Here is a 72,089-nt window from a genome sequence, read left to right on the forward strand (position 1 = left end):
GGGAATCGGCAGCTAAGGGAATCCAAGTGCATGTCAAAATTCTTCAACTTCTTGACTTGTAACTCCCACCTTAATGCTTATAATGACACCTTTAACACCTCCTATAACACTCCTCTTCATTTCCTAACAAGCCCACACCCTCACCCTCGAAAATATCAGAAATCAGCAGCTTAGGAACGTGATAACAGTAGCTGAAACAAGAAGGAAAAGCCAACTCCGATTCCGTCGCGTCGTATTGTCGTTTTGATTTGTTTTGACCAAACAAATTCCAGGCATGTATAATTTGTTTCTTTCTCTTCAATCAAGTCCCATAGATATTTTTTAAAACTAATAATAACCATGATTCATGCAACATCACGAAATGGACAGCACATTTCAAGAAAAAAAAAAAAATCTGTACAGAATGTCTCAGTCTCCTTCATTTGAACTTCACGGGTTTGGTGGTTTTTGTTGCTTTCAGGGAGTTGCTCGTTCCAGGCTCTCAGGCTGCGTCTAGGCATAATTTAGAATGTGTTAGGGTGTTTTTGGTTCAATGTTTCAAGTCCATACACGCACAAACAAGGAAATGACAGCAACATTTCCCTCAAGTGCAGAAATGGAGTCACGGTTTTTGTCATTGAATGGTTTAAGGAGGTATTCGAAACTTGGCTGTCCTAGGGGCTGTAGCCATGGTTAGAACCCTCCCTTATCATGTCTAGGACGTGATCAAATTAGTTTTTCAATGATTTGGTCACGGTTCCATCAGATTTTTAAAACAGCAACACAAGCATCCCTCGATTTTTTTGTTTCTGGTTTGTGGACATTTGGTTTTGGGTGTGTTGTTTGGGTTATGGTTGGTTTCTAGCCCATAGCCATAGCTCATACAACTCTTCATCATGTCTAGATCGAGCCATGGTCGATCAAATGGCCCTTGGAACGAGACAAGACAGTAAAACATTTCAATACAAAACACTGCACAGCAAGTGGTGTTCTCGGCTAGCATGTTGCATTGTCCTAGGTGTTGGCTCGGTTTGTGGTTGGCTTTTTTAGCCCTTAGCCATGGTCCAAAACATGGCCTTGGTGGTAAGAGACTCTGGTTGGTTCAAGCCCCAATGGCCATTAGTTTCATAAATTGATCAAAACAAGCACAATAGTTGCTGCTGCCATTTCTGTTCGTGACAGCAGATTTGAGTTGCGGTTCAGGAGGTGGTTTGAGTTCTTGGTTGGCTTTTAGCCCATGGCCTTGGACTGGAAACTACCTTAATGAGTTAGAAAAGTCGTGTTTTTGGCCATTTGTGATTTGGTCGAGTTTAGAGGTCGTACGAGAATTTACGGTGAAAGGTGCCAAAATGACTCTCGAAAGAGTGTTTTATGTTTTTGTGTTCCATTCACCTATTTTCGTGTTTTACAGTTCTTGTGCATATTTTTTCTGTATGTTTGGAGTATTTTTAATCATGGTTAAACGTCGGTTTAATGTTGGTTCGGTTTGGTACGATACCATGATTAAAAATCAAGTGGTTGGTCCTAATAGTCTCATTTTTGGGTTCTATTGTTAAGTTTTTGTTCTATTGTCAAGTTTAAGTCAAGCCTGGGAGCGATCCAAATCATCCGATAAAGATAAGGTTATAATTAATTACGTGCATAAAAATATAAAATGTTTATTTTTGAGATATATGCTATATGTCTTGTGGCCGCCTTATGTTTATGGGTCTGGAAGTCGGTAGGCGCAACCGAGGACCTCTCCACCCTGACTTACGACCGGTTTACGATTTTGTATGTGTACGGATATCCAGTCCAAGGGCTGTGGTGATCTCTACCGCCCAGTATACTGTGGTTTAGTCTGATCAGGCGCTCACGTTATGTTATGGGCCACTTGCTTAGAAACATTATCTATACCAGAAAATTATGATATGATATGACAGAGCTCTATGGAGCAAAGCTTTTACGTAGGATTTTCAGATATGCACGTAGTTATAATTATTCATGATACGATTTTCACCATGCGCTTTACGATACCATATTTTTACGTTGCATGCAATTTTATGATATATTTACTTGTTATTCATGATATATACATGTTGAGTCTTTAGACTCACTAGACTTGATTGTTGTGGGTACTGATGAGGGTCGAGACTAAGGGCGTAAGACCAGTGAGCAATCTTGTGGCAGCAGTAAGTAAACCCGAGGACCTCGTGTTTTAGTTTATGCATCTTTTATTATTCAAACTCATTTTTAATACGTTGGATTATTTTTAAATTGTTGTTTGAAAACAATATTTAATTCCGCTGTTATTTTTAAAATTAAATTTTATTTACATGTTTATTTTATAAATGAGGCAGTTATGTATTTATTTAGAACATTTTTTTAATTCCGCAAAAATCGAATACGAAATACGGGCCTTTACATGACAACAGGGGGGACAGGATCAGGATCAGGAAGAGGATGAGAGATGTATATTTACCGTGGAGATCCGGGCCCAGAAGCAGAATAGGATTCAGCACTGGATGTATAGTCGTTGAACCAAGTTGAGATAGAGACATGTAGTACATGATTTGTACTTTTATAATATATTAATACATTACGTTTCCGCATTATAAATTAAAAGAAAATTTTATTCCCACTTTTCTTAATTGTTATATTTGACTTAATAATGATTAAGACATGAATTAGCGTCAGGGTCCCCAACAACCGAAACGAGACTACAGCATTCCCCAGGGTTTGAGGGAGGGTGAATTTTTCTAATCATTGACCAAAAAGGTGCCCGGGATTCGAGGACGTATTGTCCCGGGCAGAAAAATATATCAACATGAAGAAGCCCATAAGCAGAAAAGAGAAGCGGGGAGGAAGGAGAGAAGAGACTGGGTGGTAAAACCCGAGAAGAAGGGGCAGAGGAGGGGTAATCCGGGGCATTCTCTCATTATGTGCCTTTAAAGATTACCTGGGACAGGGAAGGTTTCAGGAGGTGCAGCCGAGATTTTGGCCCCGGATTAACAGGTAGCCCGGCCTGAGAGGAATGGATTCTGCACCCTTCATCGAGTGTGTTATCATAACACCGAGGACTTCAAGACCCGAAAAGGAATTATGTCTCAACATCCAATCCAGGGAAATAACCAAACTAACAAGAAGCCGAGATTGCCACCTGTGGACATCTCGGCAGCCAGAATCCAGCTCTAGGGGAGGAGGTTTGTGGAGTAATCCGAGGAGTGAGCCCGGGAGAATGAGAGAACCCGAACCCGAGAGAAAGAAGAATTCACCCACGGCTATGGGGGTAATCATAATGATTTCTGGAGGATCCACTGATGGTGACTCTAACAGGGCGAGGAAATCCAGGAGTAGGATGGATTGCATGGAAGTGGAGGGGATGCGGAGGAAGAAGCGGTAATCAGCTTTGGCCCGGAGGATTTGAAAGGGAGTAAATCTGCCCCACAATTACCCCTAGTCATCCAAGCCCGGTGGCTAACTATGGTGTCATGAGGGTCTTATCGACTCGAGCAGTTTTGTGAATGTATCTTTAAAGAGGCCCTCATACAGATGGACTTGCAGGGTTATCATCTGGAAGCTGTGGAGACTGCACTCTTGGCTCTGCTGGTCATGTGGTTTTTTCCGGAAGGGGAGATTGTCATGCCACTGACTTTGGGCTCCCAAGATCTTAAAAAACAGTGATGACCTCTTCACTGTGGTGGACTCCCCATCATCGTATAACATCATTCTGGGGAGGTCGACTATTAACGAGCTGAGGACCGTGGCTTCTAGCTACCACCAAAAGATCAAGTTTCCTATGGGAGCCCGGGTGGGAGAAGTCCGGGGAGATCAGCCTCTTATAGGAAATGCTATGGGGAAGTAGTCCGGGCTGATCAAAGATAACCAGGAGGGAGGGGAAGAAAGCAAGAATTGATGAAGTAGGAGGAGGAGTAGTGGAGAAGGGAGAAGTACATTTTGTGTTTGAGGAAGAGCAGGAGGTTGTAGAAGTCGGACCAGGCCAGCAAATTCGGGTGGCTCGGGACCTCAGTGCATCCACCCGGGTCAGTTTGGTTAATTGTATAAAAACTAATATTCATGCTTTGCCTGGTCCCAGCATGAGTTGGCAGGAATCTCACCCCTGATATCCAGCATCATTTGAACATTCTACTGGGATCTCACCCGATGAAGCAGAAAAAAGACACTTTGGTCCGGAAAAGGACAAAGTTATTGAATTAACAGGTGAGAGATCTGCTGAAGGCCGGCCACATTCGGGAAATTCAATTTCCTACATAGCTCTCGAATGTGGTGTTGGTGCCTAAAGTCCACCGGAAAGTGGAGGATGTGTGTGGACTTCCGTGATCTCAACAAAGCTTGCCCCAAAGACCATTATCCCCTGCCCAGGATTGACCAACTGGTGGATTCCCACCTCGAGCTTTGAACTGCTGAGTTTCATGGATACTTACCAGGGGTATCATTAAATCCCCCCCTGACCAAGAATGATCAAGATAAAGCCATCTTCATCACCTCGGGAGGTACATTTTGTTATGTTGTAATGCCTTTCGGGTTGAAGAATGCAGGGGCCACTTACCAGCGTTTCATGAACAAAGTCTTTGAGAAGCAATTGGGCCGGAATGTGGAGGTATATGTGGACGACATTTGGGCAAGTCTAAAGAGGTTTCGGACTTCATACTGATTTGGAGGAAACTTTTGCCACTCTGATGCACTATGGAATCAAGCTCAATCTTTCAAGTGTATCTTTGGCGTAAGGAGTGGCAAATTCTTGGGTTTCATAGTGACAGACCGGGGAATTGAGGTGAATCAGGAGAAAGTCAGTCTGTAGTATGCATGTCATCTCCCCGATCTGTCAAAGAAATGCAGAAGCTGACCGAGAGGATTTCTTCTCTTTCTTGATTTATATCTCGGTCAGCACACATGAGTTATCCTTCCTTTCAGGTCCTAAGAAAGGCCCAACAATTCGGATGGGATGAGAAATGTGAACATGCCTTCCAGGATTTGAAGATCCACCTTGCGGAGCTTCCTGTATTGGTACAGCCGGAACCCGGGGAGAAATTGTTTGTTTATTTATCTACTACAGAGTATGCTGCAGCTAGTTCTGATAAAAGAAGAAAGATTTGATCAAAAGCCTGTCTACTATGTCAGCCATGCTCTAAGAGGCCCGAGCTTCGGTACAGTGAAGTAGAGAAGATTGGTTTTGGCCTTGATCATGACCGCTTGGAAGCTGCGACCTTACTTTCTGTCGCATCAACATCATTGTTCTTAATAATAGTTCTCTTGGGAGGATTATGACTCAATCAGAAGTTTCCGGGTGGATAATCAAGGTGGACAGTGAAATTAGGCAAGTATGACATTGAATATAAGCACGGGTTGCCATCAAAGCACAAGCATTGTCAGATTTTTTATCCGAGATGATCCAGCCCAATGAAGAGAAAGTATGGAGAGTTTTGTGGATGGGGCGTCTAGCCTTTGCTGGGTGTGGAGTAGGGGTAGTAATAATATCTCTCGGGAGAAAAAGATTAAATTGCCCTAAGGATTTGATTCCCGGGTAACTAATAATGAGATCGAGTATGAAGCTGTCCTTGCTGGTATCCGAAGCTGCCCGGGAGATTGGGGCATCCCGGATTATTCAGTACTCTGATTCACAGCTAATAACTCAGCAGATAAAGGGCAATTACGAAGCCAAGGATGACAGGATGCTCAAATATTTACAGCTCATCCAAGCCAAGCGAAAATCTTGTGGATTGGAGTATTGAACAAATACCCCGGGAGGAGAATGGGAGGCAGATGCTCTGGCGAAAATGGATGCTTCTTGACAGAAGTCAGCACCCGGAAGTCTTGCATATTTTTCGGTTGGTCCTTTCTACTGAAGAAGAAGCGTTATCAACACTTGAGGATTCCTAGATGACGCCTTTGATAAAGTTCATTTGAATAATGAATTTTCCGAGGACAAAGCCCGAGCTCAAAAGATTAAAAGACAGCTTCCAGGTTTGTTCTCTTAAATAATGTTTTGTACAGGAGATCATTCGAGGGACCTCTATTAAAATGCTTATCTGAGGGAGAAGTGGATTATGTCCTCCGAGAGATTCATGAAGGGAGCTGTGCAGAGCATCTCGGAGGAATATCTTGGGCCCGGAAGACAATGCTTGGCGGATTCTGGTGGCCAAATATTAGCCAAGACTAGCTCGAATGGTCCAGGCTTGTGAGGGTTGTCAACATCACTCGAATTTTCAGCATAGCCCGGTCACTCCTATGAAGGCATATTGGGCATCTTGCCCCTTTGATCAAGTAGGGTATGGACATTGTGGGTCCCTTCCCAATTGCCCGGGATCAGAAGAAATTCTTACTCGTAGCTGTGGATTATTTTTCCAAATGGGTAGAAGCTGAGCCCTTGGCCAAGATCATTTTGCAAGAAGTTTTGAAATTTTATGGACGAATATAGTATGCCGGTTTGGAGTACCCAGAAGACTGATATCAGATAATGGAAGACAGTTTCAGAGCAAATAGATTACATCCTGGTGCAGAAAAATGAAGATCACTCAGTTTTTCACCTCTGTTGCCTATCCTCAAGCTAATGGCCAAACAGAAGTTGTGAACAAAATTATTGTACAAGCATTAAAAACCAGGCTGCAAGGCAAAGGAAAGAACTGGGTGGAAGAATTACACAGTGTTCTCTGGGCGTACAGAAAAACTCCCCGGGCACCTACTCAAAAAACTCCCTTCAACTTGGTATACGGTTCTGAAGCAGTCCTTCTAGTGGAAATTGGACAAACTTCTTCCCGGTAGAATCTTACCCTGATAACAATGATCAAAGTCGGGCCATGGGAGTTGGACTTGGTAGAAGAAAAAAAAGATCGAGCGTTGATCCGAATGGAGGCATACCGGGGTCCGGGTTATGAAATCATATAACAGGAAGGTCCGAATCCGAGACTTCAAAGTACGGGATCTAGTCATAAAGAAAGTCAATCCAGCTGCGGATGTTGGAAAGCTGGAAGCTCAGTGGGAAGGACCCTACAAAATAACTCAGAGGGTCAGCTCGAGATCTTTTTATCTAGAAGATTCCCAAGGACGTTCTCCTCAAAAGGACTTGGAATGTATTTAATTTAAAGAAGTATTATGCTTGACAGATGTAATTATTTGATGGAAGATATAATGAAATAATTCCGGGACTGCTCCCCGGCCCATGCTCCGTACCTTGGTTCTTTAAAAGCCCAGGGCAACTACACCCTGTCTCGGGACACCACATCTCGACCATTCCCAAGTCCCGGGACATGCTCCCCGGCCCAAGGCTACGTACATTGGTTCTTAAAAGCCCAGGCACTACACCCTGGCTCGAGGCAACCACACCTCGACCATTCCCAAGTCTCGAGACCTACTTCCCCGCCCAAGGCTCCGTACCTTGGTTCTTTTAAAAGCCTAGGGCACTACACCCTGGCTCGGGGCACCACACCTCGACCAGTCCAAAGTCCCGGACGTGCTCCCCCGACCCAAGGCTCCGTACATTGGGTTCTTTAAAGCCTAGGGCACTACACCCTGGCTCGAGGCACCACACCTCGACCATTCCCAAGTCCCGAGACCTACTCCCCGGCCCAAGGCTCCGTACCTTGGTTCTTTAAAAGCCTAGAGCACTACAACCCTAGCTCGGGGCACCACACCTCGACCATTCCAAAGTCCCGGGACGTGCTCCCCCGACCCAAGGCTCCGTACATTGGTTCTTTAAAAGCCTAGGGCACTACACCCTGGCTTGTGGCACCACACATCGACCATTCCCAAGTCTCGGGACCTGCTCCCTGGCTCAAGGCTCCGTACCTTGGTTCTTTAAAATCCTAGGGCACTACACCCTGGCTCGGGCACCACACCTCGACCATTCCCAAGTCTCGGGACGTGCTCCCCGGCCCAAGACTCCGTACCTTGGTTCTTTAAAAGTCCAGAGTACTACACCCTGGCTCGGGGCACCACACCTCGACCATTCCCAATTTTCGGGACGTGCTCCCCGGCCCAAGGCTCCGTACCTTGGTTCTTTAAAAGCCCAAGGCACTACACCCTGGCTCGGGGCACCACCCCTCGATCATTTCCCAAGTCCCGGGACATGCTCCCCGGCCCAAGGCTACGTACATTGGTTCTTTAAAAGCCCAGAGCACTACAACCCTGGCTCGAGGCACCACACCTCGACCTTTCCCAAGTCCCGAGACCAACTCCCCGGCCCAAGGCTCCGTACCTTGGTTCTTTAAAAGCCTAGGGCACTACACCCTGGCTTGGGGAACCACACCTCGACCATTTCAAAGTCCTGGGACGTGCTCCTAGACCCAAGGCTCCGTACATTGGTTCTTTAAAAGCCCAGGGCACTACACCCTGGCTTGTGGGACCACACCTCGCCATTCCCAAGTCTCGGGACCTGCTCCCTAGCTCAAGGCTCCGTACCTTGGTTCTTTAAAAGCCTAGGGCACTACAACCCTGGCTCGGGGCACCACACCTCGACCATTCCCAAGTCTCGGGACGTGCTCCCCGGCCCAAGACTCCGTACCTTGGTTCTTTAAAAGCCCAGGGCACTACACCCTGGCTCGGGGCACCACACCTCGACCATTCCCAAGTCCCGGGACATGCTCCCCGGCCCAAGGCTACGTACATTGGTTCTTTAAAAGCCCAGAGCACTACACCCCTGGGCTCGAGGCACCACACCTCGACCTTTCCCAAGTCCCGAGACCTACTCCCCGGCCCAAGGCTCCGTACCTTGGTTCTTTAAAAGCCTAGGGCACTACACCCTGGCTTGGGGCACCACACCTCGACCATTTCAAAGTCCTGGGACGTGCTCCTAGACCCAAGGCTCCGTACATTGGTTCTTTAAAAGCCCAGGGCACTACACCCTGGCTTGTGGGACCACACCTCGACCATGTCCCAAGTCTCGGGACCTGCTCCCTAGCTCAAGGCTCCGTACCTTGGTTCTTTAAAAGCCTAGGGCACTACAACCCTGGCTCGGGGCACCACACCTCGGCCATTCCCAAGTCTCGGGACGTGCTCCCCGGCCCAAGACTCTGTACCTTTGTTCTTTAAAAGTCCAGAGTACTACAACCCTGGCTCGGGGCAACACACCTCGACCATTCCCAAGTCTTGGGATGTGCTCCCCGGCCAAGGCTCCGTACCTTGGTTCTTTAAAAGCCAGGGCGCTACAACCCTGGTTCGGGGCACCACACCTCGATCATTCCCAAGTCCCGGGACATGCTCCCCGGCCCAGGCTCTGTACCTTGGTTCTTTAGAAGCCCAGGGCACTACACCCTGGCTCGGGGCACCACACCTCGACCATTCCTAAGTCCCGGGACAGGCTCCCCGGCCCAGGGTTTACACACCCTTTTATTCATGCGAAACAAGTTTGTATCATAAGGGTCTACACTTCGGGCATTTATTAAGAATACAAGGATCTTTACTCGAGAGCATGTTTCATTATCTCGATGGCTTATTAAAAATCCCCGATCAGTTCTCAACACTTAGAAAATTTTCTGATTTGGTGTATTCGAGCAGTTATATTACTCAAGTTTCTTGAAGACTTATCATGTTATTATTATAAAGAAACAATGAAAGGATAGAGAAATTTTCATTAATAAAGGCCCAAAGGCAAGACTTACAAGAAAGAAGCAAAGAAAAATACAATCCTAGTCTATATCTACAGGATCGGACCCTGGCTGTTCCTCTCGGGCCTCTTCCTTCTCCTCCTCACCCTCCTTTGGAAGCGATGCAATGGCACGTCCAAAGTCCGGAAAATCTTCCTTATCCTCAGGTATAAGCCCGGCTTCTTCAAATTGTTCCCGGAACTTCTCAAAACCGGTCTGGAAAAGGGGATAGGCCCAGTCTTCGATGGCCTTCTTGAATTCGGGAGATTGAAGGAAGGAGGCCTGCCACTTGTCTTTGTTGTACTCAGCCAGGGCCAGGGCGCTTTCGGCTTTCTCGGCCCGAAATAATTGTACCTCTACCTGCTCGGAAAGAGAATGGTCCCTCGATTCCGAGACAGATAGGGTACCTCGCAAATTTTCCTCCCGAACAAGGCCTTAATTGATGTCATCTCGGGCCTTGTCCAGGGCCGAGCGCAAGCTGGCCACTTCTTTCTCGTAAGTGGCTCGAACACGGGACAATTCATCTTGAAGTTTTTCCTGAGTATCTTGGAATTGCCGGGCTCGATTAGTGGAAATGATGGCAGCCGCAGCAACCTCCTCGAAGGCTGAGATCATCAGTTGAACAGACTGTTCAAAAGCAAGTTAGTAAAAGATAAATAATAATAGAGCAAGAAAGAAAAGCAAAAAATCTTACCGCCAGGAGCTTGTTCGAGCCTTCAAAAATTTTGGCAGCAGGCCGGGAGCTCTTCAAACGAGCCTCCTTGTCAGGACTAAGGAGCTGTTTGAAGATGTTGAGCCCTGTTGCCAAGGATCCCTCTTCAAAAATGTTGACCCGGGGAGGTTGCTCGGGGAGGAGGGGTTGTTGGTTGGATTGTTGAAAGGGAGGGGTGGTTGATTGAGTTGCCTGAGACGAGCCCTGGCCCCCCCTCTTGGTTACCCTCAACCAGGATCAGCTCCGGCTTGTGACAGCCTTTCGCTTCCTCTGGGTGAGAGGGACGTGATCTTCAGAATCCTCCGGGGATTCATCTCGGGTCGCCTCCTCCTGTTGAGTCTCGACCCGAGTCAACTCAACTTGCCGGGTCGCTTCCTCGGCCTTTTTCTTCTCCTCAGCTGCGGCTTTCCGGGCGGCAAGCTTTTTCTCCTTTGCTGCCTTCTCCTCCACCCATTTCTTAGCAAAAGCCTCTTGCATTTTGTCTGCGTAAAGAAAGTAACAGATGAGTATAAAATTACAAGTGTAAGCAAAATGAGTACAAAACAGGGAAAAGGAAGTTACCGGGTTGAGAGCCCGAGCCAGCTACTTCATCGATCACCCGATCTACTGGATTTTCAGCCCGGGCACTCAACCGATACGTAACCAGGTTATCTTGGGCAATGAGGGTAGATGAGGAATATTTTTGACCCTCCACCAAAGTCTGGCTTTGGGTGTAAAATTCCTCAAATTTGTAAGCCCAGGGAAGGGCAGGTTGTTGGGGTAGAGAAGTGAGAAAGTCAGTTTGACAGGAAAGAGGGGCCGGGAGTTGAATGAAAAAATATCTCCCTTTCTATCCTTTCTGGGAAGAAGGGATGTCATCAAGAAACCGGATATTAAGCCGGGCAGAAAGAGAAAAAGCATAGTCACCTAATCTACAAACAAAGTAGTAATTGAGAATGAGGGAGTTAATTAAAAGATTGTGCATTTTAAAGAGAACATAGACCGAAGCCATTATGCGGAAAGAATTGGGGTGGAATTGGTTTATAGGCACACCAAAGAACTTGGCGACCTCAATGTAAAAAAAAGGAACGGGGAACCGGAGACCATTTCTAACCTGGTCCCGGAAAAAAGTTGTATAGCAAGGGGGAGGTTGATCAGGCCTATCAAAGGGGCCGGGTATAAGGATAGAGTAGTTGGAAGGAATAGCCCCCAAATTTCGGAGTTCCTCGTCTGCCCCCGAACACAAACTGCTGCTCATTGAGGTAAACCAAGGAACCCCAGGGGCCTCGGTAGAAGGAGGGTAGAAGCCCGGGCTTTGCCCTTACCCTTGTCCTTTTTCAGAACGTGGGAGGTGCCCGAGGAAGAGGCTTTTAAAGAGGAGGCTTGGTTCATTGAGCGGTGGGGTTTTTAGAAGTATGGCTAGAAAAGCGACGGCGAGGAGGAGAAGGAGGGGAATCGGAGCGCAGCGCGGTAGACTCATAACCAGATGAGCCTCGCGCATTTGCTCCTGAGGTTGAAGAAGTAGAATCAGACATGATTCGAAGAAGAATACTTACGAGTTTTGAAGGAGAGGTTGATGGAGCAGTTGCAACGGTGGAAGAGCACCGGAGGTAAGTGATTTTGCATGGAGGAGCTTCGTAGAAAAATTTTGCAAGAGCTTCGCCACAAGTTTCAATTTGAAAGTGATTTTTGAAAAATAGGTGGGATACTATATTTAGGGGTAGGGAATCAATCCCCACCGTTCATCCAGATCAGATCGGACGATCAGGATTAATCTAGGAAGTTGTGCAGGCAGGTGAAAGGACGCGTACAGATATCAAGGAGACATGCTCATTTTTATCTCGGAATACGAAATGATTTTTCGGCGGTATTAATGCTAAAGCATGCGTCATAATGACACCCTTTTGACTGCCCAAGAATATTAAGCGACAAAATAATCAAAGCCCGGGAGACATGAGGCCCCGACATATTATCTTAAGCCCGGGAGACATGAGGCCCCGGCGTATTATCTTAAGCCCGGGAGTTGAGGCCCCGGGATATTATCTTAATCCCGGGTGGTATCAGACCCCGATGCTCTCACACATTCTGAATTTTGTTTCTACAGAAGTACAAGTATGACTGATCGGGACAGCGAGTAGGACTCTAGTCCGACTATTTTAGTGATGGGTGGTGATACCCCCTTTAGGACCCGGGTCATCATGGACCCATGATATTAATTGGATAGCTCAGATCAGAGCCAATAGGCCGGGTATTTTCCTCACTACCCGGGCACTTTCTCTTCCCTCTTCCCGGGAGGTCAATAGCCTGGGCCCTCATTACAAGCACCCGGGTACCTATTCCCTAGGCCACCTCGAGAATTGCACCACACTCGAGTGTGATTGATACAGGATGTATAATCTGTCAGAGCAACTTGGACTTGGAGTATTTTAGAAGTCATCAGAAGCTATAGTATGGGCAGCCGACTTGCCATACTTAGTAGGTGGCACTGGAATCGAGGTACCTACCCCATTTTCTACTATAAATAGCAGGTATACTTCTCATTTAAAGGATACTGAATCTTTGAACTCTCAAGCATTTACATATATTATCTCATATATTCGCTTGTGTTCATCTTCACCTATTGACTTAAGCATCGGAGTAGCTACGCCGGACACTCCTCCGGCGCCCATTCACAAGTTTCTTTTCTTGTTCGTAGGTGTTATCGCAGCGATTATCTTCACTCAAATTCCTAAACACTAAAAATTACTGATTCGATCCGTTTGAACCCCTTACTCGGCTCATCCATTTCAGCGAGATCACATCAATGATTGAAGGAAAATAAAGGTCAACTATGCTCGGACAATTGAATATATTCGAGATACATAAGCTTAATTTTCAAGTGATTAGAACAATAAGAAGTTGAAGGATTATGCTTCAAAGTTTAAAATATTTAATTTATTTTCTTCTTAGTACGTAACTTGGTTGAATGTCTATTTTGTTAATTTTTAGCTTTATTTAATATATGTATATTTTGTATTTAAAGCACATTTTGTTGGAGAAATTCAATAAATCATAGAATCCATCATGTTAAATTATTAAGAATTTAATTGAAAACTTAAGCGAAGATAATGTCTATCAAGATAAAGGTCCACAGCCTATTAGATACATTAAAGCCTAGTATACAAAACTTTAACTGATCACTTTAATGTTGGGCTTAACTTAATAGACAACTCACACCGCGTAATTATTCACAATAAGTCTATATAAATAAAATTGATCCAACAATCACCCACTTGGGCTATATATAATCCTATTATTATGTTCGTGGAAATAACCTTATAAGCTCAAAATTTTGTTATTCCAAAATGTATCTAATATGGTTTATCAATCACATAAACATAAGATCAAAGTAGTATTTGCTACATTCAAGATAACTAGACTCATCAATAGTCACATATGTCAACACAATTGAATGACATGGATCATGAAGTGAGTGTGTAGCATGAAAATTTCATGCAATTTGATCATAATATGCTTATTTCTAACTGGTCCTCTTTAACCTTGAGATCAAACTTTAAATGATAATCATGCAACAACTATATATCGTTGTTAGCGAGCAGAATGTCACAAACATATAAAACTAGAAAATATGTTTAATCCTACTAAACTTATTGTACACACAATCATCGACCAAATTCATCTCAAAACCAAATGAGATGATCACTTGATGAAATTTGAAATACCATTGTTGAGACGTCTGCTTGAGCTTATAAATAGATTTCTTTAATTAGAAAACCATATTATTTGTGCCATTCGACACAAAATTTTATGGTTGCACCATATAAATCGTTTCATCAATGTCACCATTTAGAAACGCAATCGTTACATCCATATGATGAAGCTCGAGATCGAAATGCGTCACCAAAGACATTATCATCCTTAAAGAGTCTTTCGAAGAAACAGAGAAAATGTCTCTTTTTAATCAATTCCTTTTTTCTGTTGAAAGCCTTTAACTACAAGATGAGTCTTGTATGTTTTCACATTTCCTTTCAAATCCCTCTTGGTTTTAAATATTCATTTACAACCAATAGGCTCATTGACTTTAGGCAATGGGATAAGATCACATACATCATTGTCCTTCATGGACTTTATCTCTTCATCCATGACATGATTCCACTTTTAAGAGTTCGAACTTTCCATGGCTTGATGTAAGTTGATAGGATCATCCTCCATCAGTCAGATGTCTGTTTCATATTCTTGAAGAATTACAATGTAATCATATGTCATTGCATTTCTCTGCTCTCTAGTGGATGTCATTAATGACATATGTTTTGGAGATTCTTGAGTTTTTTCATTTGGACCTCCAATGTTGTCTTCTAGTATTGTTTTTTGATCAAAGTAGAATGTGATCCCGATCAATGTCCAAGACACATGCGGAAATATTTACATATTCCTCTAATATCTCTTATTGTATCTCCCCCTGCAAACTCAACATCCTCAAAGAACCGGGCATTTCCTAACTAAAAAATCGACTTACTTGTGGGAATATAAAACTTGTGTCCCCTGGATATTTAAATGTATCCAGTAAAATAACAATTGACCGTCCTTGATTCCAACTTCTTTTCATTAAGGTTATAAAGTCTTGCCTCAGTTGGACATCCCCAAACGTGAAAATTTTTAAGACCAGGCTTTTTACCCGTCCAAAGTTCATAAGGGGTTTTTGTCGCTGTCTTAGTAAAAAATCTATTAAGGATATAAGCTGCGGTCTTTAGTCCTTCTCCCTAGAGTGGTTCTGGTAAGGTAGAATGAATAATCATATTCCTTAGCATGTCCTTAAGTGTTATGTTTCGTCTTTCGGAAACACCACTAATAGTAGGCGAAATCGGCATAGTGTACTGTGGGACGATACCGCATTCCACTAGGAATCTAGCAAAAGGTTCTAGACGTTTTTCACTTGAACCGTCATATCTACCATAGTATTCAATACCACCGTCAGATCTAATGCTTTTAATCTTTAAGTCAATTTGATTTTCAAATTCAACTTTATAATTTTTGAAAACATCTAATGATTGTGTCTTTTCATGGATGAGATAAATGAAGCCATATATTGAAATATCGTCTGTGAACTTTATAAAATGCTGTTGACCATTCCAAAAAACCGAAGAGAATAGTACTCAAATATCATTATGTATAAGTTCTAAGACGCCTGAACTCCTGTTGGCTTCAAATCTCTTTTTGTTGGTTTGTTTTCCTTTTAGTTTTCAATTAGGCTCTACCTTTTAGAAATTGAGATTGATTGATCTTTTTTCGAATCATAATTTAGCAATTGGACCCTGCCTACTCACTGAAAAATACGATTTTTCGTTTTCATACGAGGTTGGTTAAAATTTCAAAAATATTGGTAGATAATTCATAAAACATAAGTGCATATTTTATTTCTTATAAAATATTTTAAAATAGTCGGCAATGTTTATATGTTTAAGATTTTCTATATTCACGATTTGTCACTAATCCACTATCTGTTATACTCGATCAAACAAGCTAACCAGACCTAACTATTAATATTGGCTAAAAATTAAAAGGTTGTTATGGCATCCAAACAAAATGGCATAAAAAGTTTACTAGATCTTATCCAAAAGAGACATCTTAAATGTCGGTCTGGCTAAACTGGTGGAAACATACAAGATGGTGGGACCATCGTCTGCAAGCTCAAAATTAATTTGATGACTTCTATGTCAAATGAAATGCAAAGCCAATTTGAGGAAATAAATAATGTTGCTGACATTCAAAAACACATAAAAGATTTGTATGGTACTCAAACTCGTACAGTGATGGACGTTGCTATGATAATGACTATACATATGCAAGATGGAGCCTCGGCCCGTGAGCCTGGTGTATATGTGATTGGGCTTATTGATAAGGTAGTGGGTCTAGAATTAGTGATTCTCGTCTTGTTTTCACTCCCTTCCTCATTTCACAGGTTTTGTGGCGAAATTAGATATAAATAAGATAGAGATTAGCCTTGAAAAGATAGCTAATATGTTTATCACTTATGAGGTCACAATAAAAAAGAAAATCATGTATTCAAACCAATTATTGTCCTTGGTAGATCCATCTGAGAGAATTGTTCAGATAGGATGCAAATAAATTTACAAAAGGAAACTTAGGTTGGATGGGAAAGTAGTGATCTTAAAGGCTAAATTGGTTGCCAGATGATATACTCAAATGAAAGGAATTGACTATCAGGAAAATTTTTCTCTTTTCGCAATGTTCAAGTCTATTAGAAATATTGCTAGCCAAAGCATCATGATATGACTGTGAAATACGGCAAATGGATGTTAAGATATCGTTCCGTAATGGTGACTTTAAGGAAGAGATTTACAAGGCTCAACATAAAAGATTCACATCAATAGAAAGTGAGCATAAGGTAGGCAAACTTCAAAGATCTATATATGGTCGCGAACAGATATCTAGGAGTTGGAATCTTAAATTTGGTAGCACTATCAAAGAGTTTGATTTTTTTAAGAATCCTGAGGAACCTTGTGTGCACAAGAAGGTTAGTGGGAGTGCAGTGGAATTCCTAGTACTTTATGTTGATGACATATTACTCATTGGAAATGATGTAGGATTGTAGCAATCAACTAAAGTATGGTTAACAAGTAAAAAATTAATGGTAGTGACTACTAAGTATAAGATTCTCATAGTATATTCTAAAAAAGTCTTGCCACAACTTTGATTGTTGCAATCCCAAGAGGAGGTTGTTCACAAATAATATAATTCAGTGAGTTTGAATGTCGTATCTACGGGGAAGCTAAAATAATTACAGGTCCATTATGATGTCTTTCTGTTTTTTATCGTTTAATTACTTTGGTCTTAAATGATAATTTTTATATTTAAAAATTTTAAATTAAATAGTCGAAATTAAAGGATTCACTCTTGATATTAAAATAAAGTTAGAATAAATTAACATAATATGAATTCACTTGATAAAATGGTCCAATAAATTAAATAATTATTATTTATATTTTTTATATTATTCACTTATTCATATATTTTATATACCAAAATTTATAAATGTTGTCAAGTATTTATTGAGCTATATATTGTAAATATCAAATTAAGATAATCACTTTAAATGGTTGGAGATACCAAACTAATATTTAAATGGTACCAAAAATTCAATATTATGATAATATTCATATGATAAATCAAGGTAACCAATTTCAATTGTTGGTAATACCAAACTAATATTTAAGTAATAGCAAGAATTTTGTGTAACATATAGCATTAATAAATCAAAACTCTCATGTATAAGTAGGATATATAAAAATAATTAAATAAAAGTGTTGGAATCTAAATTTCGGATGTTTGACAAACTGAGCATCTAACTGATCTAAAAAGAATGATAACTGATCTAATATATGCAAATTATCGTCCGCCATTAACTGAAGGATAATACGCAGATTTTCGAAGGCAACTGAACCAGCAACTGAACTACGCAGACAACTGACTGATCAGTTAAAACTGATCAATTACTACAAACAGTTGCGAGCTTATCAACTACATTCAATCAGCTGATCCATCAGTTGTACACGTCATCAGTTAAGACATTCAACCTACAAAAGCCGACTGCAACAAGTAGTGGGATCGCCGCATTTCAGAAATTTGCAGTGTACAACTGTCAGAAGAATGTTGACGTGGCATGAAAAGGATAGAAAGGTTCAAATTGTATTTAATATTACCATTGGAGGGAAACCTATAAATAGCAGAGAATAGCAACTGAAGAAAAACCCTCGTAACATTTGATTCAAAAACTCTTGAAATCTCTGAACAAATATCGATTCAGTTACTCTGCTGAAATCTTAGCAAACGTAAAAGCTCACGCTTATTGTATACATTCATAGCTTTCAGGCTATACTTCAAGCTTTTAACACAAACTGTATTACTCAATCTTGAAGAGATCAGTTTTGTTAGATTAATTCAGTTCTATTGAGAATTGTAAACGACTTTGTAACTAAGAGTTTCAGTTTGGCATTGTTAAGTCCAAAATTGAAGTGGGTCTATACAACCGTTTGTATCGATCAAAGTCTCTTAGTGTATATCCTATCTTTGAGATAGAAGAGGTAACGTAGGAGTGTTTAAAATCTCCGAACATCTATAAAATCTTGTGTCTTCTTATTTCAGTTTATATTCTATTTGTCAGTCATTTTATTTCCGCACAATATTTGTTAACTGATTTATATTGTCTTACAAGATTCCCGAGTATCAATAAATCACTAAATTGACTCATCAGTCGAAAAGGTATCAAAAATCGTAAGTGTTTATTCAACCCCCTTTCTAAACACTTTTTAACCTTTAACCGATTCTATCAAGTGGTATAGAAGCAGTTGAATCTTGTTCCTGAATATTTCTACATACAAACTGATCAATATGTCTTCATTCAACAAAATTCCAATATTCTCCAGAGAAGATTTCGATGATTGGACAGAATGCAGGCTCATCTAGCTGCACAAGACGATGATATGTCTTCATTCAACAAAATTCCAATGGTCCACGGGTGTGGTTAATGGCTCACAAGGGTATATTAGGCAATAAAAATTTTATGTTTAAAATTTTGGAAGAAAATATGGAGTTTTGAATTTATCCGGGATTTAATCGCTGCACGAAACGTTAATTAAAGAATTAAATAAAACACCTAATTTTAAGCTTTATAAAATTATAAAAAATAATATTTAAGCTTAAATAGTTATTTAGAATAAGCCCATGTCATTAAAAATTGATAAAAAGATAAAATCGAGAATTTTTACATCTAGGGGCAAAACGGTAATTTTACACTTGAGAAAATACGTAAAAGCTTGGCTGCGTCCGAAGGATCATAATGCATGTTAAATGATATTTTATGATATAACATTATGATTTTCATGATAATATGTTATTTTATGATTTATGGTAAAGCTGTGCAATTTGTACAGTTTAAAATGCTATTTTTGGAAAGTATGCAATTTTATGATTTTTAAAGAAAAAGAAATATTTTGAGGGATGTGAATTGACTGTGAAATATGATATATGATTTGTGGGGGATCCGTTTATGTAAAGACGGTGAACTTACAATTTTGTGGGATGTCATGAGGGGAAAAAAACCCTAAAGCAAGCCCATTTACGGGAGAAGACCCCAAAGGGATCCCATCTATGGGACAAGGCCTTAGAGGGAGCCCGTCTATGGGAGAAGGTCCCCGAGAGAGCCCCGACGATCGTATTTCCATGGTGGAGCCTAGTGCCCACCCACATGGGCCATGTGGAGCTGAAGACCGATCAGTCGACCAGAGGATAAAAGCTAGTCACTTTCAAGGATCAAACTTCTCAATAAATGATATATGATTGAAAGTTTTACGATTTTAATGGTTTTATGATATATGATTTAATGATGCTCAAAAGCTATTTTTAAAGGATTTATTTATGCTTAAAGTTATTTTTAAATGTTTTTAAAATTTATTATTTAATTATGCTTAAATGATTTTAAATGGTTTATTTATGTTTAAAAACTATTTTAAATAAAAGTATGATTTTTAATGCATGTGATTGTATATGTATTATTTGATATCCATGTTTAGAACATGCTGAGTCTTTAGACTCACTAGGTTTGTATGATGCAGGATTTGATGGTTTATGGGAGGCGCTGAGGATTGAGTGGATCGGGTGCGTCAGTACACACCCGAAGACCTTTATGTTTCCGCACTAACTAGATAGATTTATGATTTCAGGATTTATGTTAATGATTTTTATTAGAGATAATTTTTATACTTTATTTTATTGTTAATTGGTCTTTTTAAAGGTCGATTTAGGATTTTTGGTTAGTCGATGATTTAGGATTTATTTTATGCATTTGAGATTTCATATGTTAATTTATTATTGATTGTTAGAAATGCTAAGTTATTTATTTTATAATTTTCGAGTGTATGATTCATGATTTTTTTTAAAAAAAAGTTTAGGTCGTTTCAGTTAGGGCATGGACTTGGTGGCTTGGGGCTAGGGCTGAGAATTAGAGCTTAGGAGCACGCTAGGGTTTTGGCCGCCGTGTGTAACGTGTTTCAACAGCTGTCCCGTTGGTTTTGAGGGTCTTAGGTGGACGCTAGGGTTTTGGCCGCCGTGTGTAACGTGTTTCAACAGCTGTCCCGTTGGTTTTGAGGGTCTTAGGTGGTCTAAGCTTTACGGTTTAAGGGCTGGCCATGCGTGTTTAAGTCATGGTTTAGGTTGGGATAAGTTTGGTTGGCTTCAGGCCGAAATTTTGAGATCCAGGGGTAAAACGGTCAATTAGGGTTTCCAGGGGTAAAACGGTCATTTTGCACTAGGGTCAAGTTAGAGATCCTGGCAGCGCCCTGAACACTTAAATTGCATGTTTGAAATTGATATGATATTATGAACATGACTTTTTATGGAAATATGAAAAATAGGCTGCATGCTTGAATTTAAGGAAATTTACGTATATACATGATTTTTATAAGTGATTAATACAATGACAAGTTTTTGGAGGAAGGGGGTTGGTTGTGACTAATACAACGATACGATAATACGATGACATGTAAGGCCAATGCTCAGCAGATGGATAATACTGTCACTGATGTCCCCGTCGCCGGACACCGCGGTTATATGTAGATGGATCCATCGCCTAATACGATGATACGAAAATCACAACTAATGGTCTAATTCAAATAAAAAAAATGAACACGTATATGTTGATATGATGAGACATGTTTTGGACACGTTATGCTTTGTTACGATATGTTTAAGTTTACGCTATTAAGATCATGAAGTTATTCTAATTACAGTATTTTTCCATGTTGCATGATATGTATATAAATTTGTTATAATGATTCAGGTGTGTTGAGTCTGTAGACTCTCTAGGTGTGATTGATGCAGGTAAGCAGGATGAGGTAGAGACTGGGGGCGCCAAAGACTGAGTAAGCGAGGCTGGATCTGCGCACGCTAACTTAAGGACCATATTTTTTCCGAACATTATGTTTACGAGTTAGGAGTGAACTTGGATATTTTCATACTCTTTCGTTTTATATTTAGATGATTGCCAGGACTTCGCATGTTGTTGGTTCAACAGGATTTTTAACATATTTTTAACTGCACTATTTTTACCAGAATTGGAATTTTTTATTTTAAAATTTGTGTTTTACAATAGTATTGCATGCATGAATTTAAATACATTTTCGAAATTTAGCTTACAAAAAAAATTAGCAGTATTTTAAATAGTATACGTTTCAACTCAAGTTTCAAAGACGAAACTTCCAATAAAGAGGTAGGGATGTGAAGGTCACGGATTTTGTAAGCATGCAAGACACATGCATCTAAATTCATCCATATGTTCCGAAAAATTGAAGATATACAAGCATGTAATTTGTAACAACTCTTTACACAATTAAAGAACCTTTGACCAAGCCATTCCAAATGTGGCACCCCAATCTCGCCATGTAACAATATACGTGACATCATATGTATAAAAGTATCTTTTCAATGACGTAATAATATAATGCATATACGACAAAATAGTGTAATCATCACACTATCTATATCAGTGTAGCATAAAAAGTATAATAAATACACACATAACTCAAATACAACAATGAGCTATACTGCTCTATCCACTATCAACTACACGACTTCTTTGACTAGAAACACCAAGTCCTTCACCTCTATCATGTCTCAGCACTAGTCCTGTAACATGTCTAACAGAAACAGCCCCCAAAGGGTGAGCATACACAACTCACACATCAATCCTGCATCAAAACACATCCCAAACCATGTAATGATGCATCAGTATAAACAACAAACCTATCGTTTTCCGTAGGGATTCATAACACCGGTGCGGTCGTCAGTCGGTGCTTCAACTCCAGAAAACTCATCTAACATGCCTCAGACCACTGAAATTGCGCACCTTTCTGAGTCAACTACGTCAAAGGTCTAGCAATCTTTGAAAACCCTTCAATAAATCACTACAAACAAAAAAAACAAAAGACAACGGTTTTTCACCGTTGTCGTAGGTGAAATAAAACCGTTGTTCAAGCCCCTGTGGTTAAAGGTTGTACTCAAAAACAACGGTAAAAAACCGTTGTCGTAGACGTCAAAGACAACGGTGAAAAACCGTTGTCGTAGGTTTTGTAAAACCGTTGTTAAAGGCCATGTGGTTAAACTGTACGCTCAAAGACAACGGTGAAAAACCGTTGTCGTAGACGTCTAAAGACGAATGTGAAAAAATGTTGTCGTAGCATTAAAAAAATTGTTGTTAAACAAAATATTGTGATGGTTTTTCTAAAAAACCGTCGCAAATTTGCGACGGTTTTATATATTATTTCCATCTCTACTTAGCGACGGTTGTATACATTATTTCTGTCGCTACTTCGCGATGGTTGTTCACATGGTTTTTGTCTCTAATTAGCGAGGGTTGTTCACATGATTTCCCTCACTAATGTTTTACGTAAAATAAAAAAAAATTGCTTTTATAATTTAATAAATCATGAAAGAGAGAAAAATTAACATTATCTTTTATAATTTAATGACTTACAATTTTACTAAACAAATAATATTTATAATCTTAACAAATAAAATTGAAGCGAAAGTAAAATCATAGAAGAGAGAAACTTTCCTTCAAAAAAAAAAGAAGAGAGAAACTTATTGTGCGAAGAAAATGACTGAGGATGCGGGTATTTATAGACAACTTGGCGACGGTTTTTGTGTAAACCGTCCCTATTAGCGATGGTTTTGGCTTAAACCGTCGCTATTAGGGACGGTTAAGCTTACTCCGTCGGAAATAGCGACAGTAAAACTTAAGCTTACGCTATTAGCTAAACGTCGCAATTTTTAAATTAGCGACCGTTTTTACCGTGGCTAATTGAAAAGTACGACAATTTTAATGAAATTGTCGCTAAATATAGCGATGATTGTTCCAAACCGTCGCTAATTTGAAAATGCGACAGTTGTATAAAAACTAGAAACCGTCGCTAATTTAAATTCGCGACAGTTAATTATAGCGACGATTTGTGTTAAAACCGTCGCTATTTTAAAATTAGCGATGGTTTTATGTCGTTTAATATTCCTACAATTTTAATTTTACCGATTTTTCCAAAAAAAATAGAACGACGACAAAGGTTTTTCAAAAACCATTGTCGTTAACCAAATAAAACACTAAAAAACAACAACGTTTTTAAAAAATTGTTGTCGTAGTTCTAAAAAAAACCAGCTGAAAGACAACGGTTTACACAAACCGTTGTCTTTGACCCTTGACAGAAACACATATAGTTGTAACCCGAAAAAACACATACATAGACATCAGTTTTTTAAAAACCGTTGTTGTAGCCTAAACATAAACGCTCATAGACAACGGTTCTTAAAACCGTTGTTGTAGCAAAAAAAAAACGCTCTTAGACAACGGTTTTTAAAAACCGTTGTCGTAGCCCAAAAAAAACACGCTCATAGACAACGGTTTTTAAAAAACCGTGGTAAAAACCGTTGTCGTAGACAAATCAAAGACAACGGTTTTTAAAAACTATTGTCGTAGATGAAAGGGATCGGTTACGGTGCCCGGTTGCGCAACGGAAGTTTTGAAAAATATTTTTCAACAAGAAAACAAAACAGAGCACCTCACAATATGTGTACCAAATAACAATAAACACAATATGACATTCATAGGGTGTTTTAGAAATTACTTATCAATCTCAAAGATTGATTGGAGTTGATTGTTGGCTCCAACGAAGTTGTAAACAACTTGGCTCTTGAATGCTTGACCCTCTACAAGCTTTCCTTGCTCTTGGACTCCTTCCTTCAAAATTAGATCCACCACTAACAAATTAGAACCACTCTAATTTTGCACTAGAAAAATTAGAGTATTTTTCATTTTGAAGACTAAGATTTTCTCAACCAAAATGAAGAAGAAAATATGAAGGAGAATTACTCAAAGTTTCGTCCAAGACATGGAATGAATGGGGGGAGAAAATTTTCTTGGTTGTTCAAAAAGGTGTTGTGTATTCCAAAGGCATACCATGCCTTGGATGTTGAAAAAGTTGTCTCTACCCTTTCACCTCCCATGCATGCAATTCTATTTGGGCTTGTAACAATTACAAGGCCCATGGACTTTAATTTTATTGTCCCAAACAAATTTGAGACCAATTAAACCTTACTTGATTTTACTCAAGTCCACTAGCTGAATAATTATTTCTAATTGGGCTCTACAAGGCCCAATGTTGTTTAATTAATTCAACACTTTAATTAATTTAATTATTTGTACTCTACTAGGCCCACTAGTGTTTAATTAATTCAACACTTGAATTAATTTAATTTAGTCCATAATATTATTTATGAAAATCATAATTTTCAAATACATTATTTGTTTGGCCAATTTTTAATTTAGGAACACTTCCTCAAATTAAAAGTTACATTCTCCTTATAGAAGTCATACTTATATTTTTATTTACGCTTAGAAACTCCTTTATAAGCCGTTCAACACAATGAACTATTTTACTTCTCAACGGGATCTAAAAAGTTAGCACTTGTGTGACCCTCAATGGTTCAATGACACAACTAGCCGTGGGTTCACATCACAATGTGATTTGGGACTAAACATGTGATATAGGGGGATTTTACTTGTTTTTCTTATCTTATTATGTCGCATTGTGTTGCATTTATCTTTTAGATTTCATGCATTTAGTGTTATTTTAGCATAATTTATGTTTTCTTGTTGCTCATGTGTTTAGTTGGTGAAAATTGCATGAGATTTGTGAAGAAACTGAAAATGAAAGGGAGAAATTCGAAAGTCATCCGCCCGAGCGCACATTTATGTCCGCCCGGGGGCCTCCAAGGCGTGAGAGAAGGAGTTTTTGCAAAGATCATCCGCCCGGGCATCCGTGCGTGCAGAAACTTATATCCGCCCGGGAGCGTCAAAGAAAACTTGAAATGCAGAATCTGCGAAGACCATCCGCCTGGGCGGAAACTTATGTCCGCCCGGGCGCACCTGTATTTTTGGAAAAAATTTTGGATGATTCATTTCCTTAGTTCTGGATATGGGCAATATGGTGGGGATCCTTGGACGTTTTTTGGGATCATTCAGACTTTATTGGAGAGCCGTCACGAAGCTTGTAGAGGAATTCGCGCTTGGATTGCAGATTCGACAGTTTTCCTGGCATCTTTCTTCGTTTTTCGTCAATTCTTGTATTTCTAATTTAGTTTTCATCTTTTAAACTTTGTTTTGTTTATTTCTAATAAGAATTCGAGTAGCTAAATCTTTAATATTTGTTGGGATTTAAGGGGATCCTACCCCAAACTTTGATATAATTAATTTACATATCGATTTCTGATTTATTCTTGATTATACTATTGTTTTATCGTGTTGTTAAAGCGTAGCTAACTTTGATAAAAAATTTATATTGCGAGTAAGTTCGAGAGAATAACTTGTGATAGGAACGAGTAGTATAATCTGTGGATCTACAATTTACATAGAAATAAAAAATTAGATACACGCCGATAGTTATAGTCCTAAGGGTCGAAAACTAGGGGATTTCATAGATCGACATGCAATTCGCTCTTGATAAATAATTAAAGACATTTAATTACTTCATTGAGTAGAATTAGTTTGGCATATCTCGAGAGAGTGTGGTCAATTGAATAGGAAATCATGTCGGAAGCATACAGTCACGATCGAACGAATTAATTAATTAACGAGGGTAGGTGAACCAATATTCCCAACAAATTCATTTCTCATTGAATTTTAATCAACCAATTTTAATATCATATTTCATTATTTATTTATTGAATCTTTTTATTTGCATGTTTATTTAATCATAGTAGTAATAATCAATCAACCAATTTTCGTTGCTAAAGATTTAATAACTGAAAATAATAATTGTCAAACACAGTCTCCAGTGGAACGATACTCGTACTCACATACATTATACTATTACTTGACATCGTGCACTTGCGATTAATTTTTGAGCATACACAATCATATTTTTATTAAGATTCCACAGTGCAAGTTTTGCTCGATCAAGTTTTTGGCGCCATTGCCGGGGAGTGTTAATTCACAATTTTATTTTTATTTATTTTCTTTAGCATTGTTTCATTTTATTAAGTTAACACTTCGTATTTTGTTACAGATATCTCGTCCAGTGCATGCCAAAGTCACTTGACGTGGAGCTTGAGCAGTTTGACCCTGAAATTGAAAGAACTTTTCGCGGGAGAAGACAGCAGCAGAGACTGAAAGAAATGATGGAGAGGCACGAGAACGATAAATTGAGAACTAATTTCTTTCCCTCTCAACTCGTTTTAATTTTCTTTCTTGTACTTTTGTTGAGTTCTACAGTTTCAGTATGACTTTCTTCAGCAGGGGGATGCAGCTGGTGTCCTTCCCCCAGAGGCGCACGAGGAGGATAATCTTTGAGAGGGGAGTCACTTCTGTCCATTCTTTTTATTTCCTGCATTTCGTTTGGATCATTTTGTTTATTTATGTGTCTGTTGCATGTTGAGGTCATATTGCATCTATTTTGTTATGCACTATCTGTCTCTTTTCTATCGTCTGTTGCATTGGGGACACTGCACGACTTTAGTATTGGGGGGTGGATGGGTGTTGTTTTATGTGTTCATTTTTGGTGTTTTGTTGGTTATATATGTTGGAATTTAGTGTTCGTCATTTTTGCATTGGTGTGTCAGCCGACAGTGTTTGAAGTAGACTTGTTAGCCAAGGATGATTAGGAAGTGATGAGACATGCCCTGTGTGTAGTGTACTTGAACTTCTTTAGCACTTACTGTGGTAAAGACATGAAGTTTTATTTAAAACGTTGAACTCTCTTTGCACAAATGTTAGAACAAGAAGCATGCATGATAAGATGGTGAAAATTTAAAACTAAAGTGGGGAACGAAGATGTTTGAAGTTGTAAATTGAACTTGACGATATTCTCTTGAATCGAGGTATCTATCAGCAGCGTAAAAAAAATAAAAGAGAAAGTTGGAGATGTAAGGTGTGGGGGAGTCGAATAAAGGAATGAATTCCTATTCGTGGCTAAAGTTGGAGATGTAAGGTGTTGAAGAGCCGAATAAAGGAATGAAATCCTATTCCTGGCTAACAATGTAAAACACTTGGATTTGAATCTGAAATGAAAAGTTCTAATATATTCTTTTCATTACTGTATTCCTATTCAGAAAAAAAAAAGAGAAAAATAGTTGCTGATGGACGCTGAGTCCAGAGGAATAGAGGAGAGTAAGATTTACACTAACAGGCTGATTTAAATCTCTGACAATGGTTGAAAATAGATCCCTCTATCATTTGTGATGCTAGGACTAACAACACACACACGTTCAGGCTTTATTTGAAAAGATGTCTAGACCAAGGGAAGTGCGAAGAATTGTGCTTTTGCATTGATCAAAAAGGGAATATGTTGAGTTTCGCTGAGGCTAGTTGATGACTATGAATTCACTGTCGAGCTACTTTGTGTCAGATTCCATTTTGTCTTGTCACCTGTTTTGCTCCAGGGCGAGCGAAAGGTTAGTATTGGGGGATTGATATAAGGGGATTTTACTTGTTTTTCTTATCTTATTATGTCGCATTGTGTTGCATTTATCTTTTAGATTTCATGCATTTTGTTTTATTTTAGCATAATTTATGTTTTCTTGTTGCTCATGTGTTTAGTTGGTTAAAATTGCAGGAGATTTGTGAAGAAACTTAAAATGAAAGGGAGAAATTCGAAAGTCATCCGCCCGGGCGCACATTTATGTCCGCCCGGGCGCACATTTATGTCCGCCCGGGCGCCTCCAAGGCGTGAGAGAAAGAGTTTTTGCGAAGGTCATCCGCCCGGGCGGAAACTTATATCCGCTCGGGCACGTCAAAGAAAACTTGCAATGCAGAATCTGCGAAGACCATCCGCCCGGGCAAAAACTTATGTCCGCCCGGGCGCGCCAGTATTTTTGGAAAAAATTTTGGATGATTCCTTTCCTTAGTTCTGGATATGGGCAATATGGTGGGGATCCTTGGACGTTTTTTGGGATCATTCAGACTTTATTGGAGAGCCGTCACGAAGCTTGGAGAGGAATTCGCGCTTGGATTGCAGATTCGACATTTTTCCGGGCATCGTTCTTCGTTTTTCGTCAATTCTAGTATTTCTAATTTAGTTTTCATCTTTTAAACTTTGTTTTGTTTATTTTTAATATGAATTCGAGTAGCTAAACCTTTAATATTTGTTGGGATTTAAGGGGATCCTACCCCAAACTTTGATATAATTAATTTACATATCGATTTCTAATTTATTATTGATTAGAAAATTGTTTTATCGTGTTGTTAAAGCGTAGCTAACTTTGATAATAATTTTATATTGCGAGTGAGTTCGAGAGAATAACTTGTGATAGGAACGAGTAGTATAATCCGTGGATCTACAATTTACATAGATATATGAAATTGGATACACGCCGATAGTTATAGTCCTAAGGGTCGAAAACTAGGGGATTTCATAGATCGACCTGCAATTCGCTCTTGATAAATAATTAAAGATATTTAATTACTTCATTGAGTAGAATTAGTTTGGCATATCTCGAGAGAGTGTGGTCAATTGAATAGGAAATCATGTCGGAAGCATACAGTCACGATCGAACGAATTAATTAATTAACGAGGGTAGGTGAATCAATATTCCCAACAAATTCATTTCTTATTGAATTTTAATCAACCAATTTTAATATCATATTTCATTATTTAATTATTGAATCTTTTTATTTGCATGTTTATTTGATCATAGTAGTAATAATCAATCAACCAATTTTCGTTGCTAAAGATTTAATAACTGAAAATAATAATTGTCAAACACAGTCTCCAGTGGAACAATACTCGTACTCACGTACATTATACTATTACTTGACATCGTGCACTTGCGATTAATTTTTGAGCATACACAATCATATTTTAATTAAGATTCCACAGTGCAAGTTTTGCTCGATCAAGTTTTTGGGGCCGTTTCCGGGGAGTGTTAATTCACAATTATATTTTTAGTTATTTTCTTTATAATTGTTTCATTTTATTAAGTTAACACTTCGTATTCTGTTACAGATATCTCGTCCAGTGCATGCCAAAGTCACTTGACGTGGAGCTTGAGCAGTTTGACCCTGAAATTGAAAGAACTTTCCGCAGGAGAAGACAGCAGCAGAGACTGAAAGAAATGATGGAGAGGCATGAGAACGATCATGAGGAGGAACACCATGATGCTAGACATGCTGAGATGCCACGCCGCATACCGATGCTAGAGTATGCCCAACCTTGTTTGGATGGAGCACGCCCCAGCATTGTGACACCTATTGTGCGGGAAAACCACTTCGAAATCAAACAAGCTATAATTCAGATGATTCTGAACACAGTACAGTTTGGAGGATCTGCAGTAGATGACCCAAACACGCACATCGCAGATTTTCTTGAAATTTGCGACACTTTTAAATTTAATGGAGTTTCTGATGATGCTGTTAGGTTGCGTTTATTTTCTTTCTCCCTACGCGATAAAGCTAAAGCATGGTTGAATTGTTTGCCTATAGGTTCGATCACCACATGGGAGGACATGGCGAAAGCGTTTCTAATTAAATACTTTCCTCCATCTAAGACCATGAAGCTGCAGGCAGACATCACCACATTTGCTCAATTCGAGCAGGAGTCCTTATATGAGGCATGGGAGCGCTTCTAAGATTTATTAAGAAGATGTCCTCATCACAAACTTCCACTTGGGTTAGTCGTTCAAACCTTTTACTATGGCTTGCTTACTCCTAATCGTACTATGATAGATGCTGCTGCTTGTGGGAACCTGTTGAGAAAAACTGCTGAGGAAGGGTACGAGTTACTGGAGGAAATGGCTGCTAGCAGCTGTCATCCTCAATATGAGAGGAACAACCAGTGAAAGAGTGCAGGAGTTCACCAGGTAACTGACCTTTCTGCTATTACTGCACAACTTGATGTCTTGAACAGGAAACTGGACGGGTTGAATATGGGTGGCACGGCTATGCGTCTTCAAGAGATATTTTGTGAAAAATGTGGAGGAGAACACTATGTTAAGGACTGTCAAGACAGTGGTCCTTTCTATGTGAACGAGGAGGCGAGGAGGCACCGGTGAATCAAGTGGGGGTTCAAAACCGTCCGAGGAATGATCCTTACTCAAGTACGTACAATCCTGGATGGAGACAACACCCCAGCTTCTCTTGGGGTTGTCAAGGCAGTAAGACTCGACCACAAGGAGGACTGCAGTACAGTAAGCAACCGATGTATCGAGATGACCCTCGAGAAGAAAAGTCCAATTTGGAGCAAATGATGTCTAAGTTCATTTCAGCCACCGAGACTAGACTACAGAATCAGGATGCATCGATAAAGGATCTAGAGAATCAGATTGGGCAGTTAGCGAAGATGATAGCAAGTAGAGAGCCAGGCACCTTGCCAAGCAACACTGAGACTAACCCGAAAGAGCAAGTGAAAGCCATAGCATTGAGGAGTGGAAAAGTGCTTGAACCAGAGGAAAAAGAAAAAGAAGATCAAGGAAAAGAAGCGGTTGGTACGCACACAGGTAAGTTTTCTAACTCTACACCAGCGCCCACTGCACAATCCAAAATTGTTATACCTGCTCTTTTTCCTGCAGCATTGAAAAAGGCAAAACTTGATGCGCAATTCGGTAAGTTTCTTGAGATATTTAAAAAATTGCACATCAATATTCCTTTTGTTGATGCCTTGATGCAAATGCCGAGTTATGCTTAATTTCTGGAAGACATCTTAGCTAATAAGAGGAAGTTGGAGGATCACATGACGGTAAAATCGAATGAGAATTGCTCTGCATTGGTACAAAACCAGATCCCACCAAAGCTAAAGGATCCAGGGAGTTTTTTTATCCCTTGCATGATTGGTGATGTTGTTTTTCCTAAAGCTTTATGTGATCTTGGTGCGAGCATTAATCTTATGCCTTTATCTGTATTCAGGAAACTTGGATTGGGCGAGCCTAAACCGACACAGATGTCCTTTCAACTAGCTGACGAATCCGTCAAACATCCACGAGGAGTCAAAGAAGATGTGTTGGTGAAAGTGGGAAATTTTACATTTACTACAGATTTTGTGGTGCTTGACATGGAAGAGGATAGGGAGATGCCTTTGATTTTAGTGAGACCGTTCCTTGCAAGTGTCAAGGCCGTGATTTAAGTGCAAGAAGGGAAGTTGAGATTGAGAGTGGGAAAGGAAGAAATCACTTTTAATGTTTTTAACGCTCTTAAGCACACACTGCACACTAATGATTGTTTTATAGTTGATTCATCGGATTCACTTGTGTGTCAAATTGTGCAGGATGCTGTGAAGGACCCATTGGAAGCTACGCTCACCATTGAATTGAAGGTGGATGAACTTGATGAAGAAAAATCTGCAAGAGTGGCGTACTGTAATGCCAACCATCAATGGAAGCCAGAAAGGATGAAATTGGAGGACATGGGGGATCGAAGAGATTTGACCCCTCGGAAGTCAAGCATTGAGAAACCGCCAACACGTGAGCTAAAACCACGGCCTCCACATCTGAAGTACGTGTACTTAGATCGTACAAAGCTAGCACTTGACAAGCGCATCACATCGAGAGAATTCAAAGAAGGTGAAGCAGTGCTGCTATACATCTCCAAGCTACGCCTGTTTCCTGGCGAGCTCAAGTCAAGATGGACGGGCCCTTACATGATCACCAAGGTGTTCCCCTCGGGAGACATAACTGTGAGAGACGAAAAAAATGAGCCATTCACAGTCAATGCTCAAAGACTGAAGAAATATTTAGGTGGCACAGGGGAACGACAAATTGGAGTCACTCGATTCCAAAACAATCAGAACTGAGGGGAACCTGCTGTCTAGCTCTAGACTATAAATTGAGAACTAATTTCTTTCCCTCTCAACTCGTTTTAATTTTCTTTCTTGTACTTTTGTTGAGTTCTACAGTTTCAGTATGACTATCTTCAGCAGGGGGATGCAGCTGGTGTCCTTCCCCCAGAGGCGCACGAGGAGGATGATATTTGAGAGGGGAGTCACTTCTGTCCATTCTTTTTATTTCCTGCATTTCGTTTGGATCATTTTGTTTATTTCTGTGTCTGTTGCATGTTGAGGTCATATTGCATCTATTTTGTTATGCACTATCTGTCTCTTTTCTATCGTCTGTTGCATTGGGGACACTGCACGACTTTAGTATTGGGGGGTGGATGGGTGTTGTTTTATGTGTTCATTTTTGGTGTTTTGTTGGTTATATATGTTGGAATTTAGTGTTCGTCATTTTTGCATTGGTGTGTCAGCCGACAGTGTTTGAAGTAGACTTGTTAGCCAAGGATGATTAGGAAGTGATGAGACATGCTCTGTCTGTAGTGTACTTGAACTTCTTTAGCACTTACTGTGGTAAAGACATGAAGTTTTATTTAAAACGTTGAACTCTCTTTGCACAAATGTTAGAACAAGAAGCATGCATGATAAGATGGTGAAAATTTAAAACTAAAATGGGGAACGAAGATGTTTGAAGTTGTAAATTGAACTTGACGATATTCTCTTGAATCGAGGTATCTATCAGCAGCGTAAAAAAAATTAACAGAGAAAGTTGGAGATGTAAGGTGTGGGGGAGCTGAATAAAGGAATGAATTCCTATTCGTGGCTAAAGTTGGAGATGTAAGGTGTTGAAGAGCCGAATAAAGGAATGAAATCCTATTCCTGGCTAACAATGTAAAACACTTGGATTTGAATCTGAAATGAAAAGTTCTCATATAGTCTTTTCATTACTGTATTCCTATTCAGAAAAAAAAAAGAGAAAAATAGTTGCTGATGGACGCTGAGTCCAGAGGAATAGAGGAGAGTAAGATTTACACTAACAGGCTGATTTAAATCTCTGACAATGGTTGAAAATAGATCCCTCTATCATTTGTGATGCTAGGACTAACAACACACACACGTTCAGGCTTTATTTGAAAAGATGTCTAGACCAAGGGAAGTGCGAAGAATTGTGCTTTTGCATTGATCAAAAAGGGAATATGTTGAGTTTCGCTGAGGCTAGTTGATGACTATGAATTCACTGTCGAGCTACTTTGTGTCAGATTCCATTTTGTCTTGTCACCTGTTTTGCTCGAGGGCGAGCGAAAGGTTAGTATTGGGGGATTTTACTTGTTTTTCTTATCTTATTATGTCGCATTGTGTTGCATTTATCTTTTAGATTTCATGCATTTTGTGTTATTTTAGCATAATTTATGTTTTCTTGTTGCTCATGTGTTTAGTTGGTTAAAATTGCAGGAGATTTGTGAAGAAACTTAAAATGAAAGGGAGAAATTCGAAAGTCATCCGCCCGGGCGCACATTTATGTCCGCCCGGGCTCCTCCAAGGCGTGAGAGAAAGAGTTTTTGCGAAGGTCATCCGCCCGGGCGCGTCAAAGAAAACTTGCAATGCAGAATCTGCAAAGACCATCCGCCCGGGCGGAAACTTATGTCCGCCCGGACGCGCTTGTATTTTTGGAAAAAATTTTGGACGATTCCTTTCCTTAGTTCTGGATATGGGCAATATGGTGGGGATCCTTGGACGTTTTTTGGGATCATTCAGACTTTATTGGAGAGCCGTCACGAAGCTTGGAGAGGAATTCGCGCTTGGATTGCAGATTCGACAATTTTCCGGGCATCGTTCTTCGTTTTTCGTCAATTCTAGTATTTCTAATTTAGTTTTCATCTTTTAAACTTTGTTTTGTTTATTTCTAATATGAATTCGAGTAGCTAAACCTTTAATATTTGTTGGGATTTAAGGGGATCCTACCCCAAACTTTGATATAATTAATTTACATATCGATTTCTAATTTATTCTTCATTAGACTATTGTTTTATCGTGTTGTTAAAGCGTAGCTAACTTTGATAATAATTTTATATTGCGAGTGAGTTCGAGAGAATAACTTGTGATAGGAACGAGTAGTATAATCCGTGGATCTACAATTTACATAGATATATGAAATTGGATACACGCCGATAGTTATAGTCCTAAGGGTCGAAAACTAGGGGATTTCATAGATCGACCTGCAATTCGCTCTTGATAAATAATTAAAGATATTTAATTACTTCATTGAGTAGAATTAGTTTGGCATATCTCGAGAGAGTGTGGTCAATTGAATAGGAAATCATGTCGGAAGCATACAGTCACGATCGAACGAATTAATTAATTAACGAGGGTAGGTGAACCAATATTCCCAACAAATTCATTTCTCATTGAATTTTAATCAACCAATTTTAATATCATATTTCATTATTTATTTATTGAATCTTTTTATTTGCATGTTTATTTGATCATAGTAGTAATAATTAATCAACCAATTTTCGTTGCTAAAGATTTAATAACTGAAAATAATAATTGTCAAACACAGTCTCCAGTGGAACAATACTCGTACTCACGTACATTATACTATTACTTGACATCGTGCACTTGCGATTAATTTTTGAGCATACACAATCATATTTTAATTAAGATTCCACAGTGCAAGTTTTGCTCGATCAAGTTTTTGGGGCCGTTGCCGGGGAGTGTTAATTCACAATTTTATTTTTAGTTATTTTCTTTAGCATTGTTTCATTTTATTAAGTTAACACTTCGTATTCAGTTACAGATATCTCGTCCAGTGCATGCCAAAGTTACTTGACGTGAAGCTTGAGCAGTTTGACCCTGAAATTGAAAGAACTTTCCGCAGGAGAAGACAGCAGCAGAGACTGAAAGAAATGATGGAGAGGGACGAGAACGATCATGAGGAGGAACACCATGATGCTAGACATGCTGAGATGCCACGCCGCATACCGATGCTGGAGTATGCCCAACCTTCTTTGGATGGAGCACGCCCCAGCATTGTGACACCTATTGTGCGGGAAAACCACTTCGAAATCAAACAAGCTATAATTCAGATGATTCTGAACACAGTCCAGTTTGGAGGATCTGCAGTAGATGACCCAAACACGCACATCGCAGATTTTCTTGAAATTTGCGACACTTTTAAATTTAATGGAGTTTCTGATGATGCTGTTAGGTTGCGTTTATTTTCTTTCTTCCTACGCGATAAAGCTAAAGCATGGTTGAATTGTTTGCCTATAGGTTCGATCACCACATGGGAGGACATGGCGAAAGCGTTTCTAATTAAATACTTTCCTCCATCTAAGACCATGAAGCTGCGGGCAGACATCACCACATTTGCTCAATTCGAGCAGGAGTCCTTATATGAGGCATGGGAGCGCTTCTAAGATTTATTAAGAAGATGTCCTCATCACAAACTTCTACTTGGGTTAGTCGTTCAAACCTTTTACTATGGCTTGCTTACTCCTAATCGTACTATGATAGATGCTGCTGCTTGTGGGAACCTGTTGAGAAAAACTGCTGAGGAAGGGTACGAGTTACTGGAGGAAATGGCTGCTAGCAGCTGTCATCCTCAATCTGAGAGGAACAACCAGTGAAGGAGTGCAGGAGTTCACCAGGTAACTGACCTTTCTGCTATTACTGCACAACTTGATGTCTTGAACAGGAAACTGGACGGGTTGAATATGGGTGGCACGGCTATGCGTCTTCAAGAGATATTTTGTGAAAAATGTGGAGGAGAACACTATGTTAAGGACTGTCAAGACAGTGGTCCTTTCTATGTGAACGAGGAGGCGAGGAGGCACCGGTGAATCAAGTGGGGGTTCAAAACCGTCCGAGGAATGATCCTTACTCAAGTACGTACAATCCTGGATGGAGACAACACCCCAGCTTCTCTTGGGGTTGTCAAGGCAGTAAGACTCGACCACAAGGAGGACTGCAGTACAGTAAGCAACCGATGTATCGAGATGACCCTCGAGAAGAAAAGTCCAATTTGGAGCAAATGATGTCTAAGTTCATTTCAGCCACCGAGACTAGACTACAGAATCAGGATGCATCGATAAAGGATCTAGAGAATCAGATTGGGCAGTTAGCGAAGATGATAGCAAGTAGAGAGCCAGGCACCTTGCCAAGCAACACTGAGACTAACCCGAAAGAGCAAGTGAAAGCCATAGCATTGAGGAGTGGAAAAGTGCTTGAACCAGAGGAAAAAGAAAAAGAAGATCAAGGAAAAGAAGCGGTTGGTACGCACACAGGTAAGTTTTCTAACTCTACACCAGCGCCCACTGCACAATCCAAAATTGTTATACCTGCTCTTTTTCCTGCAGCATTGAAAAAATCAAAACTTGATGCGCAATTCGGTAAATTTCTTTAGATATTTAAAAAATTGCACATCAATATTCCTTTTGTTGATGCCTTGATGCAAATTCCGAGTTATGCTTAATTTCTGGAAGACATCTTAGCTAATAAGAGGAAGTTGGAGGATCACATGACGGTAAAATTGACTGAGAATTGCTCTGCATTGGTACAAAACCAGATCCCACCAAAGCTAAAGGATCCAGGGAGTTTTTTTATCCCTTGCATGATTGTTGATGTTGTTTTTCCTAAAGCTTTATGTGATCTTGGTGCGAGCATTAATCTTATGCCTTTATCTGTTGTGAAGGGCCTAAAACTCCTTTCTTGAAAATTTGCGGAAAATTTAAAAATTTTCTTTTTAAAAGAACTTAAATGGCCTCATTCATAAAATCACTGGTGAATCAAGTTCAATATTTCAAAATATTGCAGCGGAAGAAAATCAAAGTTTTGCCAACAACAACGATTTAAAAATATCCAACAACTGATAAAAATTGTTTGCGAAGAAAATAACAACTGCTGCTCTGAGGTCCTCGGGTGCCACTACTGCCGACCCAAGCTGGCTCACTGGTCCCCGCCCTCGGCCCTGGCCTCATCAGTACCTACAACAATCAAGTCTAGTGAGCCTAAAGACTCAGCATGCATAAATCGCAGGTAACGAGTAAAAATCTGAATTTAAAATATGCATGTGATAAAATATCCTGTCCTGAGGCATACTGAAAATAATCTGTACTGAGCAATTATAATACGTGCATAACTGAACTGGAAAATCACTGTAAAAATATTTGCTCCTTGGAGCCTGTACTGAAATATCTGGTAAAATTTTCTGTTGAGATTATGTTTTACGCCTGTGGCCACTGCACTAAGCTGAACTGATCGGTAACTGGCTACCGGGGAGGCTGAAACTGAACTGAGCTGGCCGGTCACTGGCGACCGGGTGGTACCATACTGAACTGATCGGTCACTGGCGACCGTATAAAATAACACTCCCACATAGTGAATGAACCACAAGCCATATCGCATAAATCTCAAAAATAATCATTTTCTATTTAATGCACGTAAAATAATTAACTGGCATAATGAAAATGTCCCGTAATTTTACCAACTGGATTGGATTGGATCGTTCCCAGGCTCGCTGCAACCTAACTGTGCCATGAAAAATATGCAATAGCTTAAACTTAACCAACTATGCAATTTACGTTCAAAAGATGCGACTATGACGCCTAATGACTTCGCATTTAATCATGACTCCGAGCCAACCTGAACCGACACTGAACCGACATATAGTCATGATTAAAATACGCTGAAAAATCATAAAATAATGTTCCTAAAATGATAGGGTCGAAATCTAGGTGGAATGGAGGCCAAAACACGAAACGCTCTTTCGAGAGTCAATTTGGCACATTGCACCGTAAATTCTCGTACGACCTCAAAAATGATCCAAATGACGAACGGTCAAAAACATGACCTTCCTAACTCAATGAGGCACTGTCCAGTCCAAGGCCATGGGCTAAAAGCCAACCAAGAACTCAAACGACGCTTCTGAACAGCAGCATACTTGCTGTCAAAAAAATACAGCAGCTGCGCACTACAAGACTTGCATTGGTTTCGAGACTATCGGCCATTAGGGGCGTGAACCACCGACCAGAGACTCTTACCAACATCCCAAGGAATGATTTGAACCATGGCTAAGGGCCCTAGGCCAGCCACAATCCGCATCACACCAAATCTTAACCGAAGGGTCCAACCGAGAGCAACGTGCATGCGTGTGTAGTGTTTATGCTATGATCGATGTCTTGCGTCGTTCCAGTGGCCATTTGATTGACCATGGCACGATCTAGAAATCTAGGAGCATGATATGAACCGTGGCTAAGGGCCATAGGCCAACCAAGATCCATACCAAGCAACAAAAGAACGAAATCAAAAGCTGAACAAATGAAGAAGCCGAATGGGGAAAGGGGCTGTTTTCACGTTTTGATTAAAAACCGAGGGGCCATGGACCAAGCCACCAAAAGGGCAACTTAGTCACGTCTTAGACATGCTAGGGAAGTGATCCAACCATGGCTAAAGGCCCTTGGGGCAGCCAAGATCAGATCCTTCCTCCTTGACATCCAAACTGAATTTTCGAATCACATTTCTGCACTTATGGGGAACTTGCTGTCATTCTGAATTTCCAGCAAGCATGGGGCTGGTTTGAATGGACCAACATGGTCCTAATGCATCCTACTACATGTATACAAGTCGCCTTGGGAGCCTGGAGTCGATCCAATACCTGAAACTCACAAACCAAAAGAAAACGTGAAGCTTGCCATGAAGAGTCGAAATTCTGCATGTGTGTTCCAAAATATTTTGACATGTATCTCGGTTTTTGCTTGCTAAAACATGATCATGTACTGAAAAATAAATGATAATATGACTTGATTGAGGTTTAAAAGAAATCTAGACATGCCTGGTTTCGTTTCGAAAGAAAACGAAAAGAAGAGACGAGACGGCGCGGAGGAGACGGAGTGGCTTGCTTCTCTACCTTTCTTGGCTCTCGATTTTTCTCCCTTTCTCCCTAGCTGTTATTCACGTTTTTTCTACTGAAAAGGGGTCTTATTTTCGGTGGAGGTGGAGGGGGGAGTGATGGTTATGAAGGTGAGGAGAAGGGTGCACAAAAATAGGATCATATCAAGACCAAGTCTTCATGCATTTGAATTTTGAATTGCTATCAAATGATCTCTTGGGTGGTTCTAGACTATAGTGGCCGATTTTATCATGCCAAACAAGGGTTAGGATAGTGGTCTAGTATTAATTAATTAAGGTGGAAAAATAGCTAAAAGAATTAGCATGCTAATCAACCAAGAATGGGTCAAAGGTGAGTTGGCAAGTCCTAGTTTGTTCTTCTAGGGGTGTGGCCGAAAATGCATGATAAATGGTAGGGGGAAAATTGATTATCTAGTAATTTAATAACCCTTAAAAGCCTTACTAATCCTTTAATTAATTTAGTGAACTAACCCCTTAATTAAGTAACTTAAATGAGCTCATTTCTTAATCACCTCCAATAATTTAAATTAAAATCCTCAACTAACTTAAATAATTCCTTAAACTTCTTTTTTTTTTTAACTTAAATGAACTTACTTGCTAGCTAAATTAACTTCTGGAAATATTTCTCAAATCTTAAATTCTATCTCAAAACTCCAACTCCGGTCCGGCCTCACTGAAAATACTGAAATGCTAAACATCAATCTACTGAACTGAAATAATGAAATAATTAACTTCAAACAAATGCATTTAAAATAATCATGCAATGAAGTCAATTAAATTTAAAAATCTAGAATTATGCATGGCTTATACGTAAACTGATTTACGGGTTCTACAATCCTTCCCCCCTTAAATAAATTTCGTCCTCGAAATTAGAACTCACCGAATAACTCGGGGTATCGACTTCTCATCTCCGGCTCAGACTCCCACGTAGCTTCCTTCTCTGAATGGTTGAGCCATTTGACTTTGACTCGCTTAACCAACTTGTTCCGAAGTTTCTTCTCCTGTCTGTCTAAGATCTGCACGGGTCTCTCCTCATAAGATAAGTTCGGAGTAAGCTGCAACGGCTTGAAATTCAGCACATGCGAAGGATTTGCCATATACTTCCTCAGCATGGAGACGTAAAAGACATTGTGTACTCCGGCCAGATTTGGCGGAAGAGCCACACGATACGCTAGCGTCCCAACTCTGTCGAGGATCTCAAACGGTCCAATGAATCTCGGACTGAGCTTCCCTTTCTTGCCAAATCTCATGACACCCTTCATAGGTGCCACTTTCACGAAGACATGATCGCCCACTGCAAACTCTAACTCTCTCCTCCGCTGATCGGCATAACTCTTCTGTCGGCTCTGAGCAGTCCTCATTCTATCACGGATCTTGACTACTACATCTGCTGCCTGCTGAACAATCTCTGGACCCAACTCTGCTCTCTCTCCTACTTCATCCCAATGAACAGGAGATCTACACTTGCGGCCATACAGCGCTTCATACGGAGCCATACCTATAGACGACTGGAAACTGTTGTTATAGGTGAACTCTACCAATGGTAAGTTCGACTCCCAACTCCCAGAGAAATCAATGACGCAAGCACGGAGAAGATCCTTTAAGATCTGAATAACTCGCTCCGACTGTCCATCTGTCTGCGGATGGAAAGCTGTGCTAAACAGCAACTTCGTACCCAAAGTCGAATGCAAACTCTTCCAAAATGAGGAAGTGAATCTGGGATCTCTGTCGGATACGATAGAAACTGGAATACCATGGAGTCGGACTATCTCTCGGATATACAGCTCTGCATACTGAACCATGGTGAAAGTCGTCTTAATAGGCAAGAAGTGCGCTGATTTGGTAAGACGATCTACAATCACCCAGATAGCATTCGATCCTCTGGTTGACCTCGGCAATCCGGTCACAAAGTCCATGGTAATGTTCTCCCACTTCCACTCGGGAATAGGAAGAGGCTTGAGCAAACCTGCTGGTCTCTGATGCTCGGCCTTCACTAACTGGCAAGTCAGGCACTCGGATACAAAACGCCTGATGTCCTTCTTCATCCCTGGCCACCAATACAATAGCTGCAGATCTTTGTACATCTTCGTACTCCCAGGGTGAATAGAGTACGGGGACGTATGGGCCTCTGATAAGATGTCTGCTCGGATAGAATCACTGCTAGGAACCCATATCCTATCTCGGTATCTCACAATACCGTCGCTGACTGAATACAAAACACTGCCCTTAGCTTCATCTCTCTTCTTCCACTGTGCCAACTGCTCATCTGCTGCCTGATCGCTGCGAATACGGTCAATAAGAGAGGACTGGATAGTCAAGGTAGATAAACGAGGAACTCTACCTCGAGGGTAAGTCTCAAGATCAAACCTCTGCATCTCAATCTGAAGAGATTTCTGAATCGTCAAATGAGCCATCACTGCGACTTTCCTGCTCAAAGCATCCGCAACTACATTAGCTTTACCCGGGTGGTAGCTAATGTCACAATCGTAGTCTTTCACAAGCTCCAACCAACGTCTCTGACGCATGTTCAGCTCCTTCTGCGTAAAGAAATACTTGAGGCTCTTATGGTCGGTAAAGATCTGGCACTTCTCTCCATACAGATAGTGCCTCCAAATCTTCAAAGCAAAAACTACGGCCGCTAACTCCAGATCATGGGTGGGGTAGTTCTTCTCGTGGATTTTCAGCTGTCGAGAAGCATACGCTATCACTCTCCCATGCTGCATCAAAACTGCACCTAAACCAAGTTTCGAAGCATCGGTATAAAGGACAAACTCGCCGGGCCCTGATGGCATGGCCAAAACTGGTGCTGAAATAAGAGCTTGCTTCAAAGTATCGAAACTCTTCTGACACTCCTCGCTCCACACAAACTTTACATTTTTCTTGGTCAGTGCTGTGAGTGGAACGGCGATAGAGGAGAATCCCTGGATGAATTTCCTGTAATATCCTGCTAGCCCAAGAAAACTGCGGATCTCGGATGCATTCTGAGGCACAACCCAATCTCTGACTGCTACAACTTTTGCGGGGTCTACCTCAATACCACTGCTAGAAACAATGTGGCCCAAGAACGCCACCTTCTCTAACCAGAATTCGCACTTACTGAACTTTGCGAATAATTTGTGCTTCTGCAATGTCTGCAACACTGTGGTCAGATGCCTACTGTGCTCCTCCCGATTCTTGGAGTAGACGAGAATGTCATCTATGAACACTATCACAAACTGGTCGAGGTACGGCTGAAATACGCGATTCATTAGATCCATGAAGATCGCTGGCGCATTCGTCAGACCGAACGGCATCACTAGGAACTCGTAGTGGCCATAACGAGTCCTGAAAGCTTTCTTCGAGACATCAGCATCTCTCACCCTCAACTGGTGATAACCGGAACGCAGATCTATCTTGGAGAAAATCGAAGCTCCCTGCAACTGGTCAAACAGATCCTCAATCCTCGGCAGTGGGTATTTATTCTTTACTGTAACCCTGTTCAACTCCCTGTAGTCAATGCAAAGCCTCATCGAGCCATCCTTCTTTTTCACAAATAAGACTGGCGCGCCCCATGGAGAAAAGCTCGGGCGAATGAACTCCTTGTCGAGAAGTTCCTGGATCTGCTTCTTAAGCTCTGCCATCTCTGTCGGTGCTAGTCGGTACGGCGCTTTGGATATCGGAGTCGTACCTGGCATAAGCTCAATGGAAAACTCCACCTCTCTCTCTGGTGGCATACCAGAGACGTCTTCGGGAAAAACGTCTAAGAAATCTCTAACAATCGGAACATCTAAGGCTGACAGGCTGGGTTCCTCGGGGACAGATAAAAAGGTTGCTAGAAATGCCCGACACCCTCTATGCATGAGCTTCCTAGCCTGAACATATGGAATAATGCGCGGTAAAGAAAAGTACCTGTCCGGCTCAAATAAGAACTGCTCCATTCCAGGCGGTCGGACAAGAACGGATCTCCGCTGGAAGTCTATCAACACTCTGTTCCTCAATAGCCAGTCCATCCCTAGGATGATGTCAAATTCCAGCATCGGTAACACGATCAGATCCGCATAAACAAGATTACCGTGCAGCTCAAGGTCTATATCTCGGATAACATTGGTGGCTGCCATCTCCTAGCCTGACGGCAACACTACTGAAAAGGCTGTATCTAGCCCAATGGTCTGGATCTTGAGAAAGTTTGCAAAGACCTCCGAAATAAATGAGTGAGTGGCCCCTGAATCTATCAAGGCCTTGGTAGCGGAACCAGATATAAAAATTCTCCCTGAAAGAGCGGAGCTCTAAGTTGAATCCCACTACAAGATCTAAACTTATAGACATGCAAAGGTCAAGGTTCCTCTAGCTTAATTTCCCCGAAATAAATCTGAGTAGAGCATGCAATCCTATAACAGTTCTAAGTTCAAAATCTAAATCCCGATTCCCAAAACGCGGAAATTCAAATAATAACTTAAAGTTTAAAGGTACCTGTCAACAACATAGTCTCCGGGTTGGCTTCCGCGGCATGGAGAGCAAAAACTCTGCCTTGGGTAGGCAGATTCCTCTGAGGGCACTGCAGCAACATGTGGTCTGGACTGCCACACTTAAAACACTTTCCTGAGCCAGCCATACATGCTCCAGGATGGCGACGTGAGCACCTGGGACAGACTGGGTGCTCCTGAGTCCTCGGGGCTGGGCGTCCCCGCTGCTGCTGCTGCTGCTGCTGCTGGCCTCTGTTCCTGGGCGGTCCATGAAAAGGCCTCTTATTCTGCTGCTGATGCTGAAGAGGAGGAGGGCGGTGCGGTGCCTGGACTGGGCGCTTGCCCTGGCGATCCCTCTCGATATCCCGCAGATCCTGCTCTGCCGCTAAGGCCTTGGAGACGGCAACCTCATAAGTAGCAGGGTCAGATACCCTAACATCCCGGCGCAAGATCGGCCGTAAACCCACCAGGAAGTGCATCAGCTTGGCTCTGGCATCATTCGCTATCAGGGGCACAAAGTGACAGCCCCTCTCGAACTTACGGATAAACTCCGTAACCGACATATCCCCCTGTCTCAGGCTCATGAACTCGGTGGTCAGCCTGGTGCGAACCTCCTCAGAAAAATACTTGGAGTAGAAAACCTCCGTAAAGCGGGTCCAAGAAAGTGTAGCCAATGTCAGGGCTACCGAAGCTCCTTCCCACCATAAGCGGGCGTCTCCAGTGAACAAGTAGGTGGCACATCGGACTCGGTTTGCGTCTCCCAGCTCCATAAAATCGAAGATAACCTCGAGGGATTTGATCCATCCCTCGGCAACCATGGGGTCAGATGCCCCAGAGAATTCCTTCGGGCGCATCTTCATGAATCGCTCATAAACAGCCTCGGGCCCTGTCGGCATGGCTGCGGCTGCGGCTACGGCTGCGGCATTGCCCCCCGCAAACTGTGCGAAGAACTGTGCCATCCCAGCTAACATCTGGGCACTCATGTCCGGTGGGGGCGGTGGAGGAGGTGGTAGGTCTCTCTCCGGTCTACGCTCCTCTCTGTCCTCTCGGCGAGGCTCCACCTCTCTGTTGCGCTCTAAAATGCGTCTAGGGGGCATGCTGTTCCAACATAACCCATACGTAACTAACATGCATAATTCCATACTTTATTTTAAATGAACTCTGAAATACTGAAAATCTGGAAGCATGCTGACAAAATAATTCATGCTATAACTGAAATGCTGAACAAAATGCTGAACTGAAAAACTTACAGACCAAAGGCGTGGCTTCGTGAGCTTCTCGCGGTCAGTAGTAGTGAAACCCTATACAGAACCACCGCTCTGATACCAACTGTGAAGGGCGTAAAACTCCTTTCTTGAAAATTTGCGGAAAATTTAAAAATTTTCTTTTTAAAAGAACTTAAATGGCCTCATTCATAAAATCACTGGTGAATCAAGTTCAATATTTCAAAATATTGCAGCGGAAGAAAATCAAAGTTTTGCCAACAACAACGATTTAAAAATATCCAACAACTGATAAAAATTGTTTGCGAAGAAAATAACAACTGCTGCTCTGAGGTCCTCGGGTGCCACTACTGCCGACCCAAGCTGGTTCACTGGTCCCCGCCCTCGGCCCTGGCCTCATCAGTACCTACAACAATCAAGTCTAGTGAGCCTAAAGACTCAGCATGCATAAATCGCAGGTAACGAGTAAAAATCTGAATTTAAAATATGCATGTGATAAAATATCCTGTCCTGAGGCATACTGAAAATAATCTGTACTGAGCAATTATAATACGTGCATAACTGAACTGGAAAATCACTGTAAAAATATTTGCTCCTTGGAGCCTGTACTGAAATATCTGGTAAAATTTTCTGTTGAGATTATGTTTTACGCCTGTGGCCACTGCACTAAGTTGAACTGATCGGTAACTGGCTACCGGGGAGGCTGAAACTGAACTGAGCTGGCCGGTCACTGGCGACCGGGTGGTACCATACTGAACTGATCGGTCACTGGCGACCGTATAAAATAACACTCCCACATAGTGAATGAACCACAAGCCATATCACATAAATCTCAAAAATAATCATTTTCTATTTAATGCACGTAAAATAATTAACTGGCATAATGAAAATGTCCCGTAATTTTACCAACTGGATTGGATTGGATCGTTCCCAGGCTCGCTGCAACCTAACTGTGCCATGAAAAATATGCAATAGCTTAAACTTAACCAACTATGCAATTTACGTTCAAAAGATGCGACTATGACGCCTAATGACTTCGCATTTAATCATGTCTCCGAGCCAACCTGAACCGACACTGAACCGACATATAGTCATGATTAAAATACGCTGAAAAATCATAAAATAATGTTCCTAAAATGATAGGGTCGAAATCTAGGTGGAATGGAGGCCAAAACACGAAACGCTCTTTCGAGAGTCAATTTGGCACATTGCACCGTAAATTCTCGTACGACCTCAAAAATGATCCAAATGACGAACGGTCGAAAACATGACCTTCCTAACTCAATGAGGCACTGTCCAGTCCAAGGCCATGGGCTAAAAGCCAACCAAGAACTCAAACGACGCTTCTGAACAGCAGCATACTTGCTGTCAAAAAAATACAGCAGCTGCGCACTACAAGACTTGCATTGTTTTCGAGACTATCGGCCATTAGGGGCGTGAACCACCGACCAGAGACTCTTACCAACATCCCAAGGAATGATTTGAACCATGGCTAAGGGCCCTAGGCCAGCCACAATCCGCATCACACCAAATCTTAACCGAAGGGTCCAACCGAGAGCAACGTGCATGCGTGTGTAGTGTTTATGCTATGATCGATGTCTTGCGTCGTTCCAGTGGCCATTTGATTGACCATGGCACGATCTAGACATCTAGGAGCATGATATGAACCGTGGCTAAGGGCCATAGGCCAACCAAGATCCATACCAAGCAACAAAAGAACGAAATCAAAAGCTGAACAAATGAAGAAGCCGAATGGGGAAAGGGGCTGTTTTCACGTTTTGATTAAAAACCGAGGGGCCATGGACCAAGCCACCAAAAGGGCAACTTAGTCACGTCTTAGACATGCTAGGGAAGTGATCCAACCATGGTTAAAGGCCCTTGGGGCAGCCAAGATCAGATCCTTCCTCCTTGACATCCAAACTGAATTTTCGAATCACATTTCTGCACTTATGGGTAACTTGCTGTCATTCTGAATTTCCAGCAAGCATGGGGCTGGTTTGAATGGACCAACATGGTCCTAATGCATCCTACTACATGTATACAAGTCGCCTTGGGAGCCTGGAGTCGATCCAATACCTGAAACTCACAAACCAAAAGAAAACGTGAAGCTTGCCATGAAGAGTCGAAATTCTGCATGTGTGTTCCAAAATATTTTGACATGTATCTCGGTTTTTGCTTGCTAAAACATGATCATGTACTGAAAAATAAATGATAATATGACTTGATTGAGGTTTGAAAGAAATCTAGACATGCCTGGTTTCGTTTCGAAAGAAAACGAAAAGAAGAGACGAGACGGCGCGGAGGAGACGGAGTGGCTTGCTTCTCTACCTTTCTTGGCTCTCGATTTTTCTCCCTTTCTCCCTAGCTGTTATTCACGTTTTTTCTACTGAAAAGGGGTCTTATTTTCGGTGGAGGTGGAGGGGGGAGTGATGGTTATGAAGGTGAGGAGAAGGGTGCACAAAAATAGGATCATATCAAGACCAAGTCTTCATGCATTTGAATTTTGAATTGCTATCAAATGATCTCTTGGGTGGTTCTAGACTATAGTGGCCGATTTTATCATGCCAAACAAGGGTTAGGATAGTGGTCTAGTATTAATTAATTAAGGTGGAAAAATAGCTAAAAGAATTAGCATGCTAATCAACCAAGAATGGGTCAAAGGTGAGTTGGCAAGTCCTAGTTTGTTCTTCTAGGGGTGTGGCCGAAAATGCATGATAAATGGTAGGGGGAAAATTGATTATCTAGTAATTTAATAACCCTTAAAAGCCTTACTAATCCTTTAATTAATTTAGTGAACTAACCCCTTAATTAAGTAACTTAAATGAGCTCATTTCTTAATCACCTCCAATAATTTAAATTAAAATCCTCAACTAACTTAAATAATTCCTTAAACTTCTTTTTTTTTTTAACTTAAATGAACTTACTTGCTAGCTAAATTAACTTCTGGAAATATTTCTCAAATCTTAAATTCTATCTCAAAACTCCAACTCCGGTCCGGCCTCACTGAAAATACTGAAATGCTAAAAATCAATCTACTGAACTGAAATAATGAAATAATTAACTTCAAACAAATGCATTTAAAATAATCATGCAATGAAGTCAATTAAATTTAAAAATCTAGAATTATGCATGGCTTATACGTAAACTGATTTACGGGTTCTACATCTGTATTCAGGAAACTTGGATTGGGCGAGCCTAAACCGACACAGATGTCCTTGCAACTAGCTGACGGATCCGTCAAACATCCACGAGGAGTCAAAGAAGATGTGTTGGTGAAAGTGGGAAATTTTACATTTACTACAGATTTTGTGGTGCTTGACATGGAAGAGGATAGGGAGATGCCTTTGATTTTAGGGAGACCGTTCCTTGCAAGTGTCAAGGCCGTGATTTAAGTGCAAGAAGGGAAGTTGAGATTGAGAGTGGGAAAGGAAGAAATCACTTTTAATGTTTTTAACGCTCTTAAGCACACACTGCACACTAATGATTGTTTTATAGTTGATTCATCGGATTCACTTGTGTGTCAAATTGTGCAGGATGCTATGAAGGACCCATTGGAAGCTACGCTTACCATTGAATTGAAGGTGGATGAACTTGATGAAGAAAAATCTGCAAGAGTGGCGTACTGTAATGCCAACCATCAATGGAAGCCAGAAAGGATGAAATTGGAGGACATGGGGGATCGAAGAGATTTGACCCCTCGGAAGTCAAGCATTGAGAAACCGCCAACACGTGAGCTAAAACCACGGCCTCCACATCTGAAGTACGTGTACTTATATCGTACAAAGCTAGCACCAAACAAGCGCATCACATCGAGAGAATTCAAAGAAGGTGAAGCGGTGCTGCTATACATCTCCAAGCTACGCCTGTTTCCTGGCGAGCTCAAGTCAAGATGGACGGGCCCTTACATGATCACCAAGGTGTTCCCCTCGGGAGACATAACTGTGAGAGACGAAAAAAATGAGCCATTCACAGTCAATGCTCAAAGACTGAAGAAATATTTAGGTGGCACAGGGGAACGACAAATTGGAGTCACTCGATTCCAAAACAATCAGAACTGAGGGGAACCTGCTGTCTAGCTCTAGACTATAAATTGAGAACTAATTTCTTTCCCTCTCAACTCGTTTTAATTTTCTTTCTTGTACTTTTGTTGAGTTCTACAGTTTCAGTATGACTATCTTCAGCAGGGGGATGCAGCTGGTGTCCTTCCCCCAGAGGCGCACGAGGAGGATGATATTTGAGAGGGGAGTCACTTCTGTCCATTCTTTTTATATCCTGCATTTCGTTTGGAACATTTTGTTTATTTCTGTGTCTGTTGCATGCTGAGGTCATATTGCATCTATTTTGTTATGCACTATCTGTCTCTTTTCTATCGTCTGTTGCATTGGGGACACTGCACGACTTTAGTATTGGGGGGTGGATGGGTGTTGTTTTATGTGTTCATTTTTGGTGTTTTGTTGGTTATATATGTTGGAATTTAGTGTTCGTCATTTTTGCATTGGTGTGTCAGCCGACAGTGTTTGAAGTAGACTTGTTAGCCAAGGATGATTAGGAAGTGATGAGACATGCCCTGTCTGTAGTGTACTTGAACTTCTTTAGCACTTACTGTGGTAAAGACATGAAGTTTTATTTAAAACGTTGAACTCTCTTTGCACAAATGTTAGAACAAGAAGCATGCATGATAAGATGGTGAAAATTTAAAACTAAAGTGGGGAACGAAGATGTTTGAAGTTGTAAATTGAACTTGACGATATTCTCTTGAATCGAGGTATCTATCAGCAGCGTAAAAAAAATAAAAGAGAAAGTTGGAGATGTAAGGTGTGGGGGAGCCGAATAAAGGAATGAATTCCTATTCGTGGCTAAAGTTGGAGATGTAAGGTGTTGAAGAGCCGAATAAAGGAATGAAATCTTATTTCTGGCTAACAATGTAAAACACTTGGATTTGAATCTGAAATGAAAAGTTCTAATATAGTCTTTTCATTACTGTATTCCTATTAAGAAAAAAAAGAGAAAAATAGTTGCTGATGGACGCTGAGTCTAGAGGAATAGAGGAGAGTAAGATTTACACTAACAGGCTGATTTAAATCTCTGACAATGGTTGAAAATAGATCCCTCTATCATTTGTGATGCTAGGACTAACAACACACACACGTTCAGGCTTTATTTGAAAAGATGTCTAGACCAAGGGAAGTGCGAAGAATTGTGCTTTTGAATTGATCAAAAAGGGAATATGTTGAGTTTCGCTGAGGCTAGTTGATGACTATGAATTCACTGTCGAGCTACTTTGTGTCAGATTCCATTTTGTCTTGTCACCTGTTTTGCTCGAGGGCGAGCGAAAGGTTAGTATTGGGGGATTGATATAGGGGGATTTTACTTGTTTTTCTTATCTTATTATGTCGCATTGTGTTGCATTTATATTTTAGATTTCATGCATTTTGTGTTATTTTAGCATAATTTATGTTTTCTTGTTGCTCATGTGTTTAGTTGGTTAAAATTGCAGGAGATTTGTGAAGAAACTTAAAATGAAAGGGAGAAATTCGAAAGTCATCCGCCCGGGCACACATTTATGTCCGCCCGGGCGCCTCCAAGGCGTGAGAGAAAGAGTTTTTGCGAAGGTCATCCGCCCGGGCGGAAACTTATATCCGCTCGGGCGCGTCAAAGAAAACTTGCAATGCCGAATCTGCGAAGACCATCCGTCCGGGCAAAAACTTATGTCCGCCCGGGCGCGCCAGTATTTTTGGAAAAATTTTGGACGATTCCTTTCCTTAGTTCTGGATATGGGCAATATGGTGGGGATCCTTGGACGTTTTTTGGGATCATTCAGACTTTATTGGAGAGCCGTCACGAAGCTTGGAGAGGAATTCGCGCTTGGATTGCAGATTCGACAATTTTTCGGGCATCGTTCTTCGTTTTTCGTCAATTCTAGTATTTCTAATTTAGTTTTCATCTTTTAAACTTTGTTTTGTTTATTTCTAATATGAATTCGAGTAGCTAAACCTTTAATATTTAGGATTTAAGGGGATCCTACCCCAAACTTTGATATAATTAATTTACATATCGATTTCTAATTTATTCTTGATTAGACTATTGTTTTATCGTGTTGTTAAAGCGTAGCTAACTTTGATAATAATTTTATATTGCGAGTGAGTTCGAGAGAATAACTTGTGATAGGAACGAGTAGTATAATCCGTGGATCTACAATTTACATAGATATATGAAATTGGATACACGCCGATAGTTATAGTACTAAGGGTCGAAAACTAGGGGATTTCATAGATCGACCTGCAATTCGCTCTTGATAAATAATTAAAGACATTTAATTACTTCTTTGAGTAGAATTAGTTTGGCATATCTCGAGAGAGTGTGGTCAATTGAATAGGAAATCCTGTCGGAAGCATACAGTCACGATCGAACGAATTAATTAATTAACGAGGGTAGGTGAACCAATATTCCCAACAAATTCATTTCTCATTGAATTTTAATCAACCAATTTTAATATCATATTTCTTTATTTAATTATTGAATCTTTTTATTTGCATGTTTATTTGATCATAGTAATAATAATCAATCAACCAATTTTCGTTGCTAAAGATTTAATAACTGAAAATAATAATTGTCAAACACAGTCTCCAGTGGAACAATACTCGTACTCATTATACTATTACTTGACATCGTGCACTTGCGATTAATTTTTGAGCATACACAATCATATTTTAATTAAGATTCCACAGTGCAAGTTTTGCTCGATCAAGTTTTTGGCGCCGTTGCCGGGGAGTTTTAATTCACAATTTTATTTTTAGGTATTTTCTTAGCATTGTTTCATTTTATTAAGTTAACACTTCGTATTCTGTTACAGATATCTCGTCCAGTGCATGCCAAAGTCACTTGACGTGGTGCTTGAGCAGTTTGACCCTGAAATTGAAAGAACTTTCCGCAGGAGAAGACAGCAGCAGAGACTGAAAGAAATGATGGAGAGGCACGAGAACGATCATGAGGAGGAACACCATGATGCTAGACATGCTGAGATGCCACGCCGCATACCGATGCTGGAGTATGCCCAACCTTCTTTGGATGGAGCACGCCCCAGCATTGTGACACCTATTGTGCGGGAAAACCACTTCGAAATCAAACAAGCTATAATTCAGATGATTCTGAACACAGTCCAGTTTGGAGGATCTGCAGTAGATGACCCAAACACGCACATCGCAGATTTTCTTGAAATTTGCGACACTTTTAAATTTAATGGAGTTTCTGATGATGCTGTTAGGTTGCGTTTATTTTCTTTCTCCCTACGCGATAAAGCTAAAGCATGGTTGAATTGTTTGCCTATAGGTTCGATCACCACATGGGAGGACATGGCGAAAGCGTTTCTAATTAAATACTTTCCTCCATCTAAGACCATGAAGCTGCGGGCAGACATCACCACATTTGCTCAATTCGAGCAGGAGTCCTTATATGAGGCATGGGAGCGCTTCTAAGATTTATTAAGAAGATGTCCTCATCACAAACTTCTACTTGGGTTAGTCGTTCAAACCTTTTACTATGGCTTGCTTACTCCTAATCGTACTATGATAGATGATGCTGCTTGTGGGAACCTGTTGAGAAAAACTGCTGAGGAAGGGTACGAGTTACTGGAGGAAATGGCTGCTAGCAGCTGTCATCCTCAATCTGAGAGGAACAACCAGTGAAGGAGTGCAGGAGTTCACCAGGTAACTGACCTTTCTGCTATTACTGCACAACTTGATGTCTTGAACAGGAAACTGGACGGGTTGAATATGGGTGGCACGGCTATGCGTCTTCAAGAGATATTTTGTGAAAAATGTGGAGGAGAACACTATGTTAAGGACTGTCAAGACAGTGGTCCTTTCTATGTGAACGAGGAGGCGAGGAGGCACCGGTGAATCAAGTGGGGGTTCAAAACCGTCCGAGGAATGATCCTTACTCAAGTACATACAATCCTAGATGGAGACAACACCCCAGTTTCTCTTGGGGTGGTCAAGGAAGTCAGACTCGACCACAAGGAGGACAGCAGTACAGTAAGCAACCGATGTATCGGGATGACCCTCGAGAAGAAAAGTCCAATTTGGAGCAAATGATGTCTAAGTTCATTTCAGCCATCGAGACTAGACTACAAAATCAGGATGCATCGTTAAAGGAGCTAGAGAATCAGATTGGGCAGTTAGCGAAGATGATAGCAAGTAGAGAGCCAAGCACCTTGCCAAGCAACACTGAGACTAACCCGAAAGAGCAAGTGAAAGCCATAGCATTGAGGAGTGGAAAAGTGCTTGAACCAGAGGAAAAAGAAAAAGAAGATCAAGGAAAAGAAGCGGTTGGTACGCACACGGGTAAGTTTTCTAACTCTACACCAGCGCCCACTGCACAATCCAAAATTGTTATACCTGCTCTTTTTCCTGCAGCATTGAAAAAAGCAAAACTTGATGCGCAATTCGGTAAGTTTCTTGAGATATTTAAAAAATTGCACATCAATATTCCTTTTGATGATGCCTTGATGCAAATGCCGAGTTATGCTTAATTTCTGGAAGACATCTTAGCTAATAAGAGGAAGTTGGAGGATCACATGACGGTAAAATTGACTGAGAATTGCTCTGCATTGGTACAAAACCAGATCCCACCAAAGCTAAAGGATCCAGGGAGTTTTTTTATCCCTTGCATGATTGGTGATGTTGTTTTTCCTAAAGCTTTATGTGATCTTGGTGCGAGCATTAATCTTATGCCTTTATCTGTATTCAGGAAACTTGGATTGGGCGAGCCTAAACCGACACAGATGTCCTTGCAACTAGCTGACGGATCCGTCCAACATCCACAAGGAGTCAAAGAAGATGTGTTGGTGAAAGTGGGAAATTTTACATTTACTACAGATTTTGTGGTGCTTGACATGGAAGAGGATAGGGATATGCCTTTGATTTTAGGGAGACCGTTCCTTGCAAGTGTCAAGGCCGTGATTTAAGTGCAAGAAGGGAAGTTGAGATTGAGAGTGGGAAAGGAAGAAATCACTTTTAATGTTTTTAACGCTCTTAAGCACACACTGCACACTAATGATTGTTTTATAGTTGATTCATCGGATTCACTTGTGTGTCAAATTGTGCAGGATGCTATGAAGGACCCATTGGAAGCTACACTCACCATTGAATTGAAGGTGGATGAACTTGATGAAGAAAAATCTGCAAGAGTGGCGTACTGTAATGCCAACCATCAATGGAAGCCAGAAATGATGAAATTGGAGGACATGGGGGATCGAAGAGATTTGACCCCTCGGAAGTCAAGCATTGAGAAACCGCCAACACGTGAGCTAAAACCACGGCCTCCACATCTGAAGTACATGTACTTAGATTGTACAAAGCTAGCACCTGACAAGCGCATCACATCGAGAGAATTCAAAGAAGGTGAAGCGGTGCTGCTATACATCTCCAAGCTACGCCTGTTTCCTGGCGAGCTCAAGTCAAGGTGGACGGGCCCTTACATGATCACCAAGGTGTTCCCCTCGGGATACATAACTGTGAGAGATGAAAAAAATGAGCCATTCACAGTCAATGCTCAAAGACTGAAGAAATATTTAGGTGGCACAGGGGAACGACAAATTGGAGTCACTCGATTCCAAAACAATCAGAACTGAGGGGAACCTGCTGTCTAGCTCTAGACTATAAATTGAGAACTACTTTCTTTCCCTCTCAACTCGTTTTAATTTTCTTTCTTGTACTTTTGTTGAGTTCTACAGTTTCAGTATGACTATCTTCAGCAGGGGGATGCAGCTGGTGTCCTTCCCCCAGAGGCACACGAGGAGGATGATATTTGAGAGGGGAGTCACTTCTGTCCATTCTTTTTATTTCCTGCATTTCGTTTGGATCGTTTTGTTTATTTCTGTGTCTGTTGCATGTTGAGGTCATATTGCATCTATTTTGTTATGCACTATCTGTCTCTTTTCTATCCTCTGTTGCATTGGGGACACTGCACGACTTTAGTATTGGGGGGTGGATGGGTGTTGTTTTATGTGTTCATTTTTGGTGTTTTGTTGGTTATATATGTTGGAATTTAGTGTTCGTCATTTTTGCATTGGTGTGTCAGCCGACAGTGTTTGAAGTAGACTTGTTAGCCAAGGATGATTAGGAAGTGATGAGACATGCCCTGTCTGTAGTGTACTTGAACTTCTTTAGCACTTACTGTGGTAAAGACATGAAGTTTTATTTAAAACGTTGAACTCTCTTTGCACAAATGTTAGAACAAGAAGCATGCATGATAAGATGGTGAAAATTTAAAACTAAAGTGGGAAACGAAGATGTTTGAAGTTGTAAATTGAACTTGACGATATTCTCTTGAATCGAGGTATCTATCAGCAGCGTAAAAAAAATAAAAGAGAAAGTTTGAGATGTAAGGTGTGGGGGAGCCGAATAAAGGAATGAATTCCTATTCGTGGCTAAAGTTGGAGATGTAAGGTGTTGAAGAGCCGAATAAAGGAATGAAATCCTATTCCTGGCTAACAATGTAAAACACTTGGATTTGAATCTGAATGAAAAGTTCTAATATAGTCTTTTCATTACTGTATTCCTATTCAGAAAAAAAAGAGAAAAATCATTGCTGATGGACGCTGAGTCCAGAGGAATAGAGGAGAGTAAGATTTACACTAACAGGCTGATTTAAATCTCTGACAATGGTTGAAAATAGATCCCTCTATCATTTGTGATGCTAGGACTAACAACACACACACGTTCAGGCTTTATTTGAAAAGATGTCTAGACCAAGGGAAGTGCGAAGAATTGTGCTTTTGCATTGACCAAAAAGGGAATATGTTGAGTTTCGCTGAGGCTAGTTGATGACTATGAATTCACTGTCGAGCTACTTTGTGTCAGATTCCATTTTGTCTTGTCACCCGTTTTGCTCGAGGGCGAGCGAAAGGTTAGTATTGGGGGATTGATATAGGGGGATTTTACTTGTTTTTTTTATCTTATTATGTCGCATTGTGTTGCATTTATCTTTTAGATTTTATGCATTTTGTGTTATTTTAGCATAATTTATGTTTTCTTGTTGCTCATGTGTTTAGTTGGTTAAAATTGCAGGAGATTTGTGAAGAAACTTAAAATGAAAGGGAGAAATTCGAAAGTCATCTGCCCAGGCGCACATTTATGTCCGCCCGGGCGCCTCCAAGGCGTGAGAGAAAGAGTTTTTGCGAAGGTCATCCGCCCGGGCGGAAACTTATATCCGCTCGGGCGCGTCAAAGAAAACTTGCAATGCAGAATCTGCGAAGACCATCCGCCCGGGCAAAAACTTATGTCCGCCCGGGCGCGCCAGTATTTTTGGAAAAAATTTTTGACGATTCCTTTCCTTAGTTCTGGATATGGGCAATATGGTGGGGATCCTTGGACGTTTTTTGGGATCATTCAGACTTTATTGGAGAGCCGTCACGAAGCTTGGAGAGGAATTCGCGCTTGGATTGCAGATTCGACAATTTTCCGGGCATCGTTCTTCGTTTTTCGTCAATTCTAGTATTTCAAATTTAGTTTTCATCTTTTAAACTTTGTTTTGTTTATTTCTAATATGAATTCGAGTAGCTAAACCTTTAATATTTGTTGAGATTTAAGGGGATCCTACCCCAAACTTTGATATAATTAATTTACATATCGATTTCTAATTTATTATTGATTAGAAAATTGTTTTATCGTGTAGTTAAAGCGTAGCTAACTTTGATAATAATTTTATATTGCGAGTGAGTTCGAGAGAATAACTTGTGATAGGAACGAGTAGTATAATCCGTGGATCTACAATTTACATAGATATATGAAATTGGATACACGCCGATAGTTATAGTCCTAAGGGTCGAAAACTAGGGGATTTCATAGATCGACCTGCAATTCACTCTTGATAAATAATTAAAGACATTTAATTATTTCATTGAGTAGAATTAGTTTGGCATATCTCGAGAGAGTGTGGTCAATTGAATAGGAAATCCTGTCGGAAGCATACAGTCACTATCGAACGAATTAATTAATTAACGAGGGTAGGTGAACCAATATTCCCAACAAATTCATTTCTCATTGAATTTTAATCAACCAATTTTAATATCATATTTCATTATTTAATTATTGAATCTTTTTATTTGCATGTTTATTTGATCATAGTAGTAATAATCAATCAACCAATTTTCGTTGCTAAAGATTTAATAACTGAAAATAATAATTGTCAAACACAGTCTCCAGTGGAACAATACTCGTACTCATTATACAATTACTTGACATCGTGCACTTGCGATTAATTTTTGAGCATACACAATCATATTTTTATTAAGATTCCACAGTGCAAGTTTTGCTCGATCAAGTTTTTGGCGCCGTTGCCGAGGAGTTTTAATTCACAATTTTATTTTTAGTTATTTTCTTTAGCATTGTTTCATTTTATTAAGTTAACACTTCGTATTCTGTTACAGATATCTCGTCCAGTGCATGCCAAAGTCACTTGACGTGGAGCTTGAGCAGTTTGACCCTGATGTTGTTTTTCCTAAAGCTTTATGTGATCTTGCTGCGAGCATTAATCTTATGCCTTTATCTGTATTCAGGAAACTTGGATTGGGCGAGCCTAAACCGACACAGATGTCCTTGCAACTAGCTGACGGATCCGTCAAACATCCACGAGGAGTCAAAGAAGATGTGTTGGTGAAAGTGGGAAATTTTACATTTACTACAGATTTTGTGGTGCTTGACATGGAAGAGGATAGGGAGATGCCTTTGATTTTAGGGAGACCGTTCCTTGCAAGTGTCAAGGCCGTGATTTAAGTGCAAGAAGGGAAGTTGAGATTGAGAGTGGGAAAGGAAGAAATCACTTTTAAAGTTTTTAACGCTCTTAAGCACACATTGCACACTAATGATTGTTTTATAGTTGATTCATCGGATTCACTTGTGTGTCAAATTGTGCAGGATGCTATGAAGGACCCATTGGAAGCTACGCTCACCATTGAATTGAATGTGGATGAACTTGATGAAGAAAAATCTGCAAGAGTGGCGTACTGTAATGCCAACCATCAATGGAAGCCAGAAAGGATGAAATTGGAGGACATGGGGGATCGAAGAGATTTGACCCCTCGGAAGTCAAGCATTGAGAAACCGCCAACACGTGAGCTAAAACCACGGCCTCCACATCTGAAGTACGTGTACTTAGATCGTACAAAGCTAGCACCTGACAAGCGCATCACATCGAGAGAATTCAAAGAAGGTGAAGCGGTGCTGCTATACATCTCCAAGCTACGCCTGTTTCCTGGCGAGCTCAAGTCAAGGTGGACGGGCCCTTACATGATCACCAAGGTGTTCCCCTCGGGAGACATAACTGTGAGAGATGAAAAAAATAAGCCATTCACATTCAATGCTCAACGACTGAAGAAATATTTAGGTGGCACAAGGGAACGACAAATTGGAGTCACTCGATTCCAAAACAATCAGAACTGAGGGGAACCTGCAGTCTAGCTCTCGACTATAAATTGAGAACTAATTTCTTTCCCTCTCAACTCGTTTTAATTTTCTTTCTTGTACTTTTGTTGAGTTCTACAGTTTCAGTATGACTATCTTCAGCAGGGGGATGCAGCTGGTGTCCTTCCCCCAGAGGCGCACGAGGAGGATGATCTTTGAGAGGGGAGTCACTTCTGTCCATTCTTTTTATTTCCTGCATTTCGTTTAGATCATTTTGTTTATTTGTGTGTCTGTTGCATGTTGAGGTCATATTGCATCTATTTTGTTATGCACTATATGTCTCTTTTCTATCGTCTGTTGCATTGGGGACACTGCACGACTTTAGTATTGGGAGGTGGATGGGTGTTGTTTTATGTGTTCATTTTTGGTGTTTTGTTGGTTATATTTGTTGGAATTTAGTGTTCGTCAGTTTTGCATTGGTGTGTCAGCCGACAGTGTTTGAAGTAGACTTGTTAGCCAAGGATGATTAGGAAGTGATGAGACATGCCCTGTCTGTAGTGTACTTTCACTTCTTTAGCACTTACTGTGGTAAAGACATGAAGTTTTATTTAAAACGTTGAACTCTCTTTGCACAAATTTTAGAACTAGAAGCATGCATGATAAAATGGTGAAAATTTAAAACTAAAGTGGGGAACGAAGATGTTTGAAGTTGTAAATTGAACTTGACGATATTCTCTTGAATCGAGGTATCTATCAGCAGCGTAAAAAAAATAAAAGAGAAAGTTGGAGATGTAAGGTGTGGGGGAGCCGAATAAAGGGAAATCCTATTCGTGGCTAAAGTTGGAGATGTAAGTGTTGAAGAGCCGAATAAAGGAAAGAAATCCTATTCCTGGCTAACAATGTAAAACACATGGATTTGAATCTGAAATGAAAAGTTCTAATATAGTCTTTTCATTACAGTATTCCTATTCAGAAAAAAAAAAAGAAAAAAATAGTTGCTGATGGACGCTGAGTGCAGAGGAATAGAGGAGAGTAAGATTTACTCTAACATGATGATTTAAATCTCTGACAATGGTTGAAAATAGATCCCTCTATCATTTGTGATGCTAGGACTAACAACACACACACGTTCAGGATTTATTTGAAAAGATGTCTAGACCAAGGGAAGTGCGAAGAATTGTGCTTTTGCATTGATCAAAAAGGGAATATGTTGAGTTTCGCTGAGGCTAGTTGATGACTATGAATTCACTGTCGAGCTACTTTGTGTCAGATTCCATTTTGTCTTGTCACCTGTTTTGCTCGAGGGCGAGCAAAAGGTTAGTATTGGGGGATTGATATAGGGGGATTTTACTTGTTTTTCTTATCTTATTATGTAGCATTGTGTTGCATTTATCTTTTAGATTTCATGCATTTTGTGTTATTTTAGCATAATTTATGTTTTCTTGTTGCTCATGTGTTTAGTTGGTGAAAATTGCAGAAGATTTGTGAAGAAACTGAAAATGAAAGGGAGAAATTCGAAAGTCATCCGCCCGGGCGCACATTTATGTCCGCCCGGGCGCCTCCAAGGCGTGAGAGAAAGAGTTTTTGCGAAGGTCATCCGTCCGGGCGGAAACTTATATCCGCTCGGGCGCGTCAAAGAAAACTTGAAATGCAGAATCTGCGAAGACCATCCGCCCGGGCAAAAACTTATGTCCGCCCGGGCGCGCCAGTATTTTTGGAAAAATATTTTGGACGATTCCTTTCCTTAGTTCTGGATATAGGCAATATGGTGGGGATCCTTGGACGTTTTTTGGGATCATTCAGACTTTATTGGAGAGCCGTCACGAAGCTTGGAGAGGAATTCGCGCTTGGATTGCAGATTCGACAATTTTCCGGGAATCGTTCTTCGTTTTTCGTCAATTCTTGTATTTCTAATTTAGTTTTCATCTTTTAAACTTTGTTTTTTTTATTTCTAATATGAATTCGAGTAGCGAAACCTTTAATATTTGTTGGGATTTAAGGGGATCCTATCCCAAACTTTGATATAATTAATTTACATATCGATTTCTGATTTATTCTTGATTATACTATTGTTTTATCGTGTTGTTAAAGCGTAGCTAACTTTGATAATAATTTTATATTGCGAATGAGTTCGAGAGAATAACTTGTGATAGGAACGAGTAGTATAATCTGTGGATCTACAATTTGCATAGATATATGAAATTGGATACACGCCGATAGTTATAGTCCTAAGGGTCGAAAACTAGGGGATTTCATAGATCGACATGCAATTCGCTCTTGATAAATAATTAAAGACATTTAATTACTTCATTGAGTAGAATTAGTTTGGCATATCTCGAGAGAGTGTGGTCAATTGAATAGGAAATCCTGTCGGAAGCATACAGTCACGATCGAACGAATTAATTAATTAACGAGGGTAGGTGAACCAATATTCCCAACAAATTCATTTCTCATTGAATTTTAATCAACCAATTTTAATATCATATTTCATTATTTAGCAATTATATTGAAAACAATAAAGCCTCGTATCAAATCAAACCAGTCTTTTTCATAAATAGAATATTGTCTTACAATGAACAAAGAACAAGCTTTTACATTAGAGTTTACAGAAGCTAATCAAAAGAAAAGGAGTACAATTCTCGATTTTCCAATCTCGAAATCTGATCACCATCCCCAGAAAGCTTCTAGCTCTTCTTCATTTACTTGCTCTTCACTTTTATCTGAAATTTGTAAGGGGTGAGTGTTTTGGGAAACACTCAGCAACTGGGGGTCGATCGATTCCAAAGATACATATAGAACTTAGTTTCCTTAAAACGTCTTTTTAAAAAACTTTCAAAACTTAATATTCTTAACTTATCATGACAGAAGCGAATCGAATAAATGACAGAATTTATCAGAGGATTCAGAGCAATTCAGAAACAGATCAAATCAAATGAACACAACACTGTTACTCCTCTCATTTCCATGGTCAAATTGTCTCCAATATGTTAGTCCTCTAAGGGGTGAGGCCAGAACATGGTTTTATACCCACCAATGGGGCCAGAACAGAACATGGATTTATACCCACCAATGGGAGCCAGAACAGAACTTCAATTCTCATCCCATTTCAAATTCGAATCGTAACAGTGCAACAGAATTCAGAAGTAACAGACAGAACTTTTCAGAGTTTCAGATTTCAGAGTTTTCATACAGACACAGCGGAACTAAAGATTTCGAAGCATAGAAGAGAACACATAATCGATCGAAATTTTAAACAGAACATAATAATATTTTTGAAAAAGGGACACACCAACATGCATGTCTCATTATTTATATCAAAGTTTAAAAATACAACAAATTATATAACGAAAGCCCACTTACTGATTTTTGTAGAAAGTTTCTTGTCGAAAATTGGGCAGCACTTCGATGCAGGATTGCAACTCTGGACTGCACAAATTTTCCTTTTTCTTCCTTGCTTTTCTTGGCCTTAACATGGAGAGATTTGAGTAGGGGGAGGGCCGAATTTTATGCTTATTTTTGGAACAATTTTCCTTCAACCTTTATGTAGTATTTATAGGACAACCATGCCCCTTCACCTAGCCATTTGGACGCCAACTTTGGCTCCAAGCCAAGCCTTCAATGTAGCCATCATTGTAGTCAAAGGGATGCCAAGCATCAAGGGTCATTCTTTGCATAATGAAGATGTCCTAGCCCTTAGCTCCTCCCGCAGCTCCTTCATGGGTTAACGCAAAGGTTATTTCCTGCACATTTAACTTGTCCAAACTCTTGGCTCAACTTATTGCACCCTTTTTTTGGTCTTGTTAGGACAAGCTTGGTTGAGCTTCTTTGAGCTGAAGAATCGAGTCCTGAGTTGGGGTTTTACTCCTCCCGTGACAATACTTCGATTGATGCGATTATTTGCAGCTCGGCCTCCTGTTGAGCTAATCCCCGAGCTTTGAAGTTACTTCCTCGAGTTAAATTTGATTAAATATGATTTGCTTTGGATCGGAAAATCCCGAGTTCTAACATCCCTCCATCCTTATGGAAAGTTTCGTCCTCGAAACTTGGATCAGCTGGAGCTTGTGAACAAATAAGGGTATTGTGAGCGCATTTTCTCTTCAAGCTCCCAAGTGGCCTCCCTCTCGGTATGATTTGACCACTGCACTTTGACGTATGGGATTGTTCGATGCCTCAACACTTGGTCTTTTGTGTCCACTATTCGGATAGGGACTTCTTCGTATTTGAGTTCTTCATTGAGGTTTCCTTCAATCATCAATGGTGCAACTTTGAGTACATGACTCGGATCTGGGACACACTTTCTCAGTTGCGAGATGTGGAATACGTTATGTATCCTTGACATATCAGGTGGTAAAACCAGTCGGTAGGCTAATGTTCCCACCTTCTCGTGTATCTCGAACGGTCCCACATACCTTGGGTTTAACTTTCCGGACTTACTGAACCGAACTACTCCCTTCATTGGAGAGACCTTGACATAAGCCTTTTCACCAATCTCCAATTCCAACGGTCTTCTATTCAAATCGGCCCAGCTCTTTTGTCTATCTTGGGCGGTCTTAAGCCTTTCTTTGATTATAGCGACCTTGTCAATGGTTAATTGAACAAGCTCTGGTCCAGTAACAGCCTTTTCTCCAACTTCGTCCCAATATAGAGGCGATCTACACTTTCTACCATACATAGCTTCATACGGAGCCATCTCGATGCTACTGTGATAGCTGTTGTTATAGGCGATTTCTATCAGGGGTAACTGTTCACTCCAATTTCCTGAAAAATCCAGTGCACATGCCCTCAGCATATCCTCGAGGGTTTGAATTGTCCTTTCGGTTTGGCCATCAGTCTGAGGATGATAGGTCGTGCTGAGAGTAACCTTGGTCCCCATAGCCTTTTGGAAACTTTTCCAAAATCTTGATACAAATCTTGGATCTCTGTCAGACAATATACTTTTCGGGACTCCGTGTAGTTTCACTATGTTGTCCATATACAAGGTAGCGAGCTTATCCAGGTTGTAAGTCATCCACACCAGTAAGAAATGTGCCGACTTAGTCAATTTGTCAACGATTACCCAGATTCCATCATGACCTTGTCTTGATTTTGGTAGCCCGACTACAAAGTCCATGGAGATATTATCCCACTTCCATGTTGGTATTTCCAATGGCTGTAAAAGTCCTCCAGGTCGTTGATGCTCTGCCTTGACTTGTTGGCAGGTTAGGCACTTGGAAACAAAGACAGCCACGTCTTTCTTTATTCCGTTCCACCAGTAATTATTTTTTAAGTCTCTGTACATTTTAGTACTCCCTGGATGTACCGAAAATCTCGATTTATGTGCCTCGGCCATTACCTCTTCTCGAATTCCATCGACGTTTATACAATCGTCCTTTCATCCAGAGTATCCCATTTTCATCAATTTGAAATTCTGGAACTTTTCCTTCTTGGATTTGTTCTTTAATTTTAAGGATGGAGGTGTCTTGACTCTGCTTCAATTTGATGGTCTCTCGGAGACCTGGTTGTACTGATAGTGAAGATAAGTTAACCTTCCTAGGGTTCCTCCGGCTCAACGCATCTGCCACTTTATTGGCCTTACTCGGATGGTAATTGATTGACAAATCATAGTCCTTGAGAAGTTCCATCCACCTTCTTTGCCTCATGTTTAATTCATTTTGGGTGAAAATGTACTTGAGGCTCTGGTGATCAGTAAAAACTTCGCATTTTACTCCATAAAGGTAGTGCCTCCAGATTTTAAGCGCAAATACTACTGCGGCTAACTCCAAGTCATGAGTGGGGTAATTCTGCTCATATGGTTTTAGTTGCCGTGAGGCATAAGCGATTACCTGACCCTCTTGCATAAGCACACACCCTAATCCTCCCTTTGAAGCATCACTGTATATAGTGAAATTCTTACCATCCTCGGGAAGAATTAGTACTGGTGTGGATGCGAGTTTTGTCTTCAGGATTTCAAAACTTCTTTCACATGCTTCATCCCAAATAAATTTCGAATTTTTCTGAGTAAGTTTGGTGAGTGGAATGGCTATCGAAGAAAATCCTTCCACAAATTTTCTATAGTAGCCAGCTAAACCCAGAAAACTCCTTATTTCAGTCACTGTCTTTGGTTGTGGCCAATCCTTGATTTCCTCCACCTTCTTAGGGTCTACTGACACTCCTAATTCAGAAATTATATGGCCTAGGAACGCCACACTTTTTAACCAAAATTCACATTTCTCGAATTTGGCGTATAGTTCTTTCTCTCGCACTATCTGCAAAGTGAGACGCAGGTGTTCTCTGTGTTCTTCTTCACTTGGTGAGTACACAAGGATATCATCTATGAAAACAACCACAAATTTGTCGAGGTATTGTTTGAACACTCGATTCATCAGGTCCATGAATGCTACAGGAGCATTTGTTAGGCCAAAAGGCATTACTGTGAATTCGTAATGTCCATACCTTGTCCTAAAAGCAGTTTTAGGGATATCCTCAGTTTTGACTTTCAGCTGGTGATAGCCAGATCTTAGATCGAGTTTTGAGAAAACTTTGGCTCCTTTTAACTGGTCAAAAAGATCGTCAATTCTCGGGAGTGGATACTTATTCTTTATGGTTATCTTGTTTAATTCCCGGTAATCAATACATAGCCTCATGCTTCCATCCTTTTTCTTTACAAAGAGCATTGGTGCTCCCCACGGGGATGCACTAGGGCGAACCTGCTTCTTATCCAGTAATTCTTGAAGTTGCTCCTTTAATTCCTTTAATTCAGCTGGAGCCATTCGATATGGTGCCTTCGAGATTGGTGCAGCACCAGGGACCAAATTGATTTCAAATTCTACTTCCCTATCGGGTATCTCTCCCGGTGATTCCTCGGGGAAAACATCTAGAAATTCCTGAAAAATTGGAATATCTTCCAACTTTGGGGTTACTTCCTTTTTGACTTCATTGATTACCGCCAGATAAATCTCTTCACCTCCTTTTATGGCCTTCCAGGCATGTGAGGCAGATAGTAGAGATTTTTGTTCCTTGGATTGTCCGTGATATATGACTTCCTCTTTTGTCTGAGTCTGAAGTCTAATATCTTTCTTTTGACAGTCTACTATGGCATGGTTTTCAGCTAACCAGTCCATTCCAAGAATGATGTCAAACTCAATCATATTGAGTTTAATCAATTCTGCCTCAAAAATTTGTTTGCTGATACAAATTTTACAATTTAGATATACTTTGTGGGTCCATGTTTGTTTTCCTATAAAAGTTAAAAGAAGTTAATTTCTTATATACAGTGTTATAAGGTAATTTGCAATAATTTAAAGATAATAGAATTTTTATTTAAAAATAAGGTGATACACTTAGTACTTTCTTTCATCATAAAATTTTTATTACAATCCTGATGCTAATCTAAACTATCATATCTCCACCGTCGTTGTCGCTGTCATCATCGACCACCTCTACCGGTGCTTCCTCCTCTTCCTCCATGTTCTCTATCACCAGATGTAGGTAGTTATTTTTGTCTTGAAGTCTGTCCATAGTGTCGTGAAGCTTTGAAATGTACCGATCCTGTTTGGCGTTGAATTCCTCTTGGCGCTGACGGGCCTGAGTAGCACGTCCTCGTTCTATCTCTACTCTCTCCAGTAACTCCCTGTTGAGTGCAGCTAAGCGTTCGATGCGAGCTGAATCAGTCGTTATATGTAGAAGTTGGCTCTCAGCCAAATCCAGATGGTGAGTAAGTCGCTGCACGTCGGTCTCCAGTATGTGCCTAATTTCACAAAGCTCCCGTTTTTCCAGTTTCTCCCTAGCCAGTTGCGTCTTCAGAGTCGCAATCTCCCTAGCTTGATTATCTATGGTAAGCTGACGCATACGAAGAGCAGCCTGAGCGCGAGTACGTGGAGCAGCCATTTCCTAGGATAAAATGGAAGTAAAGCATCAGAATCGTATAAATGATAGAAAGGCACAAATAACAAAGTTGTCGTGGGAAAATTATGATACTAAGGATTTTCGAAACGATTGAAGGGATAGATTTTCAAATTTCTCAAGGAAAATTTTCGGAAAGGATGAATGTTGGATTTAGATAGGATTGCACTAGACTTTTGCCAAAATTTGACTTCGTCAAATTTTGTCTGTATAAATCCCAGCGGGATTATGAACCTGATGTCTCTGATACCACTTAAATGTCACGCCCCGTGTTCGAAGCGTCGGTGACATCCGGCATTGTTTAGAAATTATATTGAAAACAATAAAGCCTCGTATCAAATCAAACCAGTCTTTTTCATAAATAGAATATTGTCTTACAATGACAAAAGAACAAGCTTTTACATCAGAGTTTACAGAAGCTAATCAAAAGAAAAGGAGTACAATTCTCGATTTTCCAATCTCGAAATCTGATCACCATCCCCAGAACGCTTCTAGCTCTTCTTCATTTACTTGCTCTTCACTTTTATCTGAAATTTGTAAGGGGTGAGTATTTTGTGAAACACTCAGCAAGAGGGGGTCGATCGATTCCAAAGATACATATAGAACATAGTTTCCTTAAAACGTCTTTTTAACAAACTTTCAAAACTTAATATTCTTAACTTATCATGACAGAAGCGAATCGAATAAATGACAGAATTTATCAGAGGATTCAGAGCAATTCAGAAACAGATCAAATCAAATGGACACAACACTGTTACTCCTCTCATTTCCATGGTCAAATTGTCCCCAATATGTTAGTCCTCTAAGGGGTGAGGCCAAAACATGGTTTTATACCCACCAATGGGGCCAGAACAGAACATGGTTTTATACCGACCAATGGGGGCCAGAACAGAACTACAATTCTCGTCTCATTTCAAATTCGAATCGTAACAGTGCAACAGAATTCAGAAGTAACAGACAGAACTTTTTAGAGTTTCAGATTTCAGAGTTTTCATACAGACACAGCGGAACCAAAGATTTCGAAGCATAGAAGAGAACACATAATCGATCGAAATTTTAAACAGAACATACTAATATTTTCGAAAAAGGGACACACCAACATGCATGTCTCATTATTTATATCAAAGTTTAAAAATACAACAAATTATATAACGAAAGCCCACTTACTGATTTTTGTAGAAAGTATCTTGTTAAAAATCGGGCAGCACTTCGACGCAGGATTGGAACTCTGCACTACACGAATTTTCCTTCTTCTTCCTTGCTTTGCTTGGCCGAAACTTGGGGAGATTTGAGTAAAGGGAGGGCCGAATTTTATGCTTATTTTTTGAACAATTTTCCTTCAACCTTTATGTAGTATTTATAGGCAAACCATGCCCCTTCACCTAGCCCTTTGGACGCCAACTTGGGCTCCAAGCCTTCAATGTAGCCATCAATGTGGTCAAACGGATGCCAAGCATCAAGGGTCATTCTTTGTATAATTAAGATGTCCTAGCCCTTAGCTCCTCCCGCAGCTCCTTCATGGGTTAACGCAAAGGTTATTTCCTGCACATTTAACTTGTCCAAACTCTTGGCTCAACTTATAGCTCCTTTTTTTTGGTCTTGTTAGGACAAGCTTGGTTGAGCTTCTTTGAGCTGAAGAATCGAGTCCTTGAGCTGGGGTTTTACTCCTCTCGTGACAATACTTCGATTGATGCGGTTATTTGCAGCTCGGCCTCCTGTTGAGCTAATCCCCGAGCTTTGAAGTTACCTCCTCGAGTTAAATTTGATGAAATATGATTTGCTTCGGATCGGATAATCCCGGGTTCTCACAGTTTCAATCAGGGGCTGATATGGGGCTCTTGGCCATGGGTTAGGTAGCCTCTAAGGGTCCTATGAATAGTCTAGATGGGGTGGTTCATGGGCTAGTGGGCTGGGAAGATGGCTGGAACCGAATGACAGCAGCTGCGCATAAGAGGGCTTCATGTTCAGGGCTGTCACGGCTTTGGTTTCTGTAGGGGCTGGGCTTGAAAGAGCTTAACCATGGTCTTAATTTAGGTCTAAGGGTCGAGTCTAGGGCCTGGTTTGGGTTCGGTTTGAGTCGGTTTAAGCGTGGAGTCGTTAGAAGCGCATATGGGTCGTAGCGCGTTTCTTTGGGACAGCTTGGGTTCTATGGATCTTAGGTTGTTTTAAGTTGATTCGAATATGGTTTGGGGATATTTTAGGCTTTTGTATAGTAGGTTAGAGTGTTGGCTAAGTATGGTTTGAGTCCCGAGTCGTTCGGTAAGTCGTAGGCTATTTTAATTAATTCGGGAGTTGCATGTGTACGTTTGGGTTTTTGGTGCTAAGTTTAGTTATTTAAATTTTAAGGTTATGGCAGCAAGTTCAAGGTGTTCCAACGAAGTCCACGATGTTCGTAAATATGTATCACGTGCAAAATAATTATTTTTGAGCTATGCGATTTGTCTTGTGGCCAAATTATGTTACGAGATTGGAAAGCGGTAAAGTATGACCGGGGACCTCTCCACTCGGTAAAGTATGACCGGGGATTTATGTATGTGGGAGTGGACATCCGGTCGAAAGACTGTGGTGATCCCTGCCGGCCTAGTACTGTGGTTTAGTTTGATCAAACGATTTATGTGTATGGGCCACTTGCATTGAACAGAACTCTACGTAAAACTATTTACATCTATGATTATGCATAACAATTATGAAAATATGATTTTATGATTTTTTGGAAATTTTTTATGCAGGAAAGTCACGTTATACATATTTATGCCTATAATATTTTATGTACAAGCTAAGTTTAAACAGCATTGATTTTTATTACGCATTATTCGTTATTCACGGTTTATGTATGATGAGTCATTATACTCACTAGACTTGATCGATGCAGATGATGTCGTTGAGGAGACAGAAGACGGTGACTAATGAGCAGGCTCGGGCCAGTGGCAGTGCAAACCCGAGGACCTTTTAGTTTAAGTTATATTATTACGTACTTTTTTAAATTATTTACTTTCACTTTTGATTTGTTAGGGTTGGTGATAAACAAATTACATTTATAATTTTGTTAGACTATTTTTAAATTAAATTAGTAAAATTTTTGGATTTTTGGGTTAATTGGATGTTGGTGATTTATTTTAAATGATGGAGTTTTAATATTAATTTTATTTTAGTATGAGTGGTGACCGTTAATTTATTTTAAGAGCTATACTTCTAATGAATTATTTAATAAGAAAATTACAAATTTTTCCGCAAATGTTAAAGAATTAGTATTTTAAGAATCGGTTCGTCACAGTTGGTATCAGAGCCCAAGGTTTCCTGATATAGGGTTTTGCCACTGCTGGTTGCGAGAAGCTCACAAAGTCATGCCTCAAGTCTGTAAGTTTTACGATTTTAAATGTATTTTTGGGTTAATTGGATGTTGGTGATTTATTTTAAATGATGGAGTTTTAATATTAATTTTATTTTAATATGAGTGATGACCGTTAATTTATTTTAAGAGCTATACTTCTAATGAATTATTTAATAAGAAAATGCCTCAAGTATGTAAGCTCACAAAGTCATGCCTCAAGTCTGTAAGTTTTACGATTTTAAATGTATTAAGTATGAGTGGTGTATTAAGTCATGCCTCAAGTCTGTAAGTTTTACGATTTTAAATGTATTTTTGGGTTAATTGGATGTTGGTGATTTATTTTAAATGATGGAGATTTATATTAATTTTATTTTAGAATGAGTGGTGACCGTTAATTTATTTTAAGAGTTATACTTCTAATGAATTATTTAATAAGAAAATTACAAATTTTTCCGCAAATGTTAAAGAATTAGTATTTTAAGAATCGGTTCGTCACAGTTGGTATCAGAGCCCAAGGTTTCCTGATATAGGGTTTTGCCACTGCTGGTTGCGAGAAGCTCACAAAGTCATGCCTCAAGTCTGTAAGTTTTACGATTTTAAATAAATTAAGTATTAAGCACGAGTTCCTTTAAACTACATGTTTAAGTTTTTGAATCACTTTAGCATGGTATATGAGTAATTCGGTTATGCATGTTGGTTACGTGTTGGGTTAAATTGTGGTACAGTATGCCTCCTAGACGCGTTGTTGACCGTGAAAGCCGTGAGGCTCGTGTTGAGCAGAGAGTTTCCCCTCCACGTCCACCACCAGACCTTCAGTCTCATATGCTCGTAGGTATGACTCAGTTCTTTGCACAATTTTCGAGGAACAATACTGAGGTGGATAAGAGGACAAGGCCTGAGGTGGTGTATGAGCGATTCCGTCAGATGGACCCCAAGGACTTTGGGGGTACGACTGATCCTATGTTGGCCGAGGGATGGATTAAGTCCATAGAGGTGATCTTTACCTTTATGGAACTGCAGGATGCTGATAGGGTTAGGTATGCCACTTATTTGTTGAAGAACGATGCTCGGTTATGGTGGGAAGGAGCATCAATATCGGTGAATCTGCAAACTCTGACTTGGGAAGGCTTCAAGGAGATTTTCTACTCCAAGTACTTCACTGATGAGGTACGCTCTCGACTGACTAGGGAGTTTATGATGTTGAGACAGGGAGACCGCAGTGTGGCGGAGTTCGTGAGGAAATTCGAGCAAGGGTGACTCTTCGTGCCTCTGATAGCTAATGACGCAAGGGAGAAATTGAGGCATTTCATGGATGGTTTACGGCTGATCTTGCGCCGTGATCTTCGTATAGCTGGTCCTCTTACTTATGCCATTACAGTGACCAGAGCTTTAGCGGCTGAACAGGATTTGAAGGACATCGAGACTTATAGGCAGGGCAAGAGGCCTTTCCAGGCAGCTCAGCGACAGGTTCAGCAGCCAGCTAAGAAGCCGTTTCAAGGGACTAACAAAGGAAAAGGACAACAACCACAGAAAAAGGCCGCTCAGAAACTTACTGAATATCCGGTGTGCCCAAAGTGCAGTCGCAAGCATGAGGGAGAGTGTCTATGGGGTTCTGGCAAGTGCTTCAAGTGTGGATCCGCTGACCACATGCTCAAGAACTGTCCACAGTGGAAGCAGCCGACTCAAGGCCGAGTCTTTGTGATGCATGCCGAAGAGGCAGACCCAGACACTACACTCTTGACAGGTAATATAATTTATTCAGCACCGCATTATTTATTGGAATTTATTTTGCATGGTTCAAATTTTTGAGTATACTAGTAGGATAATTTTCGAAATTTGCATGAGAACTTTAGAATAGTGGATTTAGCCTATGCATGAGATTAAGTTAGCCTTTTTGTGAATTGTTCGGTTGAGTATCTGCTAATATTATCTCAGGGAGGATCTATATAGCGGGAGTAGCCACAAATGCTCTATTAGATTCCGGGGCTACTCATTCTTTTATATCAGACGGCTTTGCGAGATTTTTGTACGTCAAGCCCACCAGGCTCGACGTGGTTATTGTGTGACCGTTCCATCTGGAGAGAAACTGTCTACTTCTAGTGTTGTTAGAGACTTGAGTCTCAAGCTACAAGGCCACACAGTCTATGCTGACCTTAGAGATTGCCGATGCCCGAGTTTGACATCATTCTAGGAATGGATTGGTTGTCAAAGAATGGAGTAACAATCTACTTCCAACAAAAATTAGTTAGGGTCAGGCCATTAGGTGAAGAGGAGTTTGTGTTCGAGCCAAGTGGACGCAACAGCTTACCGCGGATGATATCATGTCTTCAGGCAAGGAAGCTTATGCTTAGGGGCTGCCAAGCATTCTTAGCGAGCATTATTTCAGCCCATGCTGCTACCAATTAGACAGTAGCAGACGTCTTAGTTGTTAGAGACTTTCCGGACATCTTTCCTGACGACATTTCGGGTATCCCACCTGAGCGCGAGGTGGAGTTTTCGATAGACATTATGCCGGGTACCGTGCCAATCTCCAAGGCACCGTATCGATTAGCGCCCACCGAGATGAAGGAGCTCAAATAGCAAATACAGGAGCTATTGGATAAAAGATTTATACGCCCTAGTTGCTCACCTTGGAGCGCACCAGTTCTCTTCGTGAAGAAGAAGGATGGAAGCATGAGGCTTTTCATCGACTACCGGGAGCTGAACAGAGTTACAGTAAAGAATAAGTACCCACTGCCTAGGATCGAGGACTTATTCGATCAATTGCAAGGAGCTTCTGTGTTTTCTAAGATAGATCTTCGTTCCGGGTACCATCAGCTAAGGGTAAAAGACGC

The 72,089-nt window shown here is 40.6% G+C and overlaps 3 non-coding genes across 3 annotated transcripts; all 3 read right to left on the minus strand.

The window, feature by feature from the left end:
* Window positions 1–29,860: 29,860 nt before the first annotated feature.
* On the minus strand, window positions 29,861–29,966 carry LOC142521556 (small nucleolar RNA R71). Its single transcript, XR_012814263.1, has one exon. It is a non-coding gene; the product is annotated as a small nucleolar RNA R71 (small nucleolar RNA).
* A 5,445-nt stretch (window positions 29,967–35,411) lies between these two features.
* LOC142521543 (small nucleolar RNA R71) lies at window positions 35,412–35,517 on the minus strand. Its single transcript, XR_012814252.1, has one exon. It is a non-coding gene; the product is annotated as a small nucleolar RNA R71 (small nucleolar RNA).
* Window positions 35,518–52,041: 16,524 nt separating this feature from the next.
* On the minus strand, window positions 52,042–52,147 carry LOC142521544 (small nucleolar RNA R71). The gene has a single exon (XR_012814253.1). It is a non-coding gene; the product is annotated as a small nucleolar RNA R71 (small nucleolar RNA).
* Between the last annotated feature and the right edge of the window lie 19,942 nt (window positions 52,148–72,089).

The sequence above is a fragment of the Primulina tabacum genome, chromosome 12 (genome assembly GCF_025594145.1).
Source record: "Primulina tabacum isolate GXHZ01 chromosome 12, ASM2559414v2, whole genome shotgun sequence".
NCBI classification, from domain to species: Eukaryota; Viridiplantae; Streptophyta; class Magnoliopsida; order Lamiales; family Gesneriaceae; genus Primulina; species Primulina tabacum.